The sequence below is a fragment of the Antechinus flavipes genome, chromosome 3 (genome assembly GCF_016432865.1).
Source record: "Antechinus flavipes isolate AdamAnt ecotype Samford, QLD, Australia chromosome 3, AdamAnt_v2, whole genome shotgun sequence".
Classification (NCBI taxonomy): Eukaryota; Metazoa; Chordata; class Mammalia; order Dasyuromorphia; family Dasyuridae; genus Antechinus; species Antechinus flavipes.
In genome coordinates, this window is record NC_067400.1 from 156,951,810 (window position 1) to 157,010,553 (window position 58,744).

Here is a 58,744-nt window from a genome sequence, read left to right on the forward strand (position 1 = left end):
AAATTTGATTTTATATATAATATAATAATAGCTTTTCAACATCATATATGGCATATGCAACTGGTTTATTGTAAGTTTACATACATAGATATATTTGTAGATACATATGCACAAATATGTAATATATACACATGTATATTCATATGTGTGTGTATATATATATATATATATATATGCACATATACATATGCATATGTGCATATTATTTTTGGAACCCCTAATAATTGCATTGAGGAGTCAATGGTGAGACTATTCATTACTTTTAACAAAAAAAATCCAGAATAGAAAGAGGTTTTTTTTGAGTGAGCATAACAGAGCAATGTTCTGAAAGAGGCTATGTATGTCAATGCCTCTGCCTCAATTTGAAATTCAGGAGAAATGAATGAGAAGGGGACCTGCACTGAACAGAGTTTTCAGGCAAATTGTGTCCTCAGAAATAAGTGTATTTCTGTTAGGAATGAAAGTGACAACTAAAATGCATTGATAATTTAGGGTAGAGGTGTCAAACTTAAGACCCACCTGCAAAACTCCCAAGTATTACCTGAATCAGATTTAAACATAATTGGGAAATGTTTAACAAAACATTTAGGTAAAATAGATAATATCAATTTGTGATTTTCTAAGTCAATGCATGACTTGCAGGGATATATTTCTGTTTGAATTTGGTGTTGACTTAGGTTAGTCTTTATGATAGAATGGTAATTCCAAGGGCAGAGTGGTATGAAAGTAACAGGAGCAAAGTGATCCTGGGTATTCTTGGGATGAGTGGAACAGGAATAGGAGATGCAGGAGGGGATAGTCATAGAAAAAGATCTTCATCTAAAGTAAACCAGAATAGTAGAGATTTGGAAAATAGAAGAGTGGATTATGAGTCTACAAAGTTTAGTTAGTGGATATGCTTTTAGAAATATAATTTAGAATGTTTAGTGAAGAAGAATGATGGTATGATGTCCTGATTCCACATGTGTCTTAGGGGATCAAAAAATTCTAATAATGCTAGATACAGAGCTACGGATAGGGAAGAACATGAGAATATCTTGCTTGCATGATTTGTGTTTCTGGTGATATCTTTTGTGTTATTTTGTCTTTCTGTTGTATATTGACCTATCCAGTTCATTTTTGGCACAGCGAGAAGGGTAGTGAAGGGACCTTAGCTAAATAACATTTAGCTAGCTTGTAACATTTAGCTAATACCGGATATCATAATATAAATAATATGTCTGTGTTTCGCTCTGAAATTGAGGTCACAAGATGGAAAACCATTCATAATTGCAATCATAACATACCATACAGAATTTCCTGCAAAAGAAACTTTGATTCCAAAGACTTTATGCAAGTCATGTGTAGAAGTGCCCTTTTTGCAAGAAGCTGTCAGTCTTCAAGCTCAATATAACCCAGGTCATCTCAGGGATGGAAGGGTCTTGATAGGTACAAAATAAACCTTTAGACAAAGGATTGAGTATGAAGTTTCAATGGGAACATTGTGCTCTTAGGTCTTTATAAGTGATTTTGCTCAGAGCTCATACAGCACAGGAGATAGCAACACCATGGGTACTACCAAGATTTTCCTGCTCTTTCTCTCAGTGGCCCTGTTGGCCTTGAGCTCAGCTGAAAACCCAGATGGGGGTAAGTAGGGGGACACTACTTTTAAACATCATATATGGCATATACAACTGGTTTATTGTAAGTTTACCTACATAGATATATTTGTAGATACATATGCACAGATATATAATCTGGGCCATATAACCTGGGATTCATAATTCAAGTCAAATGACAGGATTTGTCTCAAGCCATCCTTAATGTTTTGGTTACATTGATTTTCACAAAATTGGGTAACAAGAAGTGGTAATATTACTACTTCTACAAAGTAGAAGAACTTTATACTTTAAGGTTTGCAAAATACTTTGTGTGTTATCACATGTAATCTTCACAATAACCGGGGAAGGTAGGTGTTATTATTGTCCCCATTTCACAGATAAGGGTAACTGACTTGCAGCTGGGCAATTTTCATGGACATATTTTTCACTTTTATGCAAAACTTCTTCACTTCTTCTAAGAAAGAACCCATCTCAGACCTAGTCTCAAAAACCCATGATTCAGTGAACTACAGACAGAGAACAAGAATAGGAAAATTGGCAAGATACTTCTATCCTCCCTCTGACCTTGAACTAAGGGAGTCGATTTGGATTGATTTCTATTGAGTTGTCCCTTCTTGATTTTTTCCTTGATGTTAAATTTATAGTGAAATCAAGTTCAAATTACTCTCCCTTTTTCTGATTCTGGTCTGGGAAAAACAGTTTGGATTAGTTTCTATCATTTGTTTTGGGTGTTTTTCTTCTAAGTAGATGGAAGATAGAAGTGTCTGGGGCATTCAAGGAGGACTAACACTTCTGGTATAAGCATTTGCCAAGTTTTTTGCAGGATACCTCTGGTCTCCTTATCTTATCTGTGGCTCCAAGAAGCTGTAGTTCACACATCTTAGTAAAACTGTCTCAGCAGATGGAATAAAGCATAAAAATTCTCATTGAATTAGAGAGATGCCTACCCTGAGTATGTGAAGATTTCCTTCAACAGGAATGGGGGAATGAGGACAATGTATTCCAATAATCATAAAGACAGCTGAAGCAGGCAAAGTGGAGTACCTAGAGCTTGGTCAGACATTAAAGAAGCCAAGGTCACCTACGACTTGGTAGGCCATTATCACTCTTGACTTTTGCATTTCCACTAGTCTTTGATGATTCTGGAAGAGAAAGTGAGGCTGACAATTTTGTGCAACTTTGCCTTACTTAAATCCAGTTCACATGCAAGTCAAGACATTCCCTGTGAAGTCATTGGTCCTCTTTAAAATGGAAAGAATGAATAATAACGAGTGGAAGATATATTAGAAGAGTAAAAGAGGTTTATGTTTGCACTTCAACTAACTTTGAAGGCTTCCTTTATGTAGAAAACTGGTCTGAGAAAGTTCTCAATACCAAAAAAAATAGGTCACAAATCTCTAGCAAAATTTGGCAAGTTTTCTAGTTCAGTCATATTGCTTGCACTATGTCCTCCAGGTACCTATTTTTCAATTAATTCTACTGCCATGGTTACCTCCATTATTAAATTAGAATTCAGATATGATTTAAATTTTATAACAGAGTCACAGTAGATATTGTGAGTACAGAGAGATTGTGAGGAAACAGTCCATATCACTATCCAATTTCCTTTACTTCTTAAACTTCTAGTATTTAATAAAATTAAAATTTCAAAAATGGAAGTTAGAAATTCTTTATGAATGGATATATGATGTCAGGCCAAGTAGATGCTTGTATTCCAAATGGAATTCCCCTGGGATTCATCCCCTTGAGCATATATTGCATTTATCTACAACTGAAAATTTTTGAGAACCATAGGACTTTTGCTGTAAATATTACTTTTATTTTTTATTTTTTTCTTTCCACAGATGCCTCAAGCCAACAACAATCTGTTGCCCCTGAAAGTAAGTAATTTGTCTATCCCTAAACAGTCTTTCTTTCCTTTTTTCCTTGTGGACATTGGAAGCATAAGTGGGAAAGAAAAAGCACCCAAAAGATTCTATCTAAAATACAAAATAAACCAAAGCTACCTCCTGGACATGTTTTTCATCTTTATGCAAGACTCATCTCAGGCCTCAAAGCTAGTCATACCATTAACTGCAATGAGGAGTAAAAGAAATAATAGGAAGATTGGGAAACTATCTCTAGCTTTTTCTCTGATTCCAAATGGAGAGGGCTGATTTGAATTTATTTCTACTAAATTAATTTTCATGTTATTTTCTTTAATATTGTTATAGTAGTGAGGTCAAATAAATTCAAATTATTATTTTTTTTCTCACCCTTGTCTAGGAAAGACAGTATAAGTTTCCATAAATAATAGGTTCTTCTGAGTAAAGATAGGTGAAATATCTTTGATGTAAATAAAAGAGGTTAAAATGTGTGCTTCTACTAACTTTGAAGACTTCATTTAGATAGGAAAAAATGTTTAGAAGGTGCATAAAAAAGGTCACAAATCATTATCAAAATTTAAATAGTGTTTATGTCCCTAGTCCAGAGGCTCAAGATAGTTTGTTTTTGAAGGTCTTCTTAGTAGGTAAAATATCTGTCAAGGAAGGAAAAGAGCCTTAGGTTTGTACTTCAACTAACTTGAAAAATTCATTTAGATAGACCAAAGACCTGAAGAAGTATTCAATGCCCCACATTTGCAAGTGCTCCATGTGAAACACATAGGTCAAAAACAAAATTCTGCTAGTTTTGTTGAACTTTATATTCCTAATTCCGTCACTAAGTCCTTTAGTGACTCTTTTTCACTTTTTCTCTTTTTCAATTGACTCTATTCACATGGTTATCTCCATATTTTACACAAAATTCAACAGAATTTATATTATAATCACAATAGATATAAAATCAGGCTAATCACACCACTTTGTGTTTATTTGTATTTATTTGGCTTTATTTCCTTCACTATGAAACTTCCAATATTTAATATATTATGAAAATTTCAAAATGGAAACTAGGAATGTTTTGTGTTATGCAATGTCTGGTCAAGTAGATGCTTGTAATTCTTGATGGAATTCCATTGAGATTCATCTCCTTGAACAGAGATTGTGCTTATTCTCAATTGAAAACTCTTGAGATCCATAGGAAACCGTCCTCAAAAAATCACTCTTTCCTTTTCTTTTTTCTACCTATAGCACAAGAAAGCCAGCAGCCTGCTGAATCTGCGCGTGAGTAGCTTGTCCAGCTCTAAACAGTCTTTGTTTCCTTTATCCTTGTGTCCCTGTTTATTGCTTTTCATTATAGATCATTTGGCATTTGTGCTCTTTAAGATCAGAGAGGGTAATGAACTAAGGACATGGTCAAATCAAAATGCATTATTATCTTTTGCCCAAGCATGTAGTCACCTTTTTCCAACAGGAGATTTCCTGGATAAAAATTTCAAGGACATTTTGGTGTCTTTGATGAAATAAATCTCGGTTTCTGTCAGTCTGTCTATAGCTCTCTTTCTGTCTCTTTCTGTTTGTTATTTCTTAAGTAGATTCTGAAAAGAATTTTCTTCAGATCCTAAAAAGAGGAAGAAAAAAAATGTAGTATTAAGGACCCCAAGAACTAAATGCCTATGCAAAAGAATTGGTTCTGAAATATTAAATGAACAAATGCTACATCCTAGTCACAGTTTTCATATTTATGCTAAACCTCTTCATTTCTTAGAGTAGGCCCATCTCAGGCCTAGCCTCAAACTAATCATAGCTACAGAGAGAAAAGAAGATAAGAATCGGAAGATTAGCAAGCTATTTCAGTCACTTTCTGCCTCTGAATTAAGAGTGCTTTTCGATTGATTTCTCTTAATTACTGTGTTTGTTCTTTTCCTTAATATGAGATGAGTAGTGAGCCTAGAAAGTCCATTTTGGCTTCACTGTGAAAACTCCAATATTTATTATGAAAGTTTCAAAATGGAAATTAGGAATATTTTGTTTTACGCAATGTCTGGCCCTATAGATGCTTGTATTCCTGAGGGAATTCCATTGAGATTCATGTTGATTCATTTATCAGAGATTGCATTTATCCTTAACTGTAAGCTCTTGAAATCCATAGGAAACTATCTTCAAAAATCACTCTTTCCTTTTATTTTTTCTACCTACAGAACAACCAAGCCAGCAATCTGTTCAACCTGAACGTAAGTAGCTTGTTCATCTCCAAAGAATCTTTCTTTCTTTTTTCCTTGTGTCCCTGATCATTGCCTTTCAGATCATTTGGTATTTGTGCTCTTCAAGATCAGAGAGGGTAATGAATTAAGGGCATGGTCAAATATGTTATTCTCTCCTGTTCAACCATATAGTCATTTTTTTTTTTCCAGAAAGGAATTTGCTGGATAAAAATTTCAAGGATATTTTGATGTCTTTGATGAAATAACTCTCTGATACTGTCTATATCTATCTCCCTCTCTATCTCTGTCTTTTTCTTTGTTATTTCTTAAGTAGGTCTTGAAAAGATTGTTTTTTCATGTGCTAAAAAAAGAAAGAAAAAAATATAGTATCGAGAACCCAAAGGATTATATGCCTATGCAAAAGAATTGATTCTGAAACATTAAATGAAAAAATGCTACATCCTGGCCATATTTTTCATATTTATGCTCAGCCTCTTCACTACTGAGAATACACCTGTAATGTTCTTGTTGGGTTTTCTAGAGGTCTTGGAGCAGTTTTTGTTTCAGTAGAGTAATCACCACAAGAATTGCCAGGTGTTAAACCCAAATTCTTTATTATCACCTTCACAGTCTAGTTAGCTTGCCTGGGGCTGGGCAGCTTTCTGGAGAGCCTTTCAGACCAGCCTTGATCTCAGTGGGGGAAGTGCAGGAGGCCAGCCCTCACAGTAGTGTGAGATGAAATGAATCTCTCTGAGTCCCAGGACTTGTGCTTTAGCCTCCAACCACCACAAAGGTGGCCGATGGAATGAATCTGTCTCTCAGGCCCTGCTGGCTGTTATATACTCTATTATAATTACATCATCATAGGTGTGAATCTTGCAGAACTATATTAAGTACTAAATACATGTACTGAACTAGAAAACTATTAATCGCTATGCTAAACTAGATAACCATTGTCTTTATCAATTCCACTTAGTTAACACCTTGTAAGAATCCTTGTTTCAAGTACAAGAGTTCTGACCCATATAACATAGACCTATCTTGGGCCTACCCTCAAACTAGTCACAGCCTTGACTACAAAGAAAGAAAAAAAAAAAAAACAAGCTATTTCAATCACTTTCTGCCCCTGCATCAAGGGAGTGCTTTTGGATTGATTTATATTAATTACCATATTCATTGTATTCCTTAATATGAGATGAGTAGAGAGCCTAAGAAACTCCAAATTACTATCTGCTTTTCAAACTCTGGAATGGGTAAAACAGTTTGGATTAGTTTTAATTATTTGCCTTTTGTGTTCTTCTTAGGAGATAAAAGATGTTAAAAGGAAGGAAAATGGATTTATGTTTGTACTACAATTAACCTTAAAACATTCATTCAGCTAGACCAATGGCCCAAGGAGGTGGTAGTTGCCCAAAATTTAGTCACAGATTTTAACCAAAACACGATAATTTTTATTGAATAATATTTTTCTAATTGAGTGATAAGAACAACTATGTCCTCCAAGTACCATTTTTTTTTCACTTCATTCTACTGTCATAATATCTCCATTACTTACCTAGAATTAAAAAGATGATAAAGTATCTTACATCATGGTCACAAAAGAAATTGTGAGATCCATCTAATTAGACCAATATTTAGTTTTCCATCCTTTTTGTCACTATTTCCTTCACTTCTCATACCTCCTATACTTACTTATGTTATGATAGCTTTGAAATGAATGGGATAAATTCTGCATTTTATGAATGGTCTTGGGCTAGGGGGATGCTTCTATTCTTGATAAAATTCTTTTCAGGCCCTTCAATATGTTGGGCCTAAATATGTTGCCTCATCCACAATCGAAAAGTGAAAATCAAGAATTTTGCTCATCACTTTTTTCTTTTCTTAATACTATCACAGAGACCCCAAACCAAGAACCTGCTGCATCTGAATGTAAGTTAAAGTTTATCCTAAAACAGTCTTTCTTTCCATTCTACTTGTAGTTCCTGTTCCTTGCCTCACATTATAGTGCATTTATACTCTCACAGATCATTAGCCAGAAAAAGAAGTTAATGATCAACCAGATCCCGGACAGCTTAAAATGAATTATTCTTTCTTTGCTTTGCATATAGTGTTCTCTTTCAACCAAGGAATTTCCTGGAATAAAAATCCTAATGTCACTTTGTCATCTTTAAATAAATCATCTCTTTCTCTGTCTGTCTGTCTTTTGTCTGTCAGTTCTCCCTGTCTCTTTCTTTTCTATCCTTAATCATTCAAAGAACTATTACTTCAGAAGCAGAAAAAAGAAAATAAAGAAATATAGTATTCATAACTGAAAAGGTCAAAAGTTTTTTTTCAAATATTTGTATCTATACACAAAACAAAGAAATGCTACTTAATGGCCATATTTTTGATATATATATATATATATATATATGTATGTATATATGTATATATACACATATATTATAGATACATACATACACACACTTTGCTCTTCTGAAAAAAAGGATCCATCACTAGCCTAACCTCAAAACAAATCACAATACTGACTGCAAGGAACATGGGCAAGAAGAAATATGAAAATTGACAAGATGTTTCTATTCTTTCTCTAGTCTTGAAAATTATCAGGCAATTTGAATTGATTTTTATTAAATTCAGTTTCTTGTTGTTTTCCTTAATATTGGAATACTTAATATTGGTTAAGTAAGTCCAAATTAACTTCCCTCTTTTTCATCCAAGTCATGGCAAAACCATTTGGATTAGTTTCCATTATATAACTTTTGAGTTCTTCTTAATACCTAAAATGTCTCTCAGGGAAATAAAAGAGGTTGATAACTGTAATTCAACTAATTTTGGAGCTTTCATTTAATAAGATTAATGGTCTTAGGAGGTGCTCCACATGCAACAAAAAGGTCAAAAGCAAAATTCTGTTAGTTTTGTTGAATTATGTTTTCTAATTCAGTCAGACTGCTTGTACTATGTCCTCCATGAACTTCATTTTCAATTGATTCGCCTCCCATGGTGATCTCCATTATTTACACAAAATTCAAGAGATGACTATTTTATATTGTGATCACAACAAATATCATACGATCAGTCTCATCATATCACTAATTTTCTATCCATTTTGGTTCTATTTTCTTCATTTCTCAAACCTCCAGTATTTGATATGTTATTAAAATTTCAAAATGGAAGTTAAATTCTTTGTTTTAGGCTATATCTGGCCAAATGTATGCTTGTATTCAAGCATGAATTCCACTAGGATTCATCCCCTTGAACAGATATTAAACTTATCTTCAATTGAGGACTCTTGAAATCCACAGCAATCTCTCCCCCAAAATCACTCTTTCCTGTTCTTTTTTTCTACCCACCACACAAACAAACTAACCTGCTGAATCTGAACATGAGTAGCTTGTCTGTTTCTAAATGATTTCTAAACAATCAGTACCCAGTGAGAGGGGGTAATGAACTAAGGATATGGCTAAATTGAAATTCATTCTCTCTTGCTCTAGCATATAGTCACCTTTTTCTAGCAGGGGATTTCCTAGATTACAATTCCAAGGACACTTTGATGTCTTTGATGAAATACTCTCTATCTTTGTTTCTGTCACACTCTCTTTTCTCTATCTTTCTATCTCCCTCCATCTTTTTCTGTCTTTTCTTTCGTAGATAAGCCTCAAAAAGAGTGTTTCTTCCAATGCTAAAAAGGAAAGGAAAAAATGTAGAATCAAGAACCCAAAGGGTTAAATATCTGCTCAAAAGATTTGGTTCTGAAACATTAAATCAACAAATGCTACATCCTGGTCATATTTTTCACATTTATATTAAACCTCTATTTCTTCTAAGAATGGATCTATCTCAGGTCCAGGCTCAATCTAGTCAAGCCCTCACTGCAGCAAGAGAAAGCAAGGAGAAAGAGAAAGATTAGCAAGATATTTCAATTGCCCTGCATTAAGAAAGAGTGTTTGGATTGATTTCTATTACTTACTGTGTTCATTCTTTTCTTTAATATGAGATGAGCCATGAGTCCAAGAAAGTCAAAATTACTGTTTGCTTTTCAGACTCTGAATTTGAAAAAAAAAAAGGCAAATAATAGAAAATAACACAAAATTAATTTGAAAAAAGCATTTTGCATTATTTTCTATTATTTGTCTTTTGGTGTCTCCTTGGGAAGTGAAAAATCTGTCAAGGAAGGAAAAGGGATTCATGCCTGTCTTTCCAACTGACTTGGAACAATTCATGTAGATACACCAGTGGCTTAAGGAGATAGTAAATGACAAAAATTTGATCACAAATTTTTAGCCAAAACACAATAGTTTTTATTGAATAATATTTTTTCAAATAAATCATACTGCTTCAACTATGTCCTCCAGATACCACTTTTTGATTCATTCTACAAATCTAGTTATCCCCATTATTTTCCTAGAATTAAAAAGATGACAAACTGTCTTACATCATGGTCACAATAGATGTCATGAGAGCCATATAATCATAGCAATATTTAATTTTCTCTTTCTTTTGTCTATAATTCTATTTTCTCTTTTGTATGGAATTTTATTGGGATTTATCCTCTCGAAAAGAGATTGCATTTATCCTCAACTGAGGACTCTTGAGAGCCATAGGAATCTTTCCTCAAAATTCACTCTTTCCTGTTCTTTTTTCCACCAACAGCACAACCAAACCCGCAACCTGCTGCATCTGAACGTGAGTAGCTTGTTTGTCTCTAAACAATCTATCTTTCCTTTTTCCTTGTGTTCCTGATTATTGTCTTTCATTATAGATCATTTGGCATTTGTGCTCTTCAAAATCAGAGATGGTAATGAACTAAGAGTATGGTCAAATCAAAGTGCATTATTATCTCTTGCCCTAGCATATAGTCTCCTTTTTCAGCAGGAGAGTTCCTGGATAAAAATTCGAAGGACATTTTGATATCTTTGATGAAATCCTTTCTGTCTCTGTTTCTGCCACTCTGTCTATATCTATTTCTCTATCTCCTTCCATTCTTGCCTAGGTAAGCCTTGAAAGGACTGTTTCTTCAGATGTTAAAAAGGGAAAGAAAAAATGTAGTATCAAGAACACAATTGTTTTTATTGAATATTATTTTTCTAATTTAATCATACTGCTTCAACTATGTTCTCTCAATACCTTTTTTTCAGTTCATTGTACTGTTATAGTTATATCCATTATTTACCTTGAATTACAGAGATGATATCCTTCCTTCCTTCATGGTTACAAAAAATGTTGTAAGAGCCATCTGATCATAACCTTATTTAATTTTTCCTCCTTTTTGTCTCTGTTTTCTTTACTTCTGATATTTCTTGTCTTTAATATGTTATGATGGCTTTGAAATGAATGAGGTAAATTCTGCATTTTATGACTAAATTTATAATCTCTGATTAAGAGGATGTTTTTGTTTTGATAGAATTTCTTTCAGGTCCTTTAACAAATACATTGCCCCTATTCAACACTGAAAAGTAAAATTCATAGGAATCTAGCCTTAAACATCACTTTTTCCTGTTCTTAATACTACACACAAAGGCGTCAAGTCAACAACCTGATGTATCTGAACATAAATTATATTTATCCTTAAACAGTCTTCTTTTCTGTTTTGCTTGTAATTCCTGATCCTTGCCTAATATCATAGGTCAGTTGTGTATGCATGCTCTCAAAGATCAGCAAACAGAAACATAGATTAATAATAAAGCAAGAGTGTAGTCAAATTGAAATGGATTATTCTTTCTTGCCTTTGCATATGGTGTTGATTTTCCAAATCAAAAATCCCAAGGTCACTTTGTCATCTTCAATTAAATTATCTGCCTATCTCTCTCTCTCTCTCTCTTTCTTTCTTTCACCTTCTTTCTCCTCAATCTTGTGTGTCTCATCCCTGTCTCTATCTTTGTTTCTCCCTGTGTCTCTGTTTTTTTCTGTCTCTCTTTTCTATATTTAGTCCTTCAAAAGAGTGTTATTTCAGAAACAGAAGGAAAGAAAGAAATTTAGTATCAAGAACCCAAAAGGTTAAATGCTTATTCAAAAGATTTTGTTTTGAAACATTAATAAACAAATGTTATATCCTTGCTATATTTTTCTATTTATTGCAAAGCTTCTTCACTTTTTCTGAGAATCTGAGAATCTCAGGTTTAATCTCAAATTAGTCACAGCTCTGACTGGAGGGAGAAAGAATAATAAGAAATAGAACGATTAAAAAAATGTTTCAATGTCTAAGTGCATTTAGTTTGAGTTCTATTAATTACCATGTTGGTAATTTCCTTAATATAAGATGAGTAGTGAGCTAAAGAAAATGCAGATTACTATTCTTTTCCAGACTCAGGTCTGAAAAAAATAGTTTGGATTAACTTCCATTTTTTGTCTTTTGGGGTCTTCTTCTTAGTATGTTAAAGATATGTCATGGAAGGGAAAGGGGCTTTTGTTTGTACTTCAACTAACTTTGAAAAATTCATTTAGATAGACTAATGGTCTGAGGAGGTACTCAAAGCTCAAAATTTGGTCACAAAATTTTACCAAAAACACAATAAAGTTTACTTAATAATGTTTTCCTCTTGAGTCATTCTGTTTCAACTATTTTTTTGAGAGTGCTTCTTTTTTTATTGATACTATCAACAATGGTTACTCTATTTATTACCTAGAGTTTAAAAGACGATAAACTATCTTATATAATGGTTACAATAGATGTAGAGAGGTACATCTGATCACACAGTTATGATTTTTCTTCACTTCAGTCTCTGTTTCCTTCACTTCTGATACCTCTTATATTTAATGTTATGTATGGCAGCTTTGAAATGAATGACATAAATTCTACATTTTATGACTGGATATGTAACTTCTGGCCAGAAGGAGGCCAAATTCTTGATAGAATTTATCTATCCTCTATTATCTAATCATAATAATATGATTGACTCTATCCAACTGAAAAGTGAAATTCATAGGAAACTTGCTCTAAATATCATTTTTTCCCTTTTCTTTATGCTACCCACTAAGACTCCAGGTCAAGAACTATCTGATTCTGAATATAAATGATTTATTTTCCTTAATCAGTCTTTATTTCATTTTCCCCTTGAAGTTCTTGGTTTGTTCTCACATTATAGAATACTTATAGATTTATGCTCTCAAAAATCAGTAGCTAGAAAGAGAACTTGGTGGTAAATTATCATTTCTTGCCTATCCATATGGTGTTCTTTTCCAACCAAGAAATTCCCAGATTAAAAAATCCCAAGATCATTATGTCATCTTCATTTAAATTATTTCTGCTTCTGTCTGTCTATTTCTCATGGTCTCACTTTTTCTGTCTCCCTCTGTCTTCTCTTTCTGTTTGACTTTTTTGTCATTTTCCTTAATATTGGACTACTATTAAGTCAAGTAGACCAAATTAGCATCCCTCTTTCTGACTCTGGCTAGGGCAAAACCATTTGGATTAGTTTTTATTATTTGCCTTTTAAATTCTTCTTTGTAGATAACTGGGTGATGTCTTGCCAAGTGGATACTTGTATTCCTGATGGAATTCTATTGGGATTCAACCCTTGAACAAAGATTGTACTCATTCTCAATTGAGATTATAGGACTCTTGGGATTATAGAACTCTCTTCCTAAAATTCACTCTTTCCTGTTCTTTTTTCCTACCCACAACAGCACAAAGCCAGCAACCTGCTGAACATAAGTAGCTTATTTATCTCTATTTCTTTCCTTTTTCCTTGTAGTCTCTAGTGATTGTCTCTCATTATAGATCAGTAGTCAGAAAGAGAGGGTAATGAACTAACGATATGGCCAAATTAAAATTTATTTTTCTCTCATGCCATAGCATATAGTCTCCTTTTTCCAGTAGGGGATTTCCAGGATAAAAGTTTCAAAATCACTTTGATGTCTTTGATGAAATGCAATCTGTCTCTGCCTCTTTGTATACCTCTCTGTCGATATCTTTCTGTCTGTCTGTCTTTCTCTGTTCTTTTTTAGGTAAAGAAATACTTCTTCAGATGCTAAAAAGGGAAAGAGAAATCTAGTATCAAGAACCAAAAAGTTTAAATGCCTATTCAAAAGACTTTGTTCTGAACATTAAATAAACAAATGCTACACATCCTTGCCACAGTTTTCATATTTATTCTAAGTCTCTTCACTTCTTTTGAGAGTGGACCTACCTCAAACTATTCATAATCCTGAGTGCAGAGAGAGAGAGCAAGAAGAAATAAGATTAGCAAGCTATTTCAATCACTGCCTCTGCATTAAGGGAGTGCTTTTGGATGAACAATCCTTTATTTTTTAATTTTAAAATTATTTTATTATTTTTATTCATTATCATGTTTGCTCTTTTCTTTACTATAAGATGAATAGTGAAATAAAGAAAATTCTAATTTCTTTCTGTTTTTCAGACTGTATACTGGGGAAAAAACAGTTTTAATTAGTTTTCATTATTTGTCTTTCGGAGTCTTCCCTCGTAAGTGAAAGATCTGCAGGGTAGGGAAGAGAAATTGCTTTTACTTCAACTGACTTTGAGAAATTCATTTAAATAGATCAATGGTCTGAGGAGATACTCAAAGGCCAAAATTTGGTCACAAAATTTTACCAAAAACACAATGAATTTTACTAAATATTTTTTTCCTCTTGAATCATACTGTTTCAACTATTTCTTGAGCATACCTCTTTTACAATTCTATCTATCATTATGGTTCTCTCCATTATTTACCTAGAATTTAAAAGATGACTAACTTATATCTTGGTCACAATGGATGTTATGATAACCATCTGTTCAGATGAGTATTTAATTTTCCATCATTTTTGTGTCTACTGCCTTCACCTTTCATACCTCTTGTATTTAACATGTTCTGACAGTTTTGGAATGAATGGCAGGAATCCTGTATTTCATGACTGGGATATGTAATCTCTAGAAAAGCAAATGCTTCTATTCCTGATAGAATTCCTTTCAGGCATTTCAACTAAATTGCTCCTGTTCACCATTGAAAAGTGAAATTCATAGAAATCTTGCCCTAAACATCATTTTTTTCTTTTCTTTATGCTACCTACAGAACCCCAAAGCCAAGACCCTGCTGCATCTGAATGTAAGTTATAGTTATCCTTAAATAGTCTTCTTTTCCTTTTTCCTTGCAATTTCTAAACTTTTTTCACATTATAGAACACTTGTTTATTTATGCTCTCAAAGATCAGTAGTCATAGAGGTTGATGATAAATTAAGAGTTTGATCAAGTTAAAATGAATTACTCTCACTTGCCTTTGCATATGCTATTCTTTTTTTCATCTGGGAATTTCCTAGATCAAAAATTCCAAAGTCATTTTGTCATCTTCAATTAAATGACCTTTTTCTCTATCTGCCCCCCTCTATCTGCTCTATCTCTAATCCTTCAAAGGGGATTACTTCAGAAACAGAAAAGGGAAAGAAAGAAAGGTAGTATCAAGAACCCCAAAGTTGAAATGCCTTTTTAAAAAATGTATCTAGACTCAAGAGAAGAGAAATACTACACTCTGGCCATATTTTCACACACACACACACACACACACACACACACACACATGCATGTGCTTTATATTTTTAAGAAAGGATTCATTTCTAGCATAGTCTCAAAACCAGTCAAAATATTGAATTCAAGGGACAAGGGCAAGAAGAAATATAAAAATTGTCAAGATGTTTCTATCCCTTCTCACCACTTGGAGTCAGGGAATTTGGATTGATTTTTATTGAATTGACTTTCTTGTTATTTCTATCAAATTAACTTTCTGAGCCTGGCCAGGGAAAAACTATTTAGATTAATTTCACTATTTACCTTTTCAGTTCTTCTTCATAAATGAAAGGTCAGGGAAATAAAAGAAGTTAATAACTGTAGTTCAACTAACTGGAGCATTCATTTAGATAGCTACATAGTCTTAGGAGGTGTTTCACAGAAATAAAAATGAATAAAACAAAATTCTGCTTGTTTTACTGAAGAATATTTTTTTTAATTCAGCCAGAACACTAGGTATTACAGGTACCTCTTTTTTCATTTGATTCTACCCCCATGGTTACCTCCAAAATTTACACAAAGTTCAGAAGATGATTAAATTATTATGATCACAGTAGATATTGTAGCATCAGTTGATTACACCACTTTTTCATTTTCCATCTATTTTAGCTCCCTTTCCTTCTCAAAGCTATAGTATTTACTTTATGACGTTTCAAAATGCATTCTAGTAATTCTTTGTTTTATGAGTGGATATGTGATATCTGGCCAAGTGGATGCATGTATTCCTGACAGAATTCCATTAGGGTTCATTTCCTGGAATATGGATTGGATTAATCCCAAGTGAAAACTCTTGAGATCCATAGGATTCTTGCTCCAAAAATCACTCATTCTTTTTTTTTCCTATCCACTGCAGCCCAAAGCCAGCAGCAACCTGCTGATTGTAAGTAGCTTCTCTATCTCCACTCAGTCTTTCTTCCTTTTTTCCTGTAGTCCCTGGTTATTGTCTCTCACTTCTTTTTTTTTTTTCCTATCCACTGCAGCCCAAAGCCAGCAGCAACCTGCTGATTGTAAGTAGCTTCTCTATCTCCACTCAGTCTTTTCTTCCTTTTTTCCTGTAGTCCCTGGTTATTGTCTCTCACTTCTTTTTTTTTTTTTCCTATCCACTGCAGCCCAAAGCCAGCAGCAACCTGCTGATTGTAAGTAGCTTCTCTATCTCCACTCAGTCTTTTCTTCTTTTTTTCCTGTAGTCCCTGGTTATTGTCTCTCACTTCTTTTTTTTTTTTCCTATCCACTGCAGCCCAAAGCCAGCAGCAACCTGCTGATTGTAAGTAGCTTCTCTATCTCCACTCAGTCTTTTCTTCCTTTTTTCCTGTAGTCCCTGGTTATTGTCTCTCACTTCTTTTTTTTTTTTTTTCCTATCCACTGCAGCCCAAAGCCAGCAGCAACCTGCTGATTGTAAGTAGCTTCTCTATCTCCACTCAGTCTTTCTTCCTTTTTTTTTGTAGTCCCTGGTTATTGTCTCTCACTTCTTCTTTTTTTTTTTTTCCCTATCCACTGCAGCCCAAAGCCAGCAGCAACCTGCTGAATGTAAGTAGCTTCTCTATCTCCACTCAGTCTTTCTTCCTTTTTTTCTGTAGTCCCTGGTTATTGTCTCTCACTTCTTTTTTATTCTCTCCACTGCAGCCCAAAGCCAGCAGCAACCTGCTGAATGTAAGTAGCTTCTCTATCTCCACTCAGTCTTTCTTCCTTTTTTCTTGTAATCCCTGGTTATTGTCTCTCATTTCTTCTTTTTTTTCCCTATCCACTGCAGCACAAAGCCAGCAGCAACCTGCTGAATGTAAGTAGCTTCTCTATCTCCACTCAGTCTTTCTTCCTTTTTTCTTGTAGTCCCTGGTTATTTTCTCTCACTACGGATCATTTGACATTTATGTTCTTCAGTTACCCAGAAAGAGAGGTTAATGCTCAACTAGAAATTTGGTAAAATTGAAATGCATTATTCTCTCTTGCCATTGCATATATACTATTTTTTCCAGTAGGAGATTTCCTAGATGACAATTTCAAGGTCACTTAGATGTCTTTGATGAAATGCTCTCTGTCTCTGTCTCTTTTTCTCTCTCTCTCTCTGTCTCTCTGTATGTGTCCTTTTTAGGTAAATCTTGTATATTCAGATGCTGATGACAGAAAAAAAGAAATACACTATCCAGAAACTAAAAGGTCAAATGGCTATTGGAAAAAAAATTAGTTCTGATACATGAATAAGCAAATGCTATGTCCTTGCTTTATTTTTCATATTTTTATTAACCCTCTTCACTTTTTCTGAGAATGGACCCATTTCAGGCCTATCTTCAAACTAATCACAACCCTGAGTGCACAGAGGACAAAAAGAAATAAGATTAACAATTGGTTTAAATCATTTCATCAAGTCTTACATTAAGGGAGTACATTTGGATTGATTTCTATTAATTACCATTTATATTTTTCCCTTAATTTGAGACGAGTAGTGAGCTAAACAAAGTGCACATTTTTGTCTACTTTTCACTATGTACTATGTACTAGGAAAAACAGTTTGAATTAGTTGCTGTTGTTTGCCTTTTTTTAAGGATCTGTTTATACTTGTACTTCAACTAATTTTTGATAACTCAATTAATTAGACCAATGACCTGAGAAGATGATCAATGATCAAAAATTGGTCACACATTTTGGCAAAAACAATAATTTTTACTGAATAATTTTGTTCTTCAGTCATAATGCTTCAACTATTTCCGACAGATACCTCTTTTTTTCAGTTTGGTCCTATCCACAGTGGCTATTCTCATTATTTACCCAGAAATTAAAAGATGATAAATCATCTTAACTGATGGTCAAAGTAGATGTTGTGAAATCCATCATAATAATCCATCTAAGATGTTATGGCAGCTTTGAAATGAATGACATGAATTCTACATTTGATAACTGGATGTGTAACCTCTGGCCAATTGGATGCTTGTATTCCTGATAGAATTCCTTTGAGGCCCTTCAACATAAATTGCCTCTGTTCACAACTGAAAAGTGAAATTTATAAGAATGTTGCCCTAAACATTACTTTTTCCTTTTCATTATGCTACCCAGAGTTCCCAAGTCAACAATCTGCTGAATCAGAATTTAAATTATACTTTATTCTTAAATGGTCTTCCTTTCCTTTTTCCTTGTAGTTTTTAATCCTTTTTAACATTATAGAACGGTTGTGCAATTATGCTTTCAAAGATTAGTGGTCAGAAATAGATATTGATGATAAATTAAGCATTTGGTCATATTAAAAGAAATTATTCTCATTTGCCTTTGCATATGGTATTCTTTTTTTCACTTGGGAATTTCCCAGATCAAAAATCCCAAAGTCTTTTTGTCATCTTCAATTAAATAACATTTGTCTCCATCTGTCCTCCCTTTCTCTTCCTCTCTCTCTTTCTGTCCCTTCTCTCCCACTCTCTCTCTCTGTCTCACTCTTTCCTTCTCTCTATCTTTCTCTCTCTCTCTCTCTCTCTCTCTCTGTTTCTCCTTTTTTCTCTCTCTCATTCTTTAAGAGTACTATTTTAGATACAGAAGAGAGAAAAAAATGTAGTAAAGAGAAACACAAAATTGAATTTCTTTTAAAAAAAACATATCTAAACTCTGTATTATGGATATATTTTCACACACACACACACACGTATGTGCATCATACTTCTAAGAAAGGATTCATTTCTATTCTAGTCTCAAAACGAGTCAAGATACTGAATTCACAGGACAAAGGCAAGAAGAAATATAAAAATTGTCAAGATGTTTCTATCCAATTTGGATTGATTTCTTTTAAATTGACTTTCTAGTTTTCAAGTAAACTTTCTATCAAAGTAGCTTTCTGACCCTGGACAGGGGAAACCTATTTAGATTAATTTCACTTATTTGCCTTTTGAGTTCTTCATAGATGAAAGGTCAGAGAAATAAAAGAAGTTACTAATAACTGTAGTTCAACTAACTGGAGCATCCATAGTCTTAGGACATGTGGCACATAAATAAATATGACCAAATCAAAATTCTGCTTGTTTTATTGTAGAATATTTTTCTAATTCAGCAACAACACTATGTATTCCAGGTACCCCTTTTTTCATTTGATTCAACCCCCATGATTACCTCCAATATTTAAACAAAGTTCAGAAGATGATTAAATTTTATATTATCATCACAATAGATATTGTAGGATCAGGCTGATTACACCACTTTTTCATTTTCCATCTATTTTAGCTCCCTTTCCTTCTCAAAGCTATAGAATTTACTTTATGAAAGTTTCAAAATGCATGCTAGAAATTCTTTATTTTATGAGTGGATATGTGATATCTGGCCAAGTGGATGCTTGTATTCCTGACAGAATTCCATTGGGGTTCATCCCCTGGAATATGGATTGGATTAATCCCCAAATGAAAACTCTTGAGATCCATAGGATTCTTGCTCCAAAAATCCCTCATTCTGTTTTTTTTCTATTCACAGCAGCACAAAGCCAGCAGCAACCTGCTGAATGTAAGTAGCTTCTCTATCTCTACTCAGTCTTCTTTTTTTCTTGTAGTCTCTGGTTATTGTTTCTCACTTCTTTTTTATTCTCTCCACTGCAGCTCAAAGCCAGCAGCAACCTTCTGATTGTAAGTAGCTTCTCTATCTCCACTCAGTCTTCTTTTTTTCTTGTAGTCTCTGGTTATTTTCTCTCCCTATGGATCATTTGACATTTATGTTCTTTAGTTACCCAGAAAGAGAGGTTAATGCTCAACTAGGAATTTGATAAAATTGAAATGCATTATTCTCTCTTGCCATTGCATATATTCTATTTTTTCCAGTAGGAGATTTCCTAGATGACAATTTCAAGGTCACTTTGATGTCTTTGATGAAATACTCTCTGTCTCTGTCTCTCTCCCTGTCTCTCTCTATGTGTCCTTTTTTAGGCAAATCTTGTATATTCACATGCTGATGACAGAAAGAAAGAAATATATTATCCAGAATCCAAATGGTCAAATGGCTATTGAAGAAAAAATTAGTTCTGATACATGAATAAACAAATGCTGCATCCTTGCTTTATTTTTCACATTTATACTAACCCTCTTCACTTTTTCTGAGAATGAACCCATCTTAGGCCTACCCTCAAACTAGTCACAACCCTGAAGTGGAGGGCAAGAAGAAATAAGATCAATAAGATGTTTGAATCATTGTCTGGTCTTGCATTAAGGGAGTACATTTGGATTGATTTTATTAATTATCATGTATATTCTTTTCCTTCGTGCAAATTATTGTCTACTTTTCAGACTATGTACTAGGACAAACAGTTGTTTGCCTTTTGTTAAGGATCTAATTAGCCTTCAACTAATTTTTAATAACTCAGTTAATTATATCAGTGACCTGAAAAGCTGCTCAATGATCAAAAATTGGTCACACATTTTGGCAAACACAATAATTTTTACTGAATATTTTTTTCTTGAATCATATACCCTCAAGTATTTCCTACAGATACCTCTTTTTTCAGTTGGTCCTATCCATATTGGCTATTCTCATTATTTACCCAGAAATTAAAAGATGATAAACTATCTTATCTAATGGTCAAAGTAGATATTATGAAATCCATCTGATCACAGAAGCATTTACTTTTCACTCCCTTTGATTTCTACTTCCTTCACTTCTCATACCTCTTGTATTTAATATATTATGGTAGCTTTGAAATGAATGACATGAATTCTACATTTGATAACTGAATGTATAACCTCTGGCCAGTAGTATGTTTCTATTCCTGATAGAATTCCTTTCAGGCCCTTCAACATAAATTGCCTTTCTCCACAACTGAAAAGTGAAATTCATAGGTATACTGCCGTAAACATCCCTATTTCCTTTTCTTTATACTACCCACAGAGTCCCCAAGTCAACAACCTGCTGGATATGAATGGAAGTTATATTTTATCCTTAAATGGTTTTCCTTTCCTTTTTCCTTGCAATTTCTAATCCTTTTTCACATTATGGAACACCGGTGCATTTATGCTCTCAAAGATCACTGGTCAGAAATAGAGGCTGATGATAAAGAGTTTGGTCATATTAAAAAAATTTGTTTTCATTTGCCTTTGCAAATGGCAATTCTTTTTTTCACCTGGGAATTTCCCAGATCAAAAACTCCAAAGTCATTTTGCCATCTTCAATTAAATGACTTTTGTCTCTTTTGTTTCCCTTTCTCTCTCTCTCTCTCTCTCTCTCTCTCTCTCTCTCTCTCTCTCTCTCTCTCTCTCTCTCTCTCTCTCTCTCTGTCTCTCTCTCTCTCTCTGTCTCTCTCTCTCTTTTTCTCTGCCACTCTCTGTCTCTCTGTCTCTCCCTCTCTCTATTTCTTTTTTGTCTCTCTCATCCTTCAAAAGAGTACTACTTCAGAAACAAAAAAGGGAAAGAAAGAGAGTACAAAGAACCCCAAAGTTGAAATGCTTTTTTTAAAAAAATGTATCTAAAACCAAGAGAAAAGAAATACTATATTCTGTCCATATTTATACTAACATACACACACACACACACACACACACACAGAGATATGTGCATATGGTGTATACTTCTAAGACAGGATTCATCTTTATCCTACTCTCAAAATTAGTCAAAATACTGAATTCAAGGAACAAGGGGAAGAAGAAATATGAAAATTGTCAAGATATTTCTAACCAATTTCGATTGATTTCTATTGAATGGACTTTCTAGCTGTCAAGTAAACTTTCTAGCAAATTAGCTCTCTGACCCTGGTCAGAGAAAAACTATTTAGATTAATTTCACTATTTGTCTTTTGAGTTCTTCTTCATAAATGAAAAGTCAGGGAAATAAAAGAAGTTAATAACTGTAGTTCAACTAACTGGAGCATTCATTTAGATAGCTACATAGTCTTCGGAGGTATTGCACAAAAATAAAAATGAATAAAACAAAATTCTTCTTGTTTTACTGAAGAATATTTTTCTAATTCAGCCATAATACTAGGTATTCCAGGTACCTCTTTTTACATTTGATTCTACCCCCATGGTTACCTCCAAAATTTACACAAAGTTCAGAAGATGATTAAATTATTATGATCACAGTAGATATTGTAGCATCAGTTGATTACACCACTTTTTCATTTTCCATCTATTTTAGCTCCCTTTCCTTCTCAAAGCTTTATGAAAGTTTCAAAATGCATGCTAATAATTCTTTGTTTTATGAGTGGATATGTGATATCTGGCCGAATGGATGCTTGTATTCCTGACAGAGTTCTATTGGGGTTCATCCTCTGGATTATGGATTGGATTAATCCCCAAGTGAAAACTCTTGAGATCCATAGCATTCTTGCTCCAAAAATTGCTCATCCTTTTTTTTTTCTACCCACTGCAGCACAAAGCCAGCAGCAACCTGCTGAATGTAAGTAGCTTCTCTATCTCCACTCAGTTTTTTTTCCTTTTTTCTTGTAGTCCCTGGTTATTGTCTCTCACTTCTTTTTTTTTTTTCCTATCCACTGCAGCCCAAAGCCAGCAGCAACCTGCTGAATGTAAGTAGCTTCTCTATCTCCACTCAGTCTTTCTTCCTTTTTTCTTGTAGTCCCTGGTTATTGTCTCTCACTTCTTTTTTATTCTCTCCACTGCAGCACAAAGCCAGCAGCAACCTGCTGAATGTAAGTAGCTTCTCTATCTCCACTCAGTCTTTCTTCCTTTTTTCTGTAGTCCCTGGTTATTGTCTCTCACTTTTTTTTTTCCTATCCACTGCAGCCCAAAGCCAGCAGCAACCTGCTGAATGTAAGTAGCTTCTCTATCTCCACTCAGTCTTTCTTCCTTTTTTCCTGTAGTCCCTGGTTATTGTCTCTCACTTCTTTTTTTTTTTTCCTATCCACTGCAGCCAAAGCCAGCAGCAACCTGCTGATTGTAAGTAGCTTCTCTATCTCCACTCAGTCTTTCTTCCTTTTTTCCTGTAGTCCCTGGTTATTGTCTCTCACTTCTTTTTTTTTCCCTATCCACTGCAGCCCAAAGCCAGCAGCAACCTGCTGAATGTAAGTAGCTTCTCTATCTCCACTCAGTCTTTCTTCCTTTTTTCCTGTAGTCCCTGGTTATTGTCTCTCACTTCTTTTTTATTCTCTCCACTGCAGCCCAAAGCCAGCAGCAACCTGCTGAATGTAAGTAGCTTCTCTATCTCCACTCAGTCTTTCTTCCTTTTTTCTTGTAGTCCCTGGTTATTGTCTCTCACTTCTTTTTTTTTTCCCTATCCACTGCAGCACAAAGCCAGCAGCAACCTGCTGAATGTGAGTAGCTTCTCTATCTCTACTCAGTCTTTTTTCCTTTTTTCTTGTAGTCCCTGGTTATTGTCTCTCACTATGGATCATTTGACATTTATGTTCTTCAGTTACCCAGAAAGAGAGCTTAATGCTCAACTAGGAATTTGGTAAAATTGAAATGCATTATTCTCTCTTCCCATTGCAGATATACTATTTTTTCCAGTAGGAGATTTCCTAGATGACAATTTCAAAGTCACTTTGATGTCTTTGATGAAATGCTCTCTGTCTCTGTCTTTCTCCCTGTCTCTCTTATACAAGGTAAATCTTGTATATTCAGATGCTGATGACAGAAAAAAAGAAATATACTATCCAGAATCCAAAAGTTCAAATGGCTATTGGAAAAAAAATTTAGTTCTGATACATGAATAAACAAATGCTACGTCCTTGCTTTATTTTTCATATTTATAATAACCCTCTTCACTTTTTCTGAGAATGGACCTATCTCAGGCCTATCTTCAAACTAGTCACAACCCTGAGTGCACAGAGGACAAAAAGAAATAAGATTTAACACTTGGTTTAAATCATTTCATTAAGTCTTACATTAAGGGAGTACATTTGGATTGATTTCTATTAATTACCATTTATATTTTTCCCTTAATTTGAAATGAGTAGTGAGCTAAACAAAGTGCACATTTTTATCTACTTTTCAGACTATGTACTAGGAAAAACAGTTTGAATTAGTTGCTGTTGTTTGCTTTTTTTAAGGATCTGTTTATACTTGTACTTCAACTAATTTGTGATAACTCAATTAATTAGACCAATGACCTGAGAAGATGATCAATGATCAAAAATTGGTTACACATTTTGACAAAAACAATAATTTTTACTAAATAATTTTTTTTCTTGAGTCATATTACTTCAACTATTTCCTACAGATATCTTTTTTTTTTCATTTGGTCCGATTAGTGGTTATTCTCATTATTTACCCAGAAATTAAAACATGATAAACTATCTTATTTAATAGTCAAAGTAGATGTTGTAAATCCATCTGATCACAGAAGCATTTACTTTTCACTCCCTTTGATTTCTACTTCCTTCACTTCTCATACTTCTCGTATTTAATATGTTATGGCAGCTTTAAATGAATGACATGAATTCTACATTTGATAACTGGATGTATAACCTCTGGCTAGTAGGATGCTTGTATTCCTGATAGAATTCCTTTGAGGCCCTTAAACATAGATTGCCTTTGTTCACAACTGAAATGTGAAATTCATAGGAATGTTGCCCTAAACACTACTTTTTTCCTTTTCTTTATACTACCCACAGAATCCCCAAGTCCATAACCTGTTGGATCTGAACATAAGTTATACTTTATCCTTAAATGGTCTTCTTTTCTTTTTTTCTTGCAGTTTTTAATCCTTTTTCACATCAAAGAACACTTGTGCATTTATGCTCTCAAAGATCAGTGTTTAGAAATAGAGCTTGATGATAAATCAAGTGTTTGGTCATGTTACAATGAAATATTTTCAATTGCTTTTGCATATAATATTCTTTTTTTCACCTGGGAATTTCCCAGATCAAAAATCCCAAAGTCATTTTGTCATCTTCAAAAAAATGACATTTGTGTCTATCTGTCCTTCTTTCTCTCTGTCTTTCTTTGTCTCTGTCTCTCTCTCATTCTTCAAAGGAGTACTACTTCAGAAACAGAAGAGAGAAAGAAAGAAATGTAGTACAAAGAAACCCCAAATTGAATTAAAATATATATATATATATATATATATATATATATATATAAATCCTATATTCTGGCCATATTTACACACACACACACACACACACACACACACACACGTGCATGAACTTTATACTTCTAAGAAAGGATTCATCTCTAATCTTTTCTCAAAACTAGTCAAAATACTGAATTTAAGGGATAAGAGCAAGAAGAAATATGAAAACTGTCAAATACTTCTATTCAATTTGGATTGATTTCTACTGAATGGAATTTCTTGTTGTCAAGTAAACTTTCTATCAAATTAGTTCTCTGACCCTGGTTGGGGAAAACTATTTAGATTAATTTCACTTATTTGTCTTTTGAGTTCTTCTTCACAGATGAAAGGTCAGGGAAATATAAGAAGTTAATAACTGCAGTTCAACTAACGGAGCATTCATTTATATAGCCACATAGTCTTAGTAGGTGTTGCATAAAAATAGAAGTGAATAAAACAAAATTCTGCTTGTTTTACTGAAGAATATTTTTCTAATTCAGCCACAACACTAGGTATTCCAGGTACCTCTTTTTTCATTTGATTCTACCCCTATGGTTACCTCCAATATTTAAACAAAGTTCAGAAGATGATTAAATTTTATATTATGATCACAATAGATATTGTAGGCTCAGGCTGATTACACCACTTTTTCATTTTCCATCTATTTTAGTTCTTTCCTTCTCAAAGCTATAGTATTTACTTTATGAAAGTTTCAAAATGCATGCTGGGCATTCTTTGTTTTATGAGTGGATATGTGATATCTGGCCAAGTGGATACTTGTATTCCTGACAGAATTCCATTGGGGTTCATTCTCTGGAATATGGATTGGATTAATCCCCAAGTGAAAACTCTTGAAATCCATAGGATTCTTACTCCAAAAATTGCTCATCCTTTTTTTTTCTATCCACAGCAGCCCAAAGCCAGCAGCCACCTGCTAAACGTAAGTAGCTTCTCTATCTCTACTCACTTTTTCTTCCTTTTTTCTTGTAGTCCCTGGTTATTTTCTCTCCCTAATCATCTGACATTTATGTTCTTCAGTTACCCAGAAATAGAGGGTAATGCTCACCTAAGAATCTGGTAAAATTGAATTGCATTATTCTCTCTTGCCATAGCATATAGTCTACTTTTTCCTAGATGATAATTTCAAGGTCACTTTGATGTCTTTGATGAAATGCTCTCTGTCTCTATCTCTCTCCCTGTGTCTCTCTATGTGTTCTTTCTTAGGTAAATCTTGTATATTCAGATGCTGATGACAGAAAGAAAGAAATATAGTATACAGAATCAAAAAAGATTAAGAGGCTATTGATAAGATTTGGTTCTGATACATGAATAAACAACTGCTATGTCTTTGCTTTATTTTTCCTATTTATAAGCCTCTTCACTTTTTCTGAGAATGGCCCCATCTCAGACCTACTCTCAAACTAGTCACAACTCTAAGTACACAGAGAAAGGGCAAGAAGAAATAAGATTAGCAAGATATTTGAATCATTGTCTGTTCCTGCATTAATGGAGTACATTTGCATTGGTTTCTACTAATTACCATGTATATTTTTTTCGCTGAATATGATATGAGTAGTGAGCTAAGGAAAGTGCACATTTCTGTCTACTTTTCAGATTTTGGACTAGGAATACAGTTTGAATTAGTTCCCATTATTTGCCTTTTGTAGTCTGCTTTTTAGTAAGTTAAGGATCTGCTTAATTTTTGTAATTCAACTAATTTTTAAAAACTCATTTAATTAGACCAATGACCTGAGAAGATGCTTAATGATCAACAATTGGTCACCCATTTTGGCAAAACCAATAATTTTTACTGAATAATTTTTTTTCCCTTGAGTCATATTGCTTCTACTATTTCCTACAAGTATCTTTTTTTTTTCAGTTTGTCCTATCTATAGTGGCTTTTCTCATTATTTACCCAGAAATTAAAAGATGATAAATCATTTTATCTAATAGTCAAAGTAGATGTTGTGAAATCCTTCTGATCACAGAAGCATTTAATTTTCCCTCTCTTGGGTTTCTATTTCCTTCACTTGTTATACTTCTTTTATTTAACATGGTTTGACAGTTTTGGAATGAATGTCAGGAATCCTGTATTTTGTGACTGGGATATATAATCTCTAGACAATAGAACACTTCTATTCCTGTTAGACTTCTTTTCAGAAAATTGAATTAAATTGTCTCTATTCAAAACTGAAAAGTGAAATTCATAGGAATGCTGCCCTAAACATCACTTTTTCCTTTTCTTTATACTATCCACAGAGTCCCCAAATCAACCACCTGCTGGATCTAAACGTAAATTATAGTTTATCATTAAATGGTTTTCCTTTCCTTTTTCTTTGTGGTTCCTAATCCTTTTTCACATTACGGAACTCTTATGCATTTATGTTCTCAAAGATCAGTAGCCAGAAATAGAAGTTAATGGTGAACCATGTTTGGGATCAAGTTAAAAATGCATTATTCTCTCTTTGTATGAAATATGTTCTCCCTTTTCCAACAGAGAATTTCCCATAAATGTTCTTATGAGGTCCTTCTTCATGAAGAAATGCTCTAGAAATTTTTAGCAAAATTATGTGTGTTTTTTCCTTCGTATTACATTTTTCTAATTGTGTTAATACTGCTTCAATTATATAGTCTGGCTTCCTCTTTTTTTAACAGTGTCCCTGTGATTACTTCCATTATTTACATAAAATTTAATATATGACTACATTTATAATATAAATATATTAAGTATTATTAATGAAATTAATCTAATGATGGCACTATTTTTCATTGCTTTTTTCCTCTGTTTCCTTCATTTTTCATGCTTCCTATATTTAATATTTTATGTTAGTTTCAAAAAAACATGGTATCATTTCTGCATTTTATGACTGAATATGTAACTTCTGGTCAAGAGATGCTTCTATTCCTGACAGAATTACCTTCGCAGCTTTGAACATAGAGTGCTTCCATATACAACTGATAACTTTTGATATTCATAGGATTCTTGCACTAAACATCACTTTCTTGTTCTTTTTTTGTCTCCACAGAAGCCCAAATCCCGAAACCTGAACGTAAACGTAAGTTACAATCTAAACCTAAACTGATTTTCTTTCCTTTTTCCTTTTAATCCCTGTCTTTGTCTCACATTATAGATCAGTTAGGTACTATGGTAAAGTTGAAGTTCATCCTTCTCTTTTGCCATTAATAGTCTTAATTTGCACCATGAAATTTTTTGAGATAAAAAATTGAAGGTCACTTTGTAATTTGCAATTAAATGCTCTTTGTCTTTGGCTATCTCTCTGTCTATAGTTCTCCTTTCTTTCTTTCTGGCTCTTTATCTCCCTCTGTCTGTCTCTGTGTATATGTATTTCTGTTTCTCTCTCTCTGCTTTGTCATGTGCTCTTTGGTTTTTTTTTCTTTCTCCTTATTCCATAATTAGGCCTTCAAAGGATTTTTATTTTAGAAACAAAAGAGGAGGAAAAAAAGAAATGTAGTATCAAAAAACCCAAAAGATCATATGTTTATTCAAAAGGTTTGTATCTAAACACTAAAGAAAAGATTGCTACATTTTGACCATATTTTCCTCTGTGTGTGCTTGTAAATAGTATATATATTTTCACACACATGTGTATGTATATACAGCATACACCATACATGTGTGTATATGTATGCTTGTATGTGCACATGCATGTGTACACATATATGTATGTTTTGTATATTTTTTAAACATACACACACAGATACACACTTTATATTTCTTCTAAGAAAGGAGCTATCACAGACCTCGTCTTGAAACTTGCCAAACCACTGATGGAAGGGAGAGAAGGCAAGAAGAAATAGGAAGATATTTTCCTTAATGTTAGACTTGTAGTAAGGTCAAGTAAGTCCAAATTAATGTACCTTTTTCTGATCACATACAAGAAAAAACCATTTGGATTATTTTCCATTATTTACCTTTTGTGTCCCACTTATTAGTAGGTGAAAGTTCTATCATGGTTCATAGAGGTTGGTACTTGCATTTCAACTGATCTTGAAAGCTTTATTTAGATAGATGAATGGTCTTAGGAGGTGCTCCATACCAAAGAAATAGGTTCCAAATTTTTAGCAAATTTCTGATAGTTTTTATTGAATTATGTGTTTCTAGTTCAGTCATACTGATTCTACTAGATTCTCCAAGTATCTCTTTTTCAATTGACTCTACCTACATGCATGCTTCTATTATTTACATAGAATTCAAGAGATAATTAACACTCTGTGTGTGTGTGTCTTTGTTTCTTTCTTTATATATATATATGCTATTAATATTTTGACATATATAATATGAATTTCATATATTTTTGAATGATCATATATATAAAATGATATTGTGAGACCAAGCTGATCATAATAATATTTAATTTTCCAGCCCTTTTGTCTGTATTTCCTGCATTTCTCACAATCCTATATTTAATATTCTATGACAACTTCAAAATAGATAGAGTGTAAATGCCAAATGATTTATAATAAGAGACTAGGTCCTGGGTCCACAAGGAAAAAGGAAAGAATGATTGTTTAGGGATAAATATGTTACTTATGTTCAGGTGCAGCAGGTTGTTGATTTGGGACTTCTATGGGTAGAAAAAAAGAAAATTATGATGTTCAGGGCAATAGTCCTATAGCTGTCAAGAATTTTCAGTTATGCATAAGAGCAGTCTATATTCAAAGGCCCCAGTGAAATTCTATCAGGAATAGAAACTTGCAGATGGAGAACATAAAGAAGAAAAAAGGACGTGTATATACAAAAATATTTATAGCAGTCCTTTAAATAGTGGCAAGATATTGGAAATTGAGAGAAAACCCATCAACTGAGGTAAGACTGAATAAGCCAGGGTATATAAATGTAATGGAATACTATTGTGCAATAAGAAATGATGAACAGGAACAACCTGGAAAGACTTGTATGAACTAATGCAAAGTGAAATGAGCAAAATCAGGAAAACATCATATATAGTATTAGCGATATTGTGGGATGATGAAGTGTGATTGACTCAGCTCTTCTCAGCAACATAGGGTTCTAAGACAAGAACAAAGGACTCACAAAGGAAGTGCTATCCATTATCATGATTTTGAATGCAGATCAAGGCATATTTTTTCCACTTGCTTTATTTTTTCTTGTGTTTTTTTCCCTTTTGATCTGATTCTTCTTTTACAACTGTAACTAATATGGAAATATGTTTTGTACAATAGCACATAGACATAAAATTGTCTATTTTCTTTGGAAGAGCAGAGAGGAGGTAGAGAGGGAGGGAAAAAATTTTGGAATTCAAAATCTTGTAAAAATGAATGCTAAAAATTTTCTTGACATGTATCTGGGGAAAAATAAAAACTATTAACAAAAAAGAAGCTTGAAGCTAGCCAAAGTTTATATATCCAATCATAAAATCCCAAATTCATCTCATCCATTGCAAAATTTTTGTAATTTTAAATGCAAGAGATATGAGAAATGAAGGAAATTAATATAAAATGAGTGGAAATTTGTTATTGTGATCAACCTGATTTCAGAACAACCATTGTGATCACGTTATAAGATAGTTAATCATTTTTTGAATTCTAGATAAATAATGGGGATAACCATTGGGGGTACAATCAATTGAAAAGGAGGTACCTGGAGAATATAGTGGAAGCAGTGTAGATGAATTAGAAAAATGTTATTTTATAAAAACTAATAGAATTTTGCTAACAATTTGTGCCCTATCTCTTTACTATGGAACACATCCAAAGACCATTGATCTATCTAAATAAAGCCTTCAAAGTTAGTTGAAGTGCAAGTATAAATTTCTTTTATTTCTGTGACAGAACTTTTACCAACTAAGAAAAAGAAAATTAATAAAAAACTATTACAAACTGTTTTTCCCAGATCAGGATTAGAAAATGGGACACTAATTTGAATTTACTTGATCTCACTACTAGTTTAATGTTAGAAAAACAAAAAATGGTAATTCAACAGAAATTAAAACAAATTGACTCTCTCAGTTTAATGGAAAAACAATAGCAATATCCCCCCAATCTTTCTATCTCTTGTCTTTTCTCCCTGCAGTCAGTAGTATGAGTAGGTTTGAGGCTGAGATGGAGTCTTTCTTAGAAGTGAAGATTATTTGCACAAATGTGAAAAGTGTGGCCAGAATGTATTCATTATTTTGTGTTTTAGACACAAATATTTTGAATAGGTATTTATTCTTAGGTGTTTATAATATTTCATTTCTATATTTCCCTCTTCTGTAATGTATTATCTAGTACTCAAAAGACTAAATGCCTATTCAAAAGATTTATATCTAAACACAAAATAAAGGAATGCTACTTCCTGACTATATATTTCAACTTTAAAGCCTCTTCACTTTTTCTATGAAAGAACCCATCTCAGACCCCCAAATCTACTCCTACTACTTACTGTGCAAGGAGAGAGGGTAAGGAGAATTAATAGGATTTTAAAATGTTTCTAGACACTGGTCCTTGACTTGAGGAAGTCAAATGGGATTTGTTTCCATTTAATTACTTTTCTTGTTGTTTTTCTTAGTATTAAACTAGTCATGAGATCAAATAAATCCAAGTTATCACTCCTTTTTTTTTTTTTTGTTTGACTGAGCAAGGAAAATCAGTTTGTATTAGTTGCTATTACTTTTCTTTTGTGTTCTTAGTTGGTGAAGGTTTTGTCAAGGAAGTGAAAGAGATTTATGTTTGCACTTCAACTAATTTTGAAGGCTTCATTTATGTAGACAAATGGTCTAAGAAGGTTCTCAATACTAAAAACCAAAATATAAATTTTTAGCAAAAATTCATTTAGTTTTATTGAATAACATTTTCCTAGTTCAATCATGTCATCTAGGTATTTCTTTTTTTATTGATTCTACCTGCAATGGTTACTCTCATTATTTGCCTGGAATTCAAAAGATGATAAACTATTTCATATCATCGTTATAGTACAGGAGATCAGGCTGATCACACAACATCTAATTTTCCATCTATTTTGTCTCTATTTCCTTCACTTCTTATACCTCTTTGTATTTAATGTGTAGTGAGAGCTTGGAAATGAATGGGATGAATTCTGCACTTTATGACTGGATATGTGACCTCTGGCCAAGTGGATACATGCGTTCCTGATAGAATTCCACTGGGATCCATCCACTTGAACATAGATTGTCCTTATCCACAACTGAAAACTCTTGAGATTCATATCATTCTTGCCCTGAACATCACTCTTTTCTTTTTTTCCCTATCCTTAGTAGCTCCATGCTAATAACCTGCTGTATCTGAATGTTGTCTATCCTAAATCATTCTTTCCTTTCTTTCTCCTTGTAGACAGAAGAAAATTCAAACGCCTTCCCCTAAGAAGGGAGAGAAGAAAGTCTTCAGAACGACGCAAATCTCGGACTCAGAGGACTCAGAGAAAATATCATGAGTAAGGTGATTGTGAATTAAATTCATTTTAACTCTTTAAGGTACTAAACATTTCTCTTCTCAATGAATCAAAGTCTAGATTTTACCATATACTTAGAATACATATACCATACATTCCATTTCATGTCATCAGCCACATCCTAGATTTGTGCTTTGATTTGCTTCATCTTCACAGTAAATTCCTCCCACATAATTTACTCATCTTTGCTTTGAGTCAGGCTTCTCATTGATTAAAGAAATCTATGATAAAAAAAATGTCACTATGCAATTCCATTTCTGTAGAAGTAACATATTTTTATTCATAACATTTTGCATCTTCCTTCTGTGGTTTCTCATCCCTACTTAGATTCTCTTCCTAAGTTTCCTCCATTTCATTAATGCCTGACTACTTTCCTGTCATAAATACTAGAGTTGAGGCTGAATCCAAGTCAGTCTGTCTCTTGTGTTTGAGTTTCTTCTATTTTTCTTTCAGGGACTGAATAAGAAGATGGATATGAGGATGGCATCATGAAAATCCTTCAGTAGCCTAGTATAATAGGAAAATGTAGACATCATGACTCCCCTCATTCCTGTATTTAAAACACAAATAAACTAAAATGAGCATCGACGTTTTTTGCTTCTTCTTCTCCTTATGGTTTTATGTGTCTCTGAACTTGAAGGGCATTAAATTCTAATTTAGGGGACATAGATATAACCTGAGATAATTGTATCTTAGCTGCCTCCAGAATATTCTACAGATGTACAGCCCTCTGGGTCCTAAATTTATATATTCACATAGAAAGCCAAGGGCCAACGAGTTAATGCAATGAACAGTGCTTTGGATCTGAAATCTGGCCTCAAACACTTATCATCTGTGTGACTCTAGCAAGTCAGGTTACACTTATCTGCCTCACTTCTATAAAATAAAGATGAACTGGAGAAGGAAATAACAAACCTTTCTAGCATCTTTGCCAAAAAACTCAATGGAAAAAAGCCCATGGCATGATATAGAATCAGATATGACTGGACAATTGAGTAACAATAACATGGCAAATAGGGGAATAAAAGTTTGATTCCTATCTTTACCACTTATTTGATATATAATCTTAGGCAAATTACATAACCTCTCTGTTCCCATCTATTCAAACAGTCCTGGGAGTTGGAGAGATTTTTACAGGATGCAAGTGGGTCAGTAAATGATCAAAGCACAATGTCTTTATTAGGTATCCAAAACAATGAACCCGATGAAAGTCTTAAGGCCTCATGTGAAGAACCTGGGGATAAGGGGAGAGAGAATGGGACAATGGAAGAGGCTTTCAGGACAAAAGAAATCTTCTAGTTATCAGTTGATAGAATGGATCAGAGAGAACCATTATCTCATTCATCAGAATGGAAGTTGTCAAGTCTGGTTGTGATGGCCTTCAGGAACACCATGAAATAATGATCCTGTGAGAAGTTTCCCTCTACATTTGGCAGGCCCAAATTCCCCTGGCTCTCTTAGTTAGCAAGAATTAAGTTTTCCCTTTTTGTCCACACCAGCATAGTTCAAATGGCACAGACAAAGGCCATAAATTTGACAAGAAGAAAATAGATTTTTGATCCTTGCTCACAGGTTCTGAATTTCTCCTCTAGCATCATAGGCTGAAAGATGCTAAGCATCGGCTGGGAAACCCTCCTAAAGCTCTGAAAGTGTAAGAGGGAGATCTTTCAGTCACTTTCCTGTCCCCTCTTTTTGGGGGAGTATATTTTCCTCATACTCTTTCCTGTGAACTTATTTTAGACAAAACTTCCTTCCTGGTTTTACCCTGGGTCACTTATCTTTGTGAGGAATGGTTTCTTTTCAATTTAACCATCTGTCAAAGAGATTAATGACCAATGCTGCCAAAGAGCTGGTATCCACAGGATCACTGAATCACACTTAGCACAAGGCTTGGCACATAATAGTACTTAATAAATATCTGTCGATTTATTGGTTTTGCTATCCAGAGAAACCTTGGTCAAAGCATTTTCTCTGATCTGGGATGTTTTTAAAACAATAAATTTTCCCTCTCTTTGAATATAAATGCCCTACTCATTTATATTGTCATGAGAACTGCTTTAAATACATGATATATTTATCAACTACTTCTTTAATGTTGAATCTAAGCACTAATATATACAGTTAACCATCATTTTAATTACATTAAGATTAAAATAAACTTAGACAAAAAACCTTTAGTGATCCACTTTTTTTTTTAAAGATAGCTTTTTATTTACAAGTTATATGCATGGGAAATTTTACAGCATTGACAATTGCCAAACCTTTTGTTCCAATTTTTCCCCTCCTTTCCCCCATCCCCCAATGGCAGGTTGATCAATACATGTGAAATATGTTAAAGTATAAATTAAATACAATATAAGTATATATGTCTTAACAGTTATTTTGCTGTACAAAAAGAATCAGACTTTGAAATAGTGTACTATTAGCTTGTGAAGGAAATCAAAAATATAGGTGGACAAAAATATAGGGATTGGAAATTCTATGTAATGGTTCATAGTCATCTCCCAGAGTTCTTTTGTTGGGTGTAGCTGGTTCAGTTCATTACTGCTCCATTGGAACTGATTTGGTTCATCTCATTGCTGAAAATGGCCAGGTCCATCAGAATTGGTCATCATATAGTATTGTTGTTGAAGTATATAATGATTTCCTGGTCCTGCTCATTTCACTCAGCATCAGTTTGTGTAAGTCTCTCCAGGTCTTTCTGAAATCATCCTGCTGGTCATTTCTTACCAAATAATAATATTCCATAATATTCATGTACCACAATTTATTCAGCCATTCTCCAACTGATGGGCATCCGCTCAGTTTCCAGTTTCTGGCCACTATAAAGAAACCCGCCACAAACATTCATGCACATACGGGTCCCTTTCCCTTCTTTAAGATTTCTTTGGGATATAAGCCCGGTAGTAACACTGCTGGATCAAAGGGTACACACAGTTTGATAACTTTTTGAGCATAGTTCCAAATTGTTCTCCAGAATGTTCACAATTCCACCAACAATGTATCAGTGTCCCTGTTTTCCCACATCCCCTCCAACATTCCGCATTACCTTTCCCTGTCATTCTAGCCAATCTGACAGGTGTGTAGTGGTATCTCAGAGTTATCTTAATTTGCATTTCTCTGATTAATAATGACTTGGAGCATCTTTTCATATGGCTAGAAATAGTTTCAATTTCTTCATCTGAGAATTGAAAAGATGGTAAAGTGAGAGTTGAAAAGATGGTAAAGTAAAAACAAAAATTTACAACCTGACTAGAGGCAGACAAGAATATGACATTATGCCAAAAGGAACCATAGGAAACAATGTAATATCAGTATTGAACATCTATCTTTCTAATATCTTAAATACTAAATTCATAAAGGAAATATTAGCTGACTTAAATGAAGATATAGATAGAAATGAAATGATAGTGAGATACTTTAATGATCCTTTATTAGATTTGGATAAATCTAATAGAAAGCTAATGAAAAGGGAAAATTTCTAGAGAAACCAAAACTAACAGATTTGTTTTCTAAATTGTACTGCTAAAGAACATACATACTTCTCAGTACTATATGGAATTTTTATAAAAATTGATTCTGTTTTAGGGCACAGAAATATTGCAAGTAAATATTTAAAGGCAGATCTAATTAACAATATAATATAAATAACAGATATAATAATTTAGAGACCATAATGCTATTTTTAAAATAGTACTAAGTTCAGGAAGAACAAACTAAAAACAAAATCCCAAATGGAAACTTAACAATAAATAAGAAATGTATCAAAGAGTAAATCATATCAACAATTAAAATTATGTCAAGGAAAATGATAATGAAGAAGTATCACATCAATATTTCTGAAATACGACTACAATAGTACACAGAAAGAAAAATATCAAATTCCTACAAACATACTTGACAAAATAGAAAAGGAGAGGATCAATAAACTGAATATGTACTTTAGAATTTAAAATCTAATAAATTCAAAATAATCATCAAAGGGAGAGTTGAACATTAAAAGAGAAATAAATTGGTAACCAAAGATTCTAGAAATGACTTTTTAATGACCTAAGTGACTTTAGATTGTTAAAAAATTAACAAATTGATAAATTTTTAGCCAACCCAATTTGTGATTTTAGTGAATCACATTTACCATTGTGTTTATTTGATTTTCAACCAACTTTCATTAGATGGCACTTTAGATGGCATATTTGCCTGCCATTGTGTTGCCTTGATTTTCTCATATAAAGAAAGATGTAAAATCACAACCAAGCCAGAATAAATAAAAAGAATTATGAAAACCATTACTATGTATAGTGATATACTTATAAAATTGATAACTCAAAAGAAATAGAGAATACATTCAAAACTTAAAAATACATTTGAACTGATCGAAAACCACATGGAGATATTAAATAATATAATCTCAGAAAAAATAAATAGAGCCAGCTATAAAGAAACTACTAAGGAAAAGAATTCACAGGAGAATTATATGAAACTTTTAATAAAAAATTCATATCAATACACACAAAATTATTCTCAAAAATTGAGAAAAGTCACCATATCAAATTTCTTTTATGAAACAAATATTGTTCTAACATAGTACAGCAATTTTGTATGATAACCTACATATATAACTTAGCTATTCTCAGCAAAAAAGTGATCCAAGACAACTTTGTAATCTTATGATGAAAGATGCTGTCCATTTCCAGAGAAAGAATTAGTACAGCTTGAATGCAAATCAGAGATACTTTTTCCTTTACTTTCTTTATTTTTCTTGAGTTTTTTTTGCTGTGTTTTGTTTCACAGAATAATTTACATAGAAATATATTTTGCATGATTACACATGTATAATCTATATCAAATTGCTTGCCTTCTCAATGCAAGAGAAAAGGAAGGAGATAATTTGGAACTCAAAATTTGAAAAAAATGTTAAAAAATTGTTTTTACATGTAATTGGGAAGAACATAATATTAAATAAGAAAAAAAAGAACTATGTCCTCCAGCTGCTGCAATCATTTGTTTTAATAAGATTTGGCAATGAGTTCACAATATTCTGACACATATACTTTAATTCATCATGAAACTATACTTTTATATTACAAGATATTAAGTGTCACTTTGATTAAGAGACCCTCTTTCTAAGCTTTGATTAGAGTCCATAAATTTTTCTATGGAGTTTAAAATGAGGCAAATTTTCAGGCCATTAAAGTATGTTTTGCTCTATTCTGAGATAAATGCATTTATTTATTTGTTTGTTTGTTTGTTTTATTTCACTTACCCCCTTCCTCCTCCCCTACTCAGCAAATAATCCAATCAAGGTTAAACATGCTTTCCATATTTCCATATTTCTAAATATATTTCCATATTTATCATGGAGTTTTTATACTTATAAAATTGATGACTCAAAAGAAATAGAGAATACATTCAAAACTTAAAAATACATTTGAACTGATCGAAAACCACATGGAGATATTAAATAATATAATCTCAGAAAAAATAAATAGAGCCAGCTATAAAGAAACTACTAAGGAAAAGAATTCACAGGAGAATTATATGAAACTTTTAATAAAAAATTCATATCAATACACACAAAATTATTTGTTCAAAATAATTTTAAAAAATCAGATCAAAAGGGGGAAAAATAAGAAAAAAACAACAAAGAGCAACAACAAAATTCAGTCTCCATGTTCTCTCTCTGGATGCAGATGGCTCTTTCCATCATAAAAACTGGAATAGCCTTGAATCATCTTATTATTGAAAACCAAATCTATCACAATTGATCATCATATGATGTTGCTGCTGTATACAATATTCTCTTCATTCTACTTATTTCACATAGCATCACTTTATGTAAGTCTTTCCAGGCTTTTCTGAAATCATCCTGCTCATCATTTCTTATAGAATAATAATGTTCCATTACATTCATAAACCATAACTCATTCAGCCATTCCCCAATTGATGGGCTCATCACTCAGTTTCCAGTTCTTTGAAATTACAAAAAGGGCTGCTATAAACATTTTTGCACATGTGGGTCCCTTTCCCTCCTTATGATTTCCTTGAGATACAGACATAGTAAAAACTCTGCTAGATCAAAAGTAATACAGAGTTTGGTAGTCTCCAGAATGGTTAGATCAGTTTACAGTTCCACCAACCATGTATTAGTGTCCCAGTTTTCTCACATCCCCTCCAACATTTACTATTATCTTTCAATGTCATCTTAGCCAATCTGAGAAATATGAGGTGGTACGTACCTCAGAGTTTCTTAATTTTCATTTCTTTAATCAATAATGATTTAGAGTTTTCACATGACTAGAAATGACTTTAATGTTTTCATCTGAAAATTGTTCATATCCTATGACCATTTACTGAGGTAAATTTCTTAATCTTTTGTGAAATATGGTATGAAGCAAAGTTGTATTGTACTGTTCCAAATCACTTAGGAATTTCTAAAATCCAAAATTATTCTCTTTTTCAGTATTATCAATTTATTTGTCAGAACTCATCATTCCCTTAAAGACTCCTAAGCCCATTAGAATTAAAAATAAAAAACCCCAGAAGCAGTGTATATATGTGTGTGTTGTTTTAGAATCTGATCAAGATGCTGCAATCTTATAGGCTTCCCTAGAATTCTAACAATATATGTAGTATAGCTTTGAATTAAAATTTTTCCAGTTTTCAGTACTCTAGTCCTTGTTTTGCCTTGGATATGATGGATATGATGGATCTTTCCTCCCTTTTATTGCAACAATTAAAAGCTATTTTTAATTAGATTTTTTCTTGTTCTTCCAACTTTAAGTAGCCTGTGTAGAGGAATTAGTAACAATGCCTCCAGACATCAAATCTTCCTAAAGGTTGTTGCTTATTTTCTGAGACTTAATTAGATATCCTCAAAGCAATGACTTGGCAGTTCTTAATTCTGTTTGTTTCGAATACACTTTCATCTTTGGCAATACTGATTTTAGTTAATTATGTCATTGAACAATCACTGAAATGCATGATTTTACTATGCCAAAAGTCATTACAATATTTTTAATTATCCTTGAAATTCTGTAACTATTGAATACTCAATTGGAATAAAATACAATTTTTAAAAAAAAACACAGCATTATAAACACACAAAAAGAGAGAAATGAAATATATGTATTAGACAAAATTTCAAATCCCGGACTAGAAACTGAACTAAGATGGGAAAAGCTATTCAGATTAGGCCCAAGATAGTCAAGATGAGACATTCTTAATCATCCTAATATCAACAGAATCATATAAGCAGGACCATTTGGCTATTGAAAAATACAGCGCTATCAAATAAATGCTTTTTTGATTGATTAGTTTATCAATGTTAGTTTGGTCTTTAGTAGAGTACTATTGTAGTAGATAAAGCAATAGTTGGTATTATCAGTATTAACATGATAAAATAAAGACCTCCAGTATTTTGATAAATTCTATAAAAGGACATAACAAATTCAGCCAGTTATGGAGCAAAAAGCTGCTATTTGTATCGAAGTATTAACAAGAAAAATTAAATCATTATCAAACAATCATTAGTTGAAGATCATGATATATATAAATAAGAAATTATCAACATTTAGCAAAAATAATATTTTATTTTGCAACTAAATATAAAATGAAAGTCAATGTTATAATTAAGTTGATTCAGTATTTAAAATTATAAAATGTCATAGTAGGAAAATACCTTGCAGAGATATGATCCCAACCACCTCCCCAATAAGCAATAATACTCCCTTTTTCATAATAAGTATTTTTATGATAATCCCTTGAAATTATACCTTGAAGAAGCACTACTTGCCATAAAGTCCATTTAGGTTTTGGACAATTGAAATTTTTAGAACATTATTGCTTATGTTGAGGCAAAATTTGCCTTTGATTTGCACAGGACAAATCTAATCCTTCCAAATGATGACTTTCCAAGTATTTGAAGATAAATGTAATGCTCTTTCTGTAATGCCCAATAATTTAAATAATGTTCGAAATCAAACTAAAACTAACAGGAAAAACTTAGAGAAATGGGAAAGGTTCTACAAGAACTCCCTATTATCTTCTGTCTATTAGAAGATATTTATTTCTGCATAGTCTGCTTATGGATATGTCTCCTCTGAGACAATGCTTCATTTGCTGAAGTACATTCAGAGATGTTTGCCTCAGTTTTATATTCCCCCAAATCAGGATAAATGTATGGCCTAAGGGATAGATGGGTGCAATTATCTGAATAAATATCATTACTAGTTCACTTTCTGGAAAAAAGTCATTCGATGTTGCTATAAAAAAAGTCAAACAGTAAATGACAAATAGGATGAGAAAAGAGATCACAGTTTTCAAGGCTCTCAAATGGATCTCTGTGCTGGGATCTCTAGCATCCCAGGAACTGAATTTTCTCTTCTGAACATGTTTCCACAGGGAGAGGATTAACAGGAAAAATGAGATCAGGGACACAGTAAAAGGAAAGAGAGAACCCAGATTTAGTAACATTTTAGAGTAAATGGAGCTACTTGTAGTATTTTTCTTGTCCTTTCTGAGTATGAAACTCTTGAAAATTTCATTATAATTATTTATTATTAGAAAACTAAAAAACACAGATATAAGTAAGGATGCCAGTAGAATTATAAGAATCACTCTGTTAATTCTCCATTTCAACCAGAGAAAGAGGGGATGAGAGAAATTTGCTATCTTCAAACAGTAGAATATGCTAAGGCAGGTAGCAAGCCAGACATTTAAGTGGTTGGTAATTGTCCAGAGGCCATCTATAATTCTCATAATATCTTCATAGTCAAATACCTCAGGATAGAGAGTCATTGTAAAGCCATTTAAAAATATCATAAATAGCAGGCCAATTCTGGAGGTGGCTACACTGGTGAGAATGATATCAACTAAGTAGATTTTCCTTTTTTTGACCCAGTCAACAAAGTTAACCAGTCCAATGAATCCATTCCCCAAAATTCCCATTATGAACTCTCCAACTATCACAATCATAAAGATGATCTCCATTGCATCCAACATATCTGCAGAGAAAAGATTCCAGCGTCTAATATCCCAGTTTTGTGGATTAATTTTCAACCAATCTATTAAAGAGAAATACCTGTGACATTGAAGTTTTGCAGTAATGTCTTTTTCTCTGTCTTTACTGTGTCCCCTGTCTCCAGAGAGAAAGCTTTTGACCTATACTTTTGTATAGGATTAGAGTTGTTTTCACAAAACTTCCTTATTCTTTGCAAGTACATTGATCTATGTATGAGTTTCTGGGAGGAAACTATATGTGCCCTTTTATAATCCACTGCAGTTTGTGATTTTGCATGCATGGAGAGAACTGAAAGGCTGGGCTTCTATTTGCTTACATGCAAATAGGAAAAGATTCCCTTTCAACAATTTGCACATTCATTTTGATGCTACTTTCCATCCAATTCAGATTCATCATCAGTTTGATCTATGAATCAGGTGACCACATCTAGTTTACTCAGCTTTAGAACTCTGCCTTTGGTCTATTCCTCACCTATAGGTGAATACAAACTCATCTATAACCTATTCTGTCTAATATGGTCTGAAACTATCTGCCATCTGCTATGAAGCAAAACCACTACTCCCTTGAACTCTTTGCTTTGAGAACATTAATCACATTTATCAACCACTGATACTAGAAAGGGAGTGATATTTGATTGCTCCATGACTATACTCATGATCTCTGTAATCTCCCCAAATCAAAAACTGTCTTTCTTGGCACCCTCTCCTTTATATTTTCCCTAGTAGAATATAAGCTTCTTGAGGACAGGATCTATTTTTTTTATACACAGTGCTAGCACAGTCTGGCACAAAATAAAAACTTTATAATTTTTTTCATTCATTCATCCATCTTACTATTAAGAGGGAATATCTCCTTAATTTAGACTTCATTTTAGTCAATCTTCATGACACACCTCCATAGAAAAATGACTTTAAAAAAACAGTATCTGACCTCAAAGAGTTTACATTCTAAAATTGTCCTTAATTGGAAGTTCCAGAAGGAACCCTCTAATCACAAGGTAGGTCTGTAGAGACAAAGAGTACTTCCTTGGATTCTAGGGCAGAAGTATCTTTTGAGAATGAAGAGGTTTCTGGGGCATCATAGAAGAGCTTGATGAGAAATAAGGGGAATAAAAAGTCTTTTCTCATTCCTCTATTTTTCAGTACTTTTATTCCTCCCCATTACCTTATATATATTATAATTCTTTTCTTCATGTCAATGCTCAGTGCAAAATTATTTCAGTATATTCAGATGAATTTGATGTATATATACATAATCATTCTCTCATCCTCAGTCCCATAGCATTTTGTCTACTTGGTGTATCTATCCTCCCAGAACACTTCTAAAAGAACCTTAGATTCTCCTCTTCTCAGATCACTGTGTCAAACTTATTGGTCTGTTTTTTAATCTCAAGATCTCTTAGTCTATCAGAAAATTTTCTGATGGTATGATAGATTTTGGGTTCTATACTATTGTCACATAACAATCACTTAACTAATGCAATCATTTAACTAACTAAATTCCCTTTCTTTTGATGAATGACTGGAGAAGGAAATGAAAAAAGAAAATATGACAGTGTTCCCATAAACTTGAAAAATCTGAGTATTTGAACCTGACATGCAATCCAACGCATATATTCACAAAACATACTATTTTTCTTTACAAGAAATTTTACTTTAAGTAGCAGAATAGACAAAAGAGATGATAGACAGACCAGGGCTTCTTAAAAGTTTTCCACCCATGACCCCTTTTTGCCTGAGAAAATTTTACATCACCCCAAATTTTTTAAAAAGTATACAAATCAAACATTTAGTGATAACAAATCATAATTTCATGAACCCCATTATTCAGTTATGAGATCTTATATCAGGCTGTTAACCATAGTTTAAGAAGCTGGTAAAGAAATTACTGGCTTTCTCTTCTAATTGAAGATTTGGGTAGAACGACACAGAGAGGAATATTCTGATTTGAGACAGTCATTTGTTTTCCTACAAAATCAAAACAATATTTTTTAAGAAGATATATAAGGAGAGCCAAGATGGTGGAGTAAGTGGGAAATCACCTTAACTCAATCATATTTACCTCTAAACAAGCAAAAAAATAGTACCTCAGAGCAAATCCTGGAACAGTAAAACTAGCAAAAAGACCAGATGAAACAATCTTTCAGTCCAAGGAACTTGGAAGTTTAAAAGAAAATGTCTGTCTCACTTAGCTGAAAAAGTGGACCACAGCCCTGGGCAGAAAGAATCCCAGCAAGCCAGCAATAAACCCCTTTTCAGCAAACTCGAGGAAGGTCTTAGTGTGGTAAAGCAAGCAAATGTCAACATTTCCTTCTCTCTTCCCCACCTCCTTCCTAATCCTGAATGCCCCACAAATTTATCAGACACCAGCTCTGATAATCACCATGTGTTTCAACATAGCCCTGGAGAGAAAGGCAGCAGCCATCGCCTAGAAAAGCCAGAAAACAGGTAGATGCTAATATGGGACTCTCCAGATACCCAAGGAAATGCACAGACACTTAGACTCCCCACATAACTCAGCAGAGCCAGGTAAATAGGCAGCCTCTAGTGGCTAGAGAGCCATGTGCTTCAGTATGGTCCTGAACAAACAGATGTCAATTCAGGGATACTCTGCAGATCATAGAGCATGCCAGACAACAGCACTGAGACTCAGACTCAGGATCAGTTAAGCTGCCACACTCCTACAGTCTCCAGCAGTGCCAGTAATCCCCACTCCACTTCATCAGCACAGTACCAGAAAAAGGTCCCTCAGGGGTCTCAGGACAACATCAGTGCAGCACCAGGCCAAAAGTCAGGGCTTACAGTGAAATACTGCCAAACCAAGAACAGAGAACAAAATTAAAGGTAAAGAAAAAGGCCAGAAAAAATGTGCAAAAAAAAAAAAAAACAACAAAAAGTATCTGATCATAGAAAAGTTTTATGGTGACAGGGAAGATCAAGACACAGACACAAGAAAGGACAACAATGTCAAAACTCTCATGGGCAAAGTCCCAAAGAAAAATGGTCATTGATCTCCAACCAAGAAAGAACTCATGGAAGAGCTTTAAAAAAATTATAGCTTAATAATCAAAGAGGTAGAAGAAAAATGGGAAAAAGAATTGAGAGTGATACAAGAGAATTATTGAAAAAAGAGTTTAAAAAAAAAAAGAAAACTTCTTTAAAAAGTAGAATTGGTCAAATGAAAAAGGTGTTACAAAAGCTAACTAAGAAAAACAACTCTTCAAAAATTTGAATCGGGCACATAGAAGTTAATGCTTCTATCAACCAAAATCAAAAGAATGAAAAATATAGAAGAATATACCTCATGAGAGAAACAACCTGAAAAATAGATCCAGAAAAGACAATCTTAGAATAATTGGATTACTTAAAAGCAATAATCAAAAGGAGGGTTGATGGCATCTTTCTTTTTTTATATATTTATTTTTTTAAAAATATTTTATTTTATTTTATAATAAATTTATATTGACAGAATCCATGCCAGGGTAATTTTTTTTACAACATTATCCCTTGCACTCGCTTCTGTTCCGATTTTTCCCCTCCCTCCCTCCACCACCTCCCCTAGATGGCAAGCAGTCCTATATATGTTAGATATGTTGCAGTATATCCTAGATACAATATATGTTTGCAGAACTGAGCAGTTCTCTTGTTGCACAGGGAGAACTGGATTCAGAAGGTAAAAACAACTCGGAAAGAAAAACAAAAATGCAAATAGTTCACATTCGTTTCCCAGTGTTCTTTCTTTGGGTGTAGCTGCTTCTGTCCATCATTTATCAATTGAAACTGAGTCTTTGTCAAAGAAATCCACTTCCATTAGAATACATCCTCATACAATATCATTGTCTAAGTGTAAAGTGATCTCCTGGTTCTGCTCATTTCACTTAGCATCAGTTCATGTAAGTCTCTCCAAGCCTCTCTGTATTTATCCTGCTGGTCATTTCTTACAGAACAATAATATTCCATAACATTCATATACCACAATTTACCCAACCATTCTCCAATTGATGGGCATCCATTCAATTTCCAGTTTCTAGCCACTACAAACAGGGCTGGGTTGATGGCATCTTTCAAGAAATTATCAAGAAAAACTGCCCTGATATTCCAGAGCCAGAGAACAAAATAGGCTCTGAAAAAATCCACCAACTATATCAGGAAAGAAATCCCCAAATAAAAACTCCAAGCAACATTATAACCAAATTTCTTCAGAACTATGAAGTCAAGGAAAAAATACTACAGGTAACCAGAAAGAAACAATTCAAGTATTAGAGAGTCATAATCAGACTGATATAAAATTTAGCAGCTGCAACATTAAATCATTACAGGTCATAGAATATGATATTCCAGAAGGCAAAAGAGCTAGGACTACAACCAAGAATCATCTACCTAATGAAATTAAACATAATCCTCCAAGGGAAATAAATGATCTTCAATGAAATAAAAGAATTTAAAGATTTCATTTGAAGACCAGTATTAAAAAAAATATTGCTCTCCAATATCAAGACTCAAGAGAAAAATAAAAGGTAAAAAGGAAAAAGGAAACATAAGGATTCAAATAGCATTAAACTGTTTATATCTTTATACAGGAAGATGATATTTATTAATTCTTTAGAATAGTAGCACTTTCAGTGGAATTAGAAAGAATATACATGAATAGAGGGTATGGGTATAAGGTGAACTTGAGCAAAGGACTTGATAAAGAAGTGTGCACTGGGTGTAGAAGGAAGGAAGAGGTATAATGGAGTCAACTATTTTACATGAAGAGGCATGGAAGAACTATTACAATGGAGGGGAAGATGAAAGGATAGGTATTGGACAATACTTGACCCTGACTCTCGTCAGAATTGACTCAAAGAGGAAATAATATACATCATCAGTTGAAATAGAAATCTATCTTACTTGACAGGAAAGTAGGCATGGAGCAGACTAAGTGGGTGAGAGGAAGAATTGTCAAAAGGGAAAGCAGATTGAAAGAGGCAATAATCATAAGCAAAACACTGGTGATGAGGAAAAGAATTAAAAGAGAAAGAGGATAAACAAGAGGAAAAATTGGATAGAAGAAAATATATAGTTAATAATCATAACTGTGGATGTTAATGGGATGAACTCTCTATAAAATAGAAGCAGAGAGCACGGTGAATCAAAAACCAGAATCTCACAATATGTTGTTTACAAGAAACATACTTGAAGCAGAGATTCACACACAGAGGTAAGGTAAGGGGCTGAAACAGAATCATTATACTTTAGCTGAAGTAAAACAAAACAAAAACAAACAAAGCAAGGGTATCAATCTGATCTCAGACATAATTTATTAAATGTATCCTGTTCAGATCATAATGCAATAAAGATTACCTTCAACAAAGGATAGTAGAAAATTAATTGAAAATTAAATAATTTAATCCTAAAGAAAAGTGGATAAAAGAACAAATCATAGAAACAATAATTTCATGAAAGACAATGATAACAATGAGAAAAATACCAAAATTTGTGGGATACAACCTAAGTAGTACTTAGGGAAAATTTTATTTCTCTAAATTCTTACATCAACAAAATAGAGAAATAGCAGGTAAATGAATTTGGCATGTAACTTAAACTAGAAAAAAAAAAAGATTAAAAATCCCCAATTTAGCATCAAATTAAAAATTCTGAAAATTTCAAAAGTGAAATTAAGGAAATTGAAAATAAGAAAACTATTAAGCTAATAAATAAAACTAGAAGTTGGTTTTATGAAAACCTCATCAAGTCAGATAAGCCATCGCTTAGTTTGATTTTTTTTAAAAAGAAAGAAAACCAAATATCCAGGATTAATGAAAAATTAAAATTAAAATCATCACCAATGAAGAAGAAATCAAAGAGATCATTAGGAAACATTTTGCCCAATTATGATCTGACAATCTGAGTGAAACTGATATTAAGAAAATGTAAATTACACAGATTAACACTTGAGGAAATAAAATTCCTAAATAAATAAATAATATTAGAAAAAGAAATTCAACAAGTCACCAATGAACGACCTAAAAAAAAATCTTCAGGGCCAAATGGCTCCACAAGTGAATTCTACCAAATATTTTAAAAACGATTAATTCCAATATTATATAAACTATATGGAAATATGGGTGGAATCCTACCAAATTCCTTTATGACACAAATATGGTATTAATACCCAAACTAAGAGCTAAAACAGAGAAAGAAAATCATAGACAAATTTCCCTAATGAATATAAATGTAAAAAGTTTGAACAAAATAATGACAAGCAATTAGATCAATATATCACAAGGATCACACACTACGGCCAGATGGGTTTCAAAGCAGAAATGGTATATAGTATATGGTTGGTTCAATATTAGGAAAACTATCAGCATTATAACATATTAATAACAAAACCAATAGAAATCATATTATTATCTTAATAAATTCTGAGAAAGCTTTTGACAAAATACAACACCCAATCCTATTTAAAAAAACATTAAAAATCATAGGAATAAAGGGAGTGTTTTTTAAAAGAATAGGCATTATTTGTCTAAAACCATCAGCAATTATTATCTGTAATGGGGATAAGCAAGAAGCTTTCCCAATAAGATCAAGGGTGAAGAAAGGATGACCACTATTATTCAATATAGCACTAGAAATATTAGCTATAGAAATAAGAGAAAAAAAATCAAAGGAATTAGAACAGGCAACGAGGAAACAAAACTCTTACTTATTGCCAATGACATGATGAAAATCTTAGAGAATCAACTTGAAAACTACTTGAAATAATTGACAATTTTAGCAAAGATGCAGAATATAAGATAAACTCACATAAATTAGCAATTTCATTATATGACCAACAAAGCCCAGCAATAAGAGAAGAAAGACAAATTCCATTTAAAATACCTGTAAACAATATAAAATACTTAGCATGCCTGCCAAGATAAACTCGGGAATTACATATACACAATTACAAAACCCTTTTCAAACAAATAGTCATATCTAAATAATTGGGGAAATATCAATTGCTCATGGATAGACTGAGCCAATATAATAGAAACAACAATTCTGTCTAAATTTATTTATTTATTTAATGCAATATCAATCAAAGTAGCAATAAAATTGCTAGATTTGGAAAAATTCATAACAAAATTCATCTGAACGAACAAAAGGTCAAAAGTATCAAGGAAATTAGGATGTCAGATCTCAAACTATATTATAAAGCAGTAAGTATAACTAGACTTATCCACTAATTCCACCAGGGGAAGTCTTCCCGTGCTTCAGGGTAGACAATATCCTAACTCACCGATGAGTTTGTGATCCATCAGTTAATCTCAACCTGGTTTAGCCCATGTGTTGAGACAGTCTACCAGTGCATGGTGTTGCCACTGCACGTTACAACTTCTTGGAGCCACAGGTGAGAGTTGAATGCCAAGTTGACAAAAAATGTGGATGAGTAGCCCTGAAAAAGGCTCAACAAGACCTCAAACCAGTGGTGCTAGTCCTCCTTGAACATTCATAAACTTAAAAAAGAACAAGTAAGTCACAACTAAATTTTAGTGTTCTCCAAAACTCTGGCTTGGATTCTCTTCTTTCCTCAGAGTACTAACCAGCTCCCAACACTTCAATTGTCACTAATACATAAATAATTATTTTTAGATATAGACAATGACAAAACATATCATAGGTACAAAGCAGTATTATTTATTATGGGAATTAACACACAGGAGTTAGCAAGGAAAGGGGTTTTAACATTAACAATTTACAAGATTAAAGACAAATTCCCTAGTGGAACTTACAATTAACCAGAAGGAAGATGCCATTAAAGAGAATACAGTCACTTCAAAGGCATAGAGACAGAATATGAATTGTCATGTGTAGGTAATTCACTCCTAAATTCCAAGGTTACATTAACAACTCTACCTGGATCTCTTTGCCTAAATATCTTGCCACCACCCAGTCAAACCAAGATGCTCAAATTCAACTCAATATCTTGAACTCAGTCTCTTCTCCCAATATCCCTGTATCTGTTAAACAGAATTACCATCCTTTGTAAGTCACACAAAATGAAAACCTCAATTAGTTTTTATTATTCCCTCTCCCTTATCACCAGCATTCAATCACTTGATAAATTCCATCTTCACAATATCTTTTTCATCCATTCCCTCCTCTTTATTCGCACAATTTATTTTATGCCCTTATCATCTTTCCTTTGAAGTTGCATGGTCTGTTAGAAAGAACATTAGATATAGAATTAAAATAGTTGAGTTTGAATCCCAGATTTGCTGTTTACCACCTCTGACTTTATGTCTCAATTTCTTCATCTGTAAATTGAGCAATTAAGACCAGACGATCTCTAAGATCTTTTCTAGTTCAACATCTATGATCATATAAGCCCCCTAACTGGTCCCTTCTTTCCAAACCACCCTTCACATCACTACCAGAATAATTTTAATGAATATGTCTGCTATTGCTACTCCTTCCCCTATTCAAACCCCTCGAGCAGCATCCTATTTCCAGTTGAAAAATCAATCAATCAGCAAACATTTATCAAGTGTTTATTATGTGCCAGGCCCTGGGTTAAATTCTAAGGACAGAACTCAAACAAAAACAATCTGTCCCTTGAGGAACTTACATTCAAATGGAGAAGACAGCATGTATGTAAATAGGTACATAGAAGATATAAATGGAGGGGATGGAAGATAATTTTAGCCAGGAAGACTCAAGAAGAAGGGGTAAAGTGAAGCAGGAAGATGACATTTGAGCTGAATCTGAAAGGAAGCCGAGGATTCTTAGAAATAAAGATGCAAAAGGAGAGCATTCCAGGCTTGGAGGACAGCTACTTCAAAGGCAAAAAGACAGGATATGAATTGTCATGACTGTAGGAATGGTGAGCAGACCATAGACGATTATAGAGCATGTGGAGGACAGTCATAATAATAAATAACAATAAAAATACAATAAAAAACACAAATACAATAATAAATAAGCTAGCATTTATAAAGTTCTTTTAGGTTTACAAAGTGCTTTACAAACATCTCATTTGATCCTTACAACAATCCTGGGAAATAAGTTCTTTAAGATAAAGATGAGGAAACTGAAACATACAGAGCTTTAAGTGACTTGCCCGACTTTAGGCAGCTATTAAATGTCTGAAGTTGAATTTGAATCAAGTCCTTCTGACTTCAGATCTAAGAGCCTCTGTGTCACCTAGTCACCACTAATATGTAAGAAGACTGGAAAAATCGGAAATGAGCCAGGTTGTGAAGAGCTTTAAATCCTTAAGAGAGGAAGGATTTAAATAAAGCTCTTCACAGTTTCACATTACAGGAGTTTATTACAAGATAGTGAAAAGGTAAACCTATGCTGTAGGAAAATAATTGCTAATTATTTTCTATGCTATGACTAGAATGGGGAGCATTTACCAGTGGTTCTCAAACTTTTGTTTTCAGTATCTTTATCCTATTAAAAATTATTGAGGATCTCTCCAAAGCGTTTTTGTTTATCTGGGTGATATTTATAGACATTTACCATATTGGAAATAAAAAACTACTTTTGAATTTGTTAACCCTCTAAAAGGATTTCAGAGATCCCCAGGATTCTCTAGACCATACTTTGAGAAACACTGATTTTAGTCTATCATTTAAGATCTTCTATAATATATTCCCATCTTAATGCTTCAACTTTATTTCAAACTACTCCCTTCATGAATTTGGTCTTCTTAGTTAAGTTCCTGCCTTCTCCCATATTCCAACCTGCTCTCCTGCAATAGACCCTCTTCTGCTTCTGCTCAATCTCTTACTTTGCTTCAAGGCTCAGTTCAGCTGCTACCTTTTTCCCTTCTCTCTCCTCCTCCAATTTCCCATGCGTCGCTCTTTGGACCTCACCCATGCATAATCATGGTCTAACTCATATTATTGTTATAGTCATGCATAACTCTGTCACCATCACTCCTTTTGCCCTCAATTCAATAAACTCCAGTAGCCCTCTATTGTCTCCCAAATCAAATATAAATCTTCTGCTGGTATTTAAAGAACTTCATAATCTAGCCCATTTCTCTCTTTCCAGTTTTCTTATTTTAGTTTTGGTGATTACTACTTTATTTTTTTAACTTTGGGGAAAATGTTTTATTCATTTTAATTTATATAATAAAATATTCATTTTTCATTACATAGTATAATAATGATTGAATGTGAAACTGAATATCTATGATATACAACTTGCTATTCCTTTTAAATATATTACCATGTTATCATGTACATTTCTTTTTTTTTCTTTTTTCTTCCCTTCTGCCCCTCTCTGGAGGGTGACTACCACTAGACACAAATATGTATGTGTACGTACACACACACATATAAATAAAATCATTCACAGACTTTATGCTCTTCCACATACTTGGCAATTCAGTGATGCTGATTTTCTTGCTCTTCTTCACACAAATCACTCCATCTCCTGACTCCTGGTGTTTTCAGTGTCAGTCCTTCATACCTGAAATACTCTCTCTACTTATCGCCATTTCTTGGTTCTCATCTCTTCAAGTCTCATCTAAAAACCCACATTCTTCAACAAGAATTTCCCAATACCCCTGACTACTGGTACCTTCTCTCTAAGATTATTGCCCATTTATCTCATCCATGTCTTTTTTATACAGTTACATTAGACTGTGAGCTCTTTGAGAGAGGAGACTTTGTTTATACAGCCAGGAACATCTCAGTTCCTGGCACATGGTGTATTAAGGAGTCCCCTGAACTTGGCTTTATGAGTTTCCATATTTTCCAGAAATACTAGACTTAAAGAGTATTCAAGAGGCACTGAAAAAAGGACAAAGCTCCCTGAGTCTGCATAATCTATTTTTTGCATCCCAAACTGAATTTACTGTGTATCCTTGAGAGTCAAGGCTGTTGCCAATCAATCTGCACTAGACTGGGAAATTATTCAGAAAGCTGGGATCCTGGTAAATAACCACCATAGCTTCATACTTTAGTCGTTCCCAAGATAAAACAAATGCTGTTTTTACTATCTTAATTATTCATGATTTCTCATCTCCTGCCATTCCCATTTAGGCAGAGATTTCTGTTTCCCCTTCTTTCTTTGTCTTAATTTCATAAATATGGAGGCTTCTGTTTGGATTGTAAATTCTTTGCCTTGGCTTAGGGTTCCACATGCATGTTCATTTCTCTTGTAATAAATGTAGTTGTAATGCAATGTCTCATGGACTTGTGATATTGTTTTTGGTTAACAATGAATAGTAAGCAGAAATATAATTAAATATTGTCTCAGAGATATGTGCTACCTCCCATAGGATATTAACATCAAGAGAGTAGGGATTGTGTTGGGGGCTTTTTACTTTACATACAATAGCTGCCTAATACATATTTGTTGAGTTTAATTGCATTGAATAGCATTAAAGTTCTTTAGCTTCATTTCTATGGGGATTTATTTTGTATCCTGCTACTTTGCTAAAATTATGAATTATTTCTAATAGCTTTTTAGTAGAACCTCTGGGGTTCTCTAGGTATACCATCATATCATCTGCAAAGAGTGATAGTTTGGTTTCCTCATTGCCTACTCTAATTCCTTTAATCTCTTTCTCCACTCTTATTGCAGAGGCTAGTGTTTCTAATACAATATTGAATAATAATGGTGATAGTGGGCAACCTTGCTTTACTCCAGATCTTACTGGGAAAGGTTCCAGTTTTTCCCCATTGCATATGATACTTACTGAAGATTTTAAATATATGCTCCTGACTATTTTAAGGAAAAGTCCATTTATTCCTATGCTCTCAAGTGTTTTTATTAGGAATGGATGTTGGATTTTATCAAATTTTAGCTTCAATTCTAATACAGGTCTGTACTATGATGGTTCTCAAAAAATGAACCTTTTAAAGGGTTTTCTAGGTTGTCATCAGATTGATTTCTTTAATGTTTATTATTTTATATACTTTTGTTTTGGCATGAATTGATTATTTAAAATTATATATCCTTATACAAGCTTACATTACCTTCTTTTGTTTTGTGTGTGAAATAGAAGTGGGTCAGCTTGGGTTTTGCATTATTGCTAAAAGATTTGCAAGATGAAAAAGATTTAGAACTGTGAAAGATTAGAAAATATCAAGTAGTTTAGGGAATCAATTGAATTCTCTAAACATAAGTCAAGGGTAAAATGATCTTTTCAAAATAATTTTTAAAGAATAAAGCCCAATATTAGATTATTTATAGAGCGCTAAGTAGCCTCCACTTGAAAATTGCCCCAAATTCAGGAATCTGATGAAAAATTTGGCCAAGATAAACATGTTCAAAGGTCAAGTAGTCATTTAGCATCTTTGATTCAACAGAAGACTATGCAAAGACTGAGTGTTAAGCTGCCATGCTTTGTGTTTGTCTTTTTATAATTCCTTCTTATTTGCTTGCAAACTCCACCAGCACGGACTGACTTGTTGAAAGACTGCCCAGAAGGCCAGGTGCATCAAATAAATTTAAAACTCCAAATGAGATAGCAGATCTTGCTCCTTGAACGGCATCATTCTAAACTTCTTTTTCCTTCTCCCCAACCCCCCTTCCCCTCACAAAAGTGTACTGAGTTTGAGCTCTGGTCTAAATTAGGCCCTGATATTTAAACTTTTGTAGTCAGAAGTTCTTTGGTGACATCACATAAACATGCAGAGTTCCTGGCAATTCATATATCTTTTTGATTCAAAGATTTATTTTCCATCTGGCATAGGATCATAATCAGGGATTATCCAGTCCAGTCCTTTTCTGAATTGTTAATTTTCTTTATTACAATAAGAGGTAAGGGAAAACTAATCAATTGTGACTTAATGTGCAACAAAGAATGAAAATCCATGGAATGCTGTCTCACAAGGAGAATGCCAAATGGACCTTTCCATCAATTTTCACTTTTACCTCTGTGCCAGTGTAAATCACATTCAAAGCCAGAGGAAAGGAGTAACTAAAAATAAATGAAACAAGAGCAAGATTCTGTGGCTCTTTGGTTTGAAATGGACAAAAAGTATTATTTCAAAAGGTAGCCCAGGACTGGGAATAAATCTTGTTGCCAAGTTGTTTGTGTATACTCTGGCTCATGGAACGTGCTCAAGCCATGTGGAGGCTAGCACAGATAAAGCACAATTGTGTGGTATGGAAAACATCAGAAAAGTTTGGAAGAGGATCTGTTTGTGAGGGAAGAAACATTGCAGCAATGTAGCTTCTTTTCTTAATCTCCCTGATAGATAAGAAGTTGCTAATTAGGGAGGTAGGGCTTTTAAAATTCTCTCCTTACTGACTGAACCCATTAAAACCATAAAGGATGAGGAAAAAAACCTGTATTTGTGCCATGTCTTAATATATAAACAGTTTAATCTATGTGTCTGCTCAAATTTGTATTACTTTCCGCGTATCCATTTGTCCTTCTGAATGCATCTCATTAGTCTGGTTGTGATTCTAGATCAGTGGTTTTCAAAATGTGGTACACAGAATCCTGAGGGGTCTCTGAAATCCTTTCAGAGGGTGTACAAATTCAAATTAATTTTTATTTTAATATGGTAGATATGTATAAATATAACCCATGTAAACAAAAAACTATTTGGACAGATCCTCAATAATTTTTATTAATATAAAGATACTGAGAACAAAATTTTGAGAACCACTGTTCTAGATTATCAGTTTTTATTGTTTTAGAAACCAAGTTTTGGGCTTAACTAACACAAAAAAAAATGGGACAATGAGCACTGAATATAAGTAAGCTTCAGCATCATGACAGTAGTGATTTCCATGAAAGAAAAAAGCATCTAGTACATATCATTTAGTACAAATGTGTTTGAAAAAGAAGGTGGGCTGATCTTATGGGATCCAAGAAAATAGGTGAATAATTCAGTTGCTCACTAGTAGCCACAAATCATTAAACAGCATCAGAAAATTGATTAGATCCTTTCTGAAGGATTTTCAGGCAAGAATTTCACAGGATGAAAAGGTCCATACTAGTGATCTGCACTATTGCAGGTAATACCTATGTTTATAAAGCTTACAAACTCGTTGAAATATTAAATCAATCATTTAGGAGGAAAAAGGAAGGGAAAGCTTACAAACTCATTGAAATATTAAATCCCAATCATTTAGGAGGAAAAAGGAAGGGAAGGCTCACAAACTCATTGAAATATTAAATCAGTCATTTAGGAGGAAAAAGAAAGGGAAGGCAAGGTCAGACAAGGCAAGGGAAGGGAAAAGAAAGCTTATTTCTATTTTTAAAAAAGGAAGTCTTTATGTTCCCTGCCTCTCTAAGTCTGCTCAGGAGACAGCAATGGTATTTTTTCAATTCAATTCAATTCCACATACAGTTTATTAGGCACTTAAATGTGCCAGGAAGTACTCTTTAGATACAAAAAGAAGTTAAAAAAAAAAAAAAAACAGTCCCTGCCCTCAAAAAGCTTACAATTTAATGACCAAACTTTAATGAGACCCAAAAGGAATTAGTGTTCTGTTTTCCAAGCAAAATTACTTCCAATGAGTTATAAAAGGAACCTACAATTTGACTTTCCAGATAACACTTTAGAGACTTGTATTTCATAAACCAGACTTTATTTGTCTTAAAGAGAACTGTCTTCTGCTATACTGTACCAACTGCTCTTCCTAAAGTTCATAGAAAACCAAGCTTGAACCATATTAAAATTTCTTCCTCAAATCAGTGTGGAGCAATTTTGCTTATTTGTTTTACTTCTAAGTAAAAGATCAACTGATTAATTATTCTCTTGAGTCACTGCATAATCCTAGAACATCATTCACGGAAAAATTACACACACACACACACACACACACACACACACACATACATACACACACACACGCTCTTTTATCATTTAAAAATCATTTTATCAACCATTTAAGCTTTACAAAATGTTTTTATAACCACCCTACACTGTATATTATGCAAGTATTATCAATTCCATTTCATAAATGTACAAACTGAGTTTCAGAGAAGTGAAGTCACTTCTTAGTGAGTTAGAAGTCACGCCAGTAATATCTGAGTAAAATTCTATATTTCTATATTCATTTCCCTATACCATAGTACCAGAGTGACACCTCAAAGAGAATGCAATAATGGCTGTCATATGGAGAAGGAAAAGACTAGAGAATGCTTCACACATAGACAAGAAAACAGGAAACTCTTCATTACAGGTAGCTAGAAAAAGTATTAAAGAGTTCTGTTGTCTCTCTAACAGAAAGTGTATTAGAGAATCATAAAACTTTCCAGCTGGATGGGACCTAAAGGAACATTTGTCAAAGCTAGGATATCATGACCAAGAGAGTTCATACAAATGTCAAATTGCTTTTAACTTCAGAGAACATGAATGCAGGAAAATGCACGCTTCATGAAACTTATCTGTGTCAGTGTCCAGGAATGTGTTTATTCTAGTCTGAAATGCCTGCCAAGTTATCTCAACCATTTAAAACTGTTGCCTTATGCAATTCCAGACAGAAAACTGGTTATGGGCCACGAACAGGCTGTCTTTCTTGACTTGCCTTACCAAAGCAAAAGCTATAGGATCATGAATCATATTCACCTTATATGCATGTGACATTTCTTTTATTAAAAAATGTTTAAGAAATATAGTCATTATTTACAAATATTAATTTGTCTACTCAGATAAAATTTTTTGTATTATAGCTTTTTATTTACAAGTTATATGCATGGGTAATTTTACAGATTGACAATTGCCAAACCTTTTGTTCCAATTTTTCCCCTCTTTCCCCCCATACCTCTAATGGCAGATTGACCAATACATGTTAAATATGTTACAGTATAGGTTAAATACATTATATGTATACATGTCCTAACAGTTATTTTGCTGTACAAAAAGAATCGGACTCTGAAATAGTGTACTATTAGCCTGTGAAGGAAATCCAAAATGCAGGTGGGTAAAAATATAGGGATTCAGAATTCTATGTAATGGTTCATAGTCATCTCCCAGAGTTCTTTCGCTGAGTGTAGCTGGTTCAGTTCATTACTGCTCTATCAGAACTGAATTGGTTCATTTCAGTGTTGGAGAGGGCCACGTCCATCAGAATTGATCATCATATAGCATTGTTGTTGAAGTATATAATGATCTCCTGGTCCTGTTCATTTCACACAGCATCAGTTCGTGTAAGTCTCCCCAGGCCTTTCTGAAATCATCCTGCTGGTCATTGCTTATAGAACAATAATATTCCATAATATTCATATACCACAATTTATTCAGCCATTCTCCAAGTGATGGGCATTTACTCAGTTTCCAGTTTCTGGCCACTACAAAGAAACCTGCCACAAACATTCGTGTACATACAGGTCCTTTCCCTTCTTTAAAATCTCTTTGGGATGTAAGCCCAGTAGAAACACTGCTGGATCAAAGGATATGCACAGTTGGATAACCTTTTGAGTATAGTTCCAAATCACTCTCCAGAATGGCTGGATGTATTCACAATTCCACCAACAATGTATCAGTGTCCCTTTTTTCCCACATCCCCTCCAACATTCCACATTATCTTTCCCTGTCATTCTAGCCAATCTGACAGTTGTGTAGTGGTATCTCAGAGTTGTCTTAATTTGCATTTCTTTGCTTAATAATGACTTGGAGCATCTTTTCATATGGCTAGAAATAGTTTCAATTTCTTCGTCTGAGAATTGTTTGTTCATATCCTTTGACCATTTGATAATGCATTTTTAAATGACCCATATAATTACTAAGCTTTTTTTAAAAAAAGAAATAGGAATGGTATATTTTTCATTAGTTCTATAGCATAAAGAACAGTGCAGAAACAAAACAAACATCTTTTCCATTTTTCCTTAAGTTCTCTCTCCCATATTTGTTATTTAAAATTTCACTATGGATCAATCATATTCATGAAGTATTTATTACAGCAGCTATTTTCACAAAATTTGATTTGATTCAGTTCAACAAGGATCTGCTATATGCTAGCCAACATTGTTAAACAAAGATAAAAATATTACACCTCTTATACCATTTACCCTCAAGGAGCTTACATTTTACTGAGGAGAAGAGAAAAGAAACTATATTTTCTTCAAAAGTCCACAAATAATTTTTTTTACATTGTCCTAGATTCTAGAAGGGATACTTGTTGAACTGAGTCTTGTGCCTAGAATGCTCTCCCTTTTATCTTCTCCTAACCTCCTTCCCTTCCTTCAAATCCTAAATAAAACTGCACCTTATGCAGGAAA

At 33.4% G+C, this 58,744-nt stretch overlaps 2 protein-coding genes across 51 annotated transcripts; one reads left to right on the plus strand and one right to left on the minus strand.

The window, feature by feature from the left end:
• Positions 1 to 1,545: 1,545 nt before the first annotated feature.
• On the plus strand, positions 1,546 to 33,141 carry LOC127553420 (activating signal cointegrator 1 complex subunit 2 homolog). Of its 50 annotated transcripts, XM_051984093.1 has the most exons (26): positions 1,546 to 1,626; positions 3,446 to 3,481; positions 4,712 to 4,744; positions 5,662 to 5,694; positions 7,561 to 7,593; positions 10,315 to 10,347; positions 14,676 to 14,708; positions 16,018 to 16,044; positions 16,145 to 16,171; positions 16,274 to 16,300; positions 16,665 to 16,691; positions 16,788 to 16,814; positions 16,915 to 16,941; positions 19,605 to 19,634; positions 19,727 to 19,753; positions 22,482 to 22,508; positions 22,609 to 22,635; positions 22,732 to 22,758; positions 22,853 to 22,879; positions 23,104 to 23,130; positions 23,227 to 23,253; positions 23,353 to 23,379; positions 26,032 to 26,061; positions 28,148 to 28,177; positions 32,436 to 32,540; positions 33,007 to 33,141. In XM_051984093.1, the coding sequence occupies exons 1-25, from the start codon at positions 1,548 to 1,550 to the stop codon at positions 32,537 to 32,539; spliced, it is 852 nt and encodes a 283-aa protein (XP_051840053.1). In that variant the 5' UTR covers positions 1,546 to 1,547; the 3' UTR covers position 32,540; positions 33,007 to 33,141. The 50 variants fall into 50 exon arrangements, with proteins under 50 accessions (XP_051840053.1, XP_051840054.1, XP_051840056.1 ...); XM_051984094.1 differs by lacking the exons at positions 19,727 to 19,753; positions 22,482 to 22,508; XM_051984096.1 differs by lacking the exons at positions 19,727 to 19,753; positions 22,482 to 22,508; positions 22,853 to 22,879.
• A 7,449-nt stretch (positions 33,142 to 40,590) lies between these two features.
• On the minus strand, positions 40,591 to 41,553 carry LOC127557080 (taste receptor type 2 member 7-like). The gene has a single exon (XM_051990545.1). It carries the CDS (start codon positions 41,551 to 41,553, stop codon positions 40,591 to 40,593), a length of 963 nt encoding a protein of 320 aa, XP_051846505.1.
• Positions 41,554 to 58,744: the final 17,191 nt, after the last annotated feature.

What these genes read in the sequence shown, in the direction of transcription:
- LOC127553420 (XM_051984093.1), top strand. Translation starts at nt 1,548, where the DNA reads ATGGGTACTACCAAGATTTTCCTGCTCTTTCTCTCAGTGGCCCTGTTG. An exon ending in CCAGCAGCAACCTGCTGAAT is followed by an intron (nt 19,635 to 19,726) that starts GTAAGTAGCTTC and finishes TCTCCACTGCAG; the next exon opens with CTCAAAGCCAGCAGCAACCT. An exon ending in CCAGCAGCAACCTGCTGAAT is followed by an intron (nt 23,131 to 23,226) that starts GTAAGTAGCTTC and finishes TCTCCACTGCAG; the next exon opens with CCCAAAGCCAGCAGCAACCT.
- LOC127557080 (XM_051990545.1), bottom strand. Translation starts at nt 41,553, where the DNA reads ATGTTGGATGCAATGGAGATCATCTTTATGATTGTGATAGTTGGAGAG.